Here is a 71389-nt window from a genome sequence, read left to right on the forward strand (position 1 = left end):
ACCATTTCACAAACGCAAAATACACACGGTTTATTTATATGATTTTATTAAGCGTCATACACCTACCAGTGCCCAGCCCACATGGGTTTACAATTTTCCTTGTACTAAAACAAAATAACATTTTACAAATTATAATAATCATGGCAGGTACAGCTACACTACACAAAAAAATACATTGTTTAATTTTTTTTGCAGCCGTCAGTATTTTTCAGTGTCGACAGTCTTCCGTTTACACACAGGTGTTCAGAGACGCAGATAGCTAATTAGCACAGGTAGTCCACTCTGTCTTCCGTCATTGGGGGCTATTCTATGGGTGCTGAACCCAGTTGTTTCTTTTTAAAAACAAAATTGTTATGTCAGAGCTTCAGTAGTTGCTTTTCAACTCCATCCTAAATCGTTTGAGTTTAATCATCTACTTATCGTGGGTCTTCTTAAGAGCCCCGAGGCCTTCTCTAAAAGGTAACGCAAATTACGGTACGGTTTTGGAAACCGTATAATGTATTTTTCATATCAGGGTATTTTACGACATCATTTAGGGTTTCCGCACAGACATATCTCCATGTTGCTACGCGTGTTAACGGAAAACCGAGGCAGCCATCTAGCGTGCTCGGAACATCTGTGTGTAAGCATTCAGACCCCTTGCCTTATTCTAAAATGGATTAAAGTTTTTATTTATCATCAATCTACACACAATACCCCATAATGACAAAGAAAAAATTGGTTTCTAGAAAACGTATAAAAAACTGAAATCACATTTACATAGGTATTCAGACCATTTACTCAGTACTTTGTTGAAGCATCTTTGGCAGCGATTACAGCCTCGATTCTTCCTGGGTATGACGCTACAAGCTTGGCACACCTGTATTTGGGGAGCTTCCCATTCTTCTCTGCAGATCCTCTCAATCTGTATCAGCTTGGATGGGTACTGTCGCTGCACAGCTATTTTCAGGTCACTCCAGACATGTTCGATCAGGTTCAAGTCCGGGCTCTGGCTGGGCCTCTCAAGGACATTCCAAGACATGTCCCGAAGCCACTCCTGCATTCTCTTGGCTGTTTCCTTAAAGTTGTTCTCCTGATGGAAGGTGAACCTTTGCCCCAGTCCGAGGTCCTAAGCGCTCTGGAGTAGTCTTTTAATTTTTTTTATTTAAAAAAAAAAATTTAATCTGTTCATCTTCCCCTTGATCCTGACTAGTCTCCCAGTCCCTGCCCCTGAAAAACATCCCCACAGCATGATGCTGCCACTACCATGCTACACTGTAGGGATGGTGCCAGGTTTCCTCCAGATGTGACGCTTGGCATTCAGGCCAAAGAGTTCAATCTTGATTTCATCAGACCTGATAATCTTGTTTCTCATGGTCTGAGAGTCCTTTAGGTGCCTTTTGGCAAACTCCAAGTGGGCAGTCATGTGCCTTTTTTTTTACTGAGGAGTGGCTTCCATCTGACCACTAACATAGATGGCTGATTGGTGCTGCAGAGATGATTGTCCTTCTGGAAAATTCTCACATCTCCACAGAGGAATTCTGGAACTCTGTCAGAGTGACCATCGGGTTCTTGGTCACCTCCCTGATCAAGGCCCTACTCCCCCGATTGCTCAGTTTGGCCGGCGGCTAGCTCTAGGAAGAGTCTTGGTGATTCCAAGACTTCCATTTAATAATGATGGAGGCCACTGTGGGGACTTTCAATGCTGCAGATTTCTTTTGATACCTTTCGCCAGATTTGTGCTTCAACACAATCCTGTCTCGGAGCTCTACGAACAATTCCTTCAGCCTCATGGCTTGGTTTTTTTCTCTGACATGCACTGTCAATTGTGGGACCTTTTATATAGACAGGTGTGTTCCTTTCCAAATCATGTCTGATCAATTGAATTTACCCCAGGTGGACTCCAAACATTTCAAGCATAATCAATTGAAACCAGATGCACCGGAGCTCAATTTCGAGTCTCATAGCAAAGGGTCTGAATACTTAAGGTATTTCTGTTTATTTTTAATACATTTGCAAAACAATTTTAAAAACGTTTTTCGCTTTGTCGTTAATGGGGTAGTGTGTGTAGATTGAGGAAAACAATTTAAATAATTTAAAAATAAGGCTGTAACAAAATGTGGATAATGTCAAGGGGTCTGAATACTTTCTGAATGCACTGTAAGTGGGGAGGGAGTGTAGTTGATCAACTGGAGGCACACAGAGCATATGGATCTCTGCAAAACTGCTACAGTAAGTGTGTATTTTTATTTTAAAGATTTTTTCTCACTGTTATGAATGTGAAAGATAAGGGGCATATCATCATATGTTTCGAAAACTGCTTTGCAAGCTATGATTAACGCGTTTTTCTAAACAAATGAAACTTAGCGTCGGAATTGTAGTTCACACTGAGCCAACCGTGGGCAAGTTTTTTTTTTTGAGAGAGAGAGTTCAATTATGGTGAAACTGAGTGGCCTACATATTGATACGAACAACCCAACACCTAGCGACCTCTTCAAGGGGTTCATTGTTGCTGGACCTGGGTTCGAGTCCTGGTCGGGGCTACCCTGCGAATTCACTACACTGGTGTCGGAAGTGGGAGGGTGCCCGTTAGGCCATCGGAGAGGCGTGCACACGAGGGACTTGGTATAGTATTGAAACGCGGCGACATTCTTTCCCAAAGGAAGAGAGTATAATGTAGTGACCAACCCAACACCTAGCAATCTCGTCAAGACCTCTTGGCATAACGGTTAAGGTGTTGGCTTGACAATTGTCGGATCTGGGCTCGAGACCCGGTTTGGGCTGCCCCCAAATTCGCTACAATAGGTTTTCTTTAATACAAGAACCATAACCATTGACCAATCATTCTGTGTATTTTTCTAAATCCTCTGAATTAATCCACAATGAGCAGCCTAGTGTAGAAAGAGGGCAGTGCTGTTATGTTATATCCCCCCCCTCAATATTTATATATTTTTTTTAATGATATTGATGGCATCTTTAATTGCAGGAAAAGTAGAAGGCTGAAAACACATCAGGATCAAAGGAGAATCTCACCTCTTCTGAAAAACACTCTAAAACCAAATCGGTAAGCATTTTGGTCTAATTTGTTGCTGTACTCTTTATTCATCAATATGGAATCTCAACTCAGAATGTACTTAACTGTAAAACATGTGTCCCTTTCTTTGTTTCAGGATAACCTATCTACACAGTGATCTGTCAGCCAGCAGTGACAGTCTCTCAGACAAGACCTCAAAGGTGAGGCTGGTGTTACACAATGTAACTTGCCTCCAATTTGTTTTGCATGCAACTAGGTTGCATTTGGATCGCTTCATATAACACCCCCAGCAAATAATAAGCAGCTTTTAATTTCTTTTTTATGTCTTTATCTGTCAGAACAAACTGGTTGGAGCCATGAACAAGCTGAATCCTTTTAAATCAACTCCCAAAGTAAGACATCATAGCTGTTGTACTAGCCAATGAGATTACACTAATAAGATCCCTCCAGAAAAAAATTGATTTCACTTGTAGAAAATCAATGATTTCGCATGAAATTCATGTGGTTTTTCCATAGGTTGTGCATATTTTCTTTCACTATCATATGACAGTTTGAACTATGAAGATAGAGTAATTACATTTATAACGATGCTTGAGACTGATAGTTTGAGCTGAATATGGTGGCAACATCTACAGCCCGAGAACAAACATACTGAACAAAATATAAATGCAACATGCAACAATTTCTATGATTTTACTGAGTTACAGTTTATATAAGGAAATTAGTCAATTTAAATAAATAAATTAGGCCCTAATCCATAGATTTCACATGACTGGGGATACAGATATGCATCTGGTGGTCACAAAAATGTGTCAACTAACTTTCTGTCCTGAATACAAAGTCTTATGTTTGGGGCAAATTAAATACAATACATTACTGAGTACCGCTCTCCATATTTTCAAGCATAATGGTGGCTGCATCATGTTACTGGTATGCTTGTAATTGTTAAGGGCAGGGGAGTTTTTCAGGATAAACAAAGAAATGGAATGGAGCTAAGCAAAATCCTAGAGGAAACCTGGTTGTCTGCTTTCCACCAGACACTGGGAGATACATTTACTTTTCAGCAGGATAATAACCTAAAACACAAGGCCAAATCTACAGTGGAGTTGCTTACCAAGAAGACAGTGAATGTTTGAGTGGCAGAGTTAGTTTTGACATAAATCTGCTTGAAAAACTATGGCAAGACTTAAATGATTGTCTAGCAATAATCAACCAATTTAACAGAACTTGAAGAACTTTGAAAAGAATAACGGGCAAATATTGTACAATCCAGGTGTGCAAGGCTCTTAGAGACTTACCCAGAAAGATTCACAGCTGTAATCACTGCCAAAGGTGACTCTAACATGTATTTACTCAGGGGTGTGAATACTTATGTCAATTATATTTCTTTTTCATTTTCAATAAATTAGCTAACATTTCTAAAAACATGTTTTCACTTTGTCATGATGCGTTTTTGTGTGTGTATATAAAAAAAATATTTATTTTAATCCATTTTGAATTCAGGCTGTAACACAACAAAATGTGGAGTAAGTCAAGGGTTATGAATACTTTCTGAAGGCACTGTATATAAGGAACCAGGATCAGATGTTGAAGAGCCACCTGCCACCACAGAAAAGCTTCCCAGCCACAGACATTCCTATGCAAGGCCCTGTTCACCTGTTACTGTTCCTGTTTCATTATGTAATTCAAGTCGTATTGCATGTTATTTCTGTCAGAATTACCAATGGAGCCATATCAAAAATGAATCCATTCTGCTCTTTAACTACAGTAAATATTACAATGAATTTAACTGTTGGTGGTGGTGCTTGTATCAATGATTATGATTTTTGTGAAATGTTCGTTAGGATTATGATGGCGTGATGTTTTCAACGTCGTGATAGTGCCGGTTTGTGTCGGTGGTTTTGAGTTCAGTGCAAGTGGTGATGCTGCAGAGATGTTAATCAATATGGTGAGAAGGATGATCCCTTTAAAATAACAGTCTTTCCTTGTTCAGAAGGACAATGAAGATGCAAAGTTACTCAGGGACAAGGAAAGGCAGGAAGAGGAAAAGCAAAAAACTGTGAGTTTGTTACATTTATACCACACACACTTGTTCTACTATCCTAGCGGAGACTTAAAATTGATTTCCATTCTAAATCTTATTTACCCTAAACCTAACCACTAACCATAATTCTAAACATAACTGAAAATAGCCTTTGTGATTGTGGGGACATTGGAAATGTTCTTTGTTTTACTATCCTTGTGGGAAGGATAGAAGATCAAGACCATACACACAATCAAAGTTGCTTCTCTCTTTCGAAAGTCCCCTCTCTTCCTTGTCTCCACCTTTTCCTAAAGTTCCCACCAGCCTTTGCTTCTCTAACTCCTACAAAGTCACAGGAACAGAACAGTGATTGACTGTGGGTGTCCTTGTCAGGTCAAAAGCAATCTGATCCAGAGAGAGAGGAAGGAGAGAACTGAAACACAGCCGGCAGTTCCTCCCAGACCCACTGAAGAGGTAGGCAAACTGCTCCTCCTTACTGTATGTCAAATGTTTTATATATCTCTACTGAGGTTGTTTGTCACCTCTCCACAGGAGCTGAAGGATACAGCCTTACATGACAGACTGAAGAAGAGAGAGACGAACGACAATCAGGTATGGTTTACACCAGTCATGTTCATTTTTGGATGTGTGTTATCTATAGTGGGGTCTGAATTTAATTTGAGGGTCAAAGATCATACTTCCAAGACTTGCTAACCTCTCACCATTAACATGGGGAGGTTAGCATGTCTTGGGGGTATGATCTTTGATCCTCTTGTTCCCTAATAATTATTCACGATTCATTCAGGATTATCCATAATCATTGAAGCATCCACATTAGGGCTGTCCCGGACCAAAAAATAAATACTTAGTCGCCTGAAAGTCATCTGTTCGATTCGCCAATTTTTTTATTTTTATGAGTATTTTCACCTATATAGACACTATGTGTTTTAATAAAATCAACTATATGCATTGAGCTTGTCTAATGCTTTTTAAATGAAATAAAACACAAATGACTCGGGAGCCAGACATCTAGCTAGATAAGCTGAAGAAAAACATAAATTTGACCAAACCATTGTCATCCCTCTCTTGCTGGCTTTTGCAGATTCTGCCATTACTCTCCTGAAGTTGCCGGTAATAGGCTAAATGAGGAGTCGGCAACCTTTCTCATGTAGCATGCCAATTTATCTTACTATTTCTACCTATCTGTGTGCCAGTTGTGGTTTTCATAAGCACATTTTTGTGGAACAGTTTTGTTTTATAATAACGTCTTCATATCTCAGTCATTGTCATGTGATTAATCAAAATTCTATCCAAATTTGAATAAAAATGATAAAAACCTAAAGTGACTCCTATTGCCATTGCCAACTATGTAAAAAAACGTGCCTACATAAAGACAACAAATAAAAACATTGCAGCCTGCAAGTAGAAAATATTCTGATTTAAAAAATAAATAACCTATAAATCACATTGGCTACGCATGGCCTGTCTGCAACCAACTTGAAACATTGTATTAAGTTTGGTCTGGCCCAATGCTTGCCTAACGAACTTGCAACATTGTATAAAATATTCTGGGCGCTCAGTTTCTGTGCCAGTGAGCTCAGGACAAACACAGCTGTAGGCTATTTACGCAAGGGATATGAAGCAGTGCTTGACTTGGGCAGGAGCTCACTAGAGCTGAGTACCGACACCTCAAATGCTCTACTGCTTGAGCTTCTGTTCCTCTTATAGAATATTATCTCAAAAGTATTGTGGAGCTCCTGTACTTAAACAGTACCAGCACCAAAAATGAGAACCGGAACCTATTTGTCTAAGTCAAGAAGTTATCAGATAGGTCTGTTTGATGACGTTTCCACTGGATCGGAGCATGACATTTTTTCCTTTCACGCTGAGTGGTTATCGAAAGGGAAAGAGCTGGAAAGATTTTAAAAATACATTGAACTATTGTCATTCTCAATGGATGTAAAAACATACTTTGTTTGCTTGCTATTTAGGTGAAGAAAACATTACTTTGAGAAGCTCTACAGCCAATCAGAAATACTATCAGATCCCCAAATGGGCACATTCCTATTCCTACATTTGCGAGCAGGCCAGGTAGCCTACAGGCCTACTTCTAAGGGTAGTCAAACTCCAAGCGGGCTGTCATGTGCCTTTTACTGAGGAGTGGCTTCCGTCTGGCCACTACCATAAAGGCCTGAAAGGTGGAGTGCTGCAGGGATGGTTGTCCTTCTGAAAGGTTCTCCCGTCTCCACAGAGGAACTCTGTCAGTGACCATTGAGTTCTTGGTCACCTCTCTGACCAAGGCTCTTCTCCCACGATTGCTCAGTTTGACCAGGTAGCCAACTCTAGGTAGAGTTTCTGTGGTTCCAAACTTCTTCCATTTAAGAAAGATGGCGGAAATTGTGTTTTTGGTGACCTTCAATGCTGTAGACATTTTTTGATACTCTTCCCCAGATCTGTGCCTCGACAATATCCTCTCTCTGAGCTCTACAGACAATTCCTTCGACCTCATGGCTTGGTTTTTGCGCTGACATGAACTGTCAATGGTGGGACTTTTTATTTAGACAGGTGTGTGCCTTTCCAAATGATGTCCAATCAATTAAATTTACCACAGGTGGACACCAAGTTGTAGAAACATGAAGCATGATCAATGGGAACAGGATGCACCTGAGCTCAAGTTCGAGTCTCATAGGCAAAGAGTCTGAATACGTACAGTACCAGTCAATGGTTTTTCTTTGTTTTTACTATTTTCTATATTGTAGAATAATAGTGAAGACATCAAACTATGAAATAATACATATGGAATCATGTAGTAAACAAGTGTTAAACAAATCTACATTTTATATTTGAGATTCTTCAAAGTAGCCACCCTTTGCGTTGATGACAGCTTTGCACACTCCTAGGTCAGTTAGGATCACTTTATTTTAAGAATGTGAAATGTCAGAATAATAGTTGAGATTTATTTAAGCTTTTATTTATTTATTCACATTCCCAGTGGGTCAGAAGTTTACATACACTCAATTAGTATTTGATAGCATTGCCTTTCAATTGTTTAACTTGGGTCAAATGTTTCGGTGTAGGCTTCCACAAGCTTCCCACAATAAGTTCCTCCTGACAGAGCTGGTGTAACTGAGTCAGGTTTGTAAGCCTCCTTGCTCGCACATGCTTTTTCAGTTCTGCGCACAAATGTTCTATAGGATTGAAGTCAGGGCTTTGTGATGGTCACTCCAATACCTTAACTTTGTTGTCCTAAAGCCGTTTTTCCACAACTTTGGAAGTATGCTTGGGGTCGTTGTCCATTTGGAAGACCCATTTGCGACCAAGCTTTAACTTCCTGACTGATGTCTTGAGATGTTGCTTCAATATATCAACATGATTTTCCTTCCTCATGATGCCATCTATTTTGTGAAGTGCACCAGTCCCTACTGCAGCAAAAGGACCCCCACAACATGATGCTGCCACCCCCGTGCTTCACGGTTGGGATGGTATTCTTTGGCTTGCAAGCCTCCCCCTTTTCCCTCCAAACATAACGATGGTCATTATGACCAAACAGTTCTATTTTTGTTTCATCAGACCAGAGGACATTTCTCAAAAAAGTACAATCTTTGTCTCCATGTCCAGTTGCAAACCGTAGTCTGGCTTTTTTATGGCGGATTTGAAGTAGTGGATTTTCTTTGCTGAGTGGCCTTTCAGGTTATGTCGACACAGTACTCGTTTGACTGTGGATATAGATACATCTGTACCTGTTACTTTCAGCATCTTCACAAGGTCCTTTGCTGTTCTGGGATTGATTTGCACTTTTCGCACCAAATTACGTTCATATCTAGGAGACAAAACGCGTCTCCTTCCTGAGTGGTATGACAGCTGTGTGTTCCCATGGTGTTTATACTTGCGTACTATTTTTTGTACAGATGAACGTGGTACCTTCAGGTGTTTGGAAATTGCTCCTAAGGATGAACCAGACTTGTGGAGGTCTACAATTATTTCTGAGGTCTTGGCTGATTTCTTTAGATTTTCCCATGATGTCAAGCAAAGAGGCACTGAGTTTGAAGGTAGGCCTTGAAATACATCCACAGGTACACCTCCAATTGACTCAAATGATGTGAATTAGCCCATCAGAAGCTTCTAAAGCCATGACCTCATTTTCTGAAATTGTCCAAGCTGTTTAAAGGCACAGTCAACTTAGTGTATGTAAACTTCTGACCCACTGGAATTGATACAGTGAAATAATCTGTCTGTAAACAATTTTTGGAAAAATGACTTGTCATGCACAAAGTAGATGTCCTAACTGACTTGCCAAAACTATTGTTTGTCAACAAGAGATGTTTGGAGTGGTTGAAAAATGAGTTTTAATGACTCCAACCTTAGTGTGTGTATATATATATATATATATATATATATATATATATATATATATATATATATCAGCAACAAAAAAAAAACTCCTCTCACTGTCAACTGTTTTATTTTCAGCAAACTTAACATGTATAAATATTTGTATGAACATAAGATTCAACAACTGAGACACAAACTGAACAAGTTCCACAGACATGTAACTAACAGAAATGGAATAATGTGTCCCTGAGCAAAGGGGTGGTCAAAATCAAATTAAGTCAGTATCTGGTGTGGCCACCAGCTGCATTAAGTACTGCAGTGCATCTCCTCCTCATGGACTACACCAGATTTGCCAGTTCTTGCCGTGAGATGTTTCCCCACTCTTCCACCAAGGCACCTGCAAGTTCCCGGACATTTCTGGGGTGAAGGGCCCTAGCCTTCACCCTCCGATCCATCAGGTCCCAGACGTGCGCAATGGGATTGAGATCCGGACTTTTCGCTGGCCATGGCAGAACACTGACATTCCTATCTTGCAGGAAATCATACACAGAGCGAGCAGTATGGCTGGTGGCATTGTCATGCTAGAGGGTCATCTCAGGATGAGCCTCTTTTAGTGTCATAAGTTTTCATAACTGTGACTTTAATTGCCTACTGTCTGTAAACTGTTAGTGTCTTAACGACTGTTCCACAGGTGCATGTTCATGTTTATGGTTCAAGCATAGGAAACAGTGCTTAAACCCTTTACAATGAAGATCTGTGAAGTTATTTGGATTTTTACGAAGTATCTTTGAAAGACCTTGTCCTGAAAAAGGAACATTTCTTTTTTTGGTGTGTGTATATGTACATACAGTGGGGCAAAAAAAGTATTTAGTCAGCCACCAATTGTGCAAGTTCTCCCACTTAAAACGATGAGAGAGGCTTGTAATTTTAATCATAGGTACACTTCAACTATGAGAGACAAAAAAATCCAGAAAAATCACATTGTAGGATTTTTAATGAATTTATTAGCAAATTATGGTGGAAAATAAGTATTTGGTCACCTACAAACAAGCAAGATTTCTGTTTCTCACAGACCTGTAACTTCTTCTTTAAGAGGCTCCTCTGTCCTCCACTCGTTACCTGTATTAATGGCACCTGTTTGAACTTGTTATCAGTATAAAAGACACCTGTCCACAACCTCAAACAGTCACACTCCAAACTCCACTATGGCCAAGACCAAAGAGCTCTCAAAGGACACCAGAAACAAAATTGTAGACCTGCACCAGGCTGGGAAGACTGAATCTGCAATAGGTAAGCAGCTTGGTTTGAAGAAATCAACTGTGGGAAGAATTATTAGGAAATGGAAGACATACAAGACCACTGATAATCTCCCTCGATCTGGGGCTCCACACAAGATCTCACCCCGTGGGGTCAAAATGATCACAAGAACGGTGAGCAAAAATCCCAGAACCACACGGGGGGACCTTGTGAATGACCTGCAGAGAGCTGGGACCAAAGTAACAAAGCCTACCATCAGTAATTCACTACGCCGCCAGGGACTCAAATCCTGCAGTGCCAGACGTGTCCCCTGCTTAAGCCAGTACATGTCCAGGCCCGTCTTAAGTTTGCTAGAGAGCATTTGGATGATCCAGAAGAAGATTGGGAGAATGTCATCTGGTCAGATCAAACCAAAATATAACTTTTTGGTAGAAACTCAACTCGTCGTGTTTGGAGGACAAAGAATGCTGAGTTGCATCCAAAGAACACCATACCTACTAAGAGGCATGGGGGTGGAAACATCATGCTTTGGGCTGTTTTTCTGCAAAGGGACAAGGACGACTGATCCGTGTAAAGGAAAGAATGAATGGGGCCATGTATCGTGAGATTTTGAGTGAACCTCTTTCCATTTCAAGGTCCTGGAGTGGCCTAGCCAGTCTCCAGCTCTCAACCCCATAGACCATTTTTGGAGGGAGTTGAAAGTCTGTGTTGCCCAGCAACAGCCCCAAAACATCACTGCTCTAGAGGAGATCTGCATGGAGGAATGGGCCAAAATACCAGCAACAGTGTGTGAAAACCTTGTGAAGACTTACAGTAAACGTTTGACCTCTGTCATTGCCAACAAAGGGTATATAACAAAGTATTGAGAAACTTTTGTTATTGACCAAATACTTTATTTTCCACCATAATTTGCAAATAAATTCATTAAAAATCCTACAATGTGATTTTCTGGATTTTTTTTTCTTCTCATTTTGTCTGTCATAGTTGAAGTGTACCTATGATGAAAATTACAGGCCTCATCTTTTTAAGTGGGAGAACTTGCACAATTGGTGGCTGACTAAATACTTTTTTGCCCCACTGTACGTATGTGTATGTATATACACTACTCAAAAAAATAAAGGGAACACTTAAACAATACAATGTAACTCCAAGTCAATCACACTTCTGTGAACAATACATTTCACATGCTGTTGTGCAAATGGAATAGACAACAGGTGGAAATTATAGGCAATTAGCAAGACACCCCCAATAAAGGAGTGCTTCTGCAGGTGGTGACCACAGACCACTTCTCAGTTACTATTCTTCCTGGCTGATGTTTTGGTCACTTTTGAATGCTGGCGGTGCTTTCACTCTAGTGGTTTCATGAGACGGAGTCTACAACCCACACAAGTGGCTCAGGTAGTGCAGCTCATCCAGGATGGCACATCAATGCGAGCTGTGGCAAGAAAGTTTGCTGTGTTTGTCACCGTAGTGTCCAGAATATGAAGGCGCTACCAGGAGACAGGCCAGTACATCAGGAGACGTGGAGGAGGCCGTAGGAGTGCAACAACCCAGCAGCAGGACCGCTACCTCCGCCTTTGTGCAAGGAGGAGCACTGCCAGAGCCCTGCAAAATGACCTCCAGCAGGCCACAAATGTGCATGTGTCTGCTCAAACGGTCAGAAACAGACTCCATGAGGGTGGTATGAGGGCCCGATGTCCACAGGTAGGGGTTGTGCTTACAGCCCAACACCGTGCAGGACGTTTGGCATTTGCCAGAGAACACCAAGATTGGCAAATTCGCCACTGGCGCCCTGTGCTCTTCACAAATGAAAGCGGGTTCACACTGAGCACATGTGACAGATGTGACAGAATCTGGAGACGCCCTGGAGAACGTTCTGCTGCCTGCAACATCCTCCAGCATGACCGGTTTGGCGGTGGGTCAGTCATGGTGTGGGGTGGCATTTCTTTGGGGGGCCGCACAGCCCTCCATGTGCTCGCCAGAGGTAGCCTGACTGCCATTAGGTACCGAGATGAGATCCTCAGACCCCTTGTGAGACCATATGCTGGTGCGGTTGGCCCTGGGTTCCTCCTAATGCAAGACAATGCTAGACCTCATGTGGCTAGAGTGTGTCAGCAGTTCCTGCAAGAAGAAGGCATTGATGCTATGGACTGGTCCGCCCGTTCCCCAGACCTGAATCCAATTGAGCACATCTGGGACATCATGTCTCGCTCCATCCACCAACGCCACGTTGCACCACAGACTGTCCAGGAGTTGGCGGATGCTTTAGTCCAGGTCTGGGAGGAGATCCCTCAGGAGACCATCCGCCACCTCATCAGGAGCATGCCCAGGCATTGTAGGGAGGTCATACAGGCACGTGGAGGCCACACACACTACTGAGCCTAATTTTGACTTGTATTAAGGACATTACATCAAAGTTGGATCAGCCTGTAGATCAGCCTGTAGTGTGACTCCAAATCCAGACCTCCATGGGTTGATAAATTTGATTTCCATTGATAATTTTTGTGTAATTTTGTTGTCAGCACATTCAACTATGTAAAGAAAATAATATTTAATTCATTCAGATCCAGGATGTGTTATTTTAGTGTTCCTTTTATTTTTTTGAGCTGTGTGTGTGTGTGTGTGTGTGTGTGTGTACAGTGCCTTGCGAAAGTATTCGGCCCCCTTGAACTTTGCGACCTTTTGCCACATTTCAGGCTTCAAACATAGAGATATAAAACTGTATTTTGTTTGTGAAGAATCAACAACAAGTGGGACACAATCATGAAGTGGAACGACATTTATTGGATATTTCAAACTTTTTTAACATATCAAAAACTTTTTCAGTTTTGGGCGTGCAAAATTATTCAGCCCCTTTACTTTCAGTGAAGCAAACTCTCCCCAGAAGTTCAGTGAGGATCTCTGAATGATCCAATGTTGACCTAAATGACTAATGATGATAAATACAATCCACCTGTGTGTAATCAAGTCTCCGTATAAATGCACCTGCACTGTGATAGTCTCAGAGGTCCGTTAAAAGCGCAGAGAGCATCATGAAGAATAAGGAACACACCAGGCAGGTCCGAGATACTGTTGTGAAGAAGTTTAAAGCCGGATTTGGATACAAAAAGATTTCCCAAGCTTTAAACATCCCAAGGAGCACTGTGCAAGCGATAATATTGAAATGGAAGGAGTATCAGACCACTGCAAATCTACCAAGACCTGGCCGTCCCTCTAAACTTTCAGCTCATACAAGGAGAAGACTGATCAGAGATGCAGCCAAGAGGCCCATGATCACTCTGGATGAACTGCAGAGATCTACAGCTGAGGTGGGAGACTCTGTCCATAGGACAACAATCAGTTGTATATTGCACAAATCTGGCCTTTATGGAAGAGTGGCAAGAAGAAAGCCATTTCTTAAAGATATCCATAAAAAGTGTAGTTTAAAGTTTGCCACAAGCCACCTGGGAGACACCAAACATGTGGAAGAAGGTGCTCTGGTCAGATGAAACCAAAATTGAACTTTTTGGCAACAATGCAAAACGTTATGTTTGGTGTAAAAGCAACACAGCTCATCACCCTGAACACACCATCACCACTGTCAAACATGGTGGTGGCAGCATCATGGTTTGGGCCTGCTTTTCATCAGCAGGGACAGGGAAGATGGTTAAAATTGATGGGAAGATGGATGGAGCCAAATACAGGACCATTCTGGAAGAAAACCTGATGGAGTCTGCAAAAGACCTGAGACTGGGACGGAGATTTGTCTTCCAACAAGACAATGATCCAAAACATAAAGCAAAATCTACACTGGAATGGTTCAAAAATAAACATATCCAGTTGTTAGAATGGCCAAGTCAAAGTCCAGACCTGAATCCAATCGAGAATCTGTGGAAAGAACTGAAAACTGCTGTTCACAAATGCTCTCCATCCAACCTCACTGAGCTCGAGCTGTTTTGCAAGGAGGAATGGGAAAAAATGTCAGTCTCTCGGTGTGCAAAACTGATAGAGACATACCCCAAGCAACTTACAGCTGTAATCGCAGCAAAGGGTGGCGCTACAAAGTATTAACTTAAGGGGGCTGAATAATTTTGCACGCCAATTTTTCAGTTTTTGATTTGTTAAAAAAGTTTGAAATATCCAATAAATGTCGTTCCACTTCATGATTGTGTCCCACTTCTTCACAAAAAAATACAGTTTTATATCTTTGTTTGAAGCCTGAAATGTGGCAAAAGGTCGCAAAGTTCAAGGGGGCCGAATACTTTTGCAAGGCACTGTGTATATATATATATATACGCGCTACTGCTTGACAAAATAAAATCTTGGTCGACCAAACAATCGACCCGTTGACTAATTGGGGTCATCCCTAATTCACATTAATATATTTAGAAACATATATTATATCCTTATTTACAATAAAAATGACTCCAATGACACACTACATTATATACCATTAATTTCTATTGGGCACTAAATCTGAAACCCAACTAAAATAAACTGCAAATGCATCCAAGCATGATGTTGTCATTGCATTCTAGGACCAAATGCTAAACTTTTGACACTTCAATTCTAAGATTATTTAGGGGTGTCAATTTTGACCCCTACCCTTTTTGAGAAAAAACAAGTATTACTTGTTAACAAAGTCTTCCTCTGAGCAATTGTTTTAGTATAAAATATAATGGAGCATACAATATAGCTCAGTATTTGAATTGTTTATTTTATACAGTTATTACTGCTCATCTTTATCAAGGATGTCAATCATTTCTGACCCCTCTGTATATGTAGTGTACCGGTATCTCTGTTTAATTAATGCACAATTCAGATGGTGACTATATTCGTCCTTCTGACTATTTCAGGCTAACCGTAATATGATGCAGAGTGAGAGGAAAGGGAAAACTGCTGAAACTCCAGTGGTTCCTCCTAGACCCACAGAAGAGGTAGGCTTGGATGATTGACTGGTCAGGATTTATAATCATATCTAAATTATCTGTATCTATCAGTTATCCTGTGTCATGGTGGCTCAAATAGGAGGATTTTGTCTTATGTTTCCAGGAGATAAACAGACCAGCCAGACGTGGTCAGCAAAATACAAAAAAAGACAATCTGGTAAGCGCATGCACATACGCTCGCACACACACGCAAACACATGCACACTCCTTATCTGTAATTTATTTTCTAGGACCAATGTGATGATGAATGCCTTAAAGAGGGTGAATCTCTCTTCCTGGTGGTAAAAGAGGGAGAGGACAAGGATGAAGAAGAGGCCGTGGTTAAACTTACAGATAGCACATCAGTAAGTTTGTTTTCATCTTATATTCTACATCCCCCTAGACCTCGACCTGTATCCACAAAGCTTCTCGGAGTAGGAGCGCTGATCTAGGATTAGTTTGGGCTTTTAGACCGTAATGACATATTGACAGGTGGGGTCCTGATCCTAGATAAGCACTCATACTCTGATACGCTTTAGGAATATGGGCACAGTACTCTATCCTTGCTGTGTTCATGCAAATATCAGGGTTTCACTTCAATTCAGTTAAGATTATTCCATGATTAAATGCTGGTGTTTTCCAGATTTTCTCACCATGTTTCTAACAGACACTGAGTTTTTTTTAAATGTTTTTTTTATTTTACCTTTTATTAAACTAGGCAAGTCAGTTAAGAACATTCTTATTTTCAATGACGGCCTAGGAACAGTGGGTTTAACTGCCTTGTTCAGGGTCAGAACGACAGATTTGTACCTTGTCAGCTCAGGGATTTGAACTTGCAACCTTTCGGTTACTAGTCCAACGCTCTAACCACTAGCATATCCTAACCACTAGGTGAACCAAATTAACACTTCCCTTTACTTGCCCTTTGCGTTAATGTATTGATTTGCATTCTATTGTTCTTAGGCCAATATGCGAGAACCCACGAGACACAATCCTTTCATGCCACGTGGTGCTGGAGGCAAGGTAACGTTCAAACCTCCTATTTTCATGCACACACATCTGTTGATCTCCCATTGTGTACATTGTAGTTCCCTTCCTCCAGGTGTTAACTATGGTTTACAATATGCATATTATGGTTCCATTGTGGGATAACTGTTATAGTCCTCTAGTGTAAAAGTTGTTATATTTGATTATTGTCTGTTTCAGGGTAAAACCAAGAAGCGTGAACCCCAGCAGGGAGTTTCAGTCAGTGACTCAACAGAGGTAGCTCTGCACCCTGACACTCCTACTAACACTGTTCTGCCAGATACCCGTGCTGTTTTAATGGATATCTACTGTACAACTGTCACTCCTGAGGTTTTGTTTGTGTATGCGATTGCTTGACTGCCACAGTTAACAGACTGTAAAGTGGCCCAGGATTGCAAAATGGCTGTCACATGAGGTCTATTAGATGACTAGCTCTTTTTTTTTTCTTGGTCACTGGAAGGATTTTCCCACACGGTATTCTCTGACTCCCAACTAAGATTTAAAAAAATATATATATCTTCTGTTCTCTTTATCTCTACCTACCAAAAACCCAGCCACACCACCTCACCCCTTACTTTGCATTGTGAATTTATTAGATTGCTATTTGCCTGAACTTGTTCCCCTGCTTCCTGTTTCTTTGAACCCTGGAAGATTTTAGATGCTCAACTTCTGCAAAACAGCAGAGAAAGGAACTGAAATCCAAAATCGCAACTTGAAATCTGAAACTGACCACATATTTTCTCAGTTCTGGCCTGTGAATCTGATCTCTGATTAATTGTCTCTATATCTTGGTTGCTACACTGGCAGCAAAAACATTGGTTTGCCAAGAAATGTTCTACTTTTCTTTAGTGTGTAGAATGTATACATAACAGCATGTCATTTATCACCCCTGCCCTCTCAGAACAAAGGTGGAAATAAATCATTATTCGACCAATTGGAGGTATTCCGTATTAATCCAGCGGAGCCAGAGCAGCAGGTTGGTTTCTGTAAACAATGTTAATAATATCAATCTGTGCTCTTAAATACCCACAGATTTACTTTTCACTCTTGGTTTCCTCTAACTGCCATGGAGTTGTGCAATTGATTTTAAATAGATTTTTGATTGAAAAGTATGATTTTCTGAAGCTGATTTAGGAAAATGTGTGTCTCAGCAGAATATGGATGGCCTGATGGAGTGGTGGAGCACAGTGGAGCGTGAGTCCGAAACATGCACACATACACACAATACTAGCGTAGGGGTATTCCTTAAACTTGATCCAAATGAAGCCCTTTCTCTTTTGCTGCAGAGTGGGAAGACATGCCTCAAGAGCATGACATGACTGAGAAAGAGGAGGCCAAGTAAGTGATTCCTTATGTTGGGTGTTACCTTATGTGCGTGCACCTGTATAGAACAGCCATGTTATAAAGCTGGTAAATCATACTATAGTAAGTAAGCATGGAAAATACTAATTCATCTGAACTTGTTTTCCAGGGTGTTTGCAGTGACAGCTGAGAAGGTGCAGAAAGGTATCCGTGTGTTCAACAAGCTGTTCTCAGAGCGTGCAGAGAGCCTGTGGCAGCACGTCATTGACCTTAACAACATTGCAGACGCCCTCGACTGTTTCAACAAGAAGACTAAGATCGCCCAAATCACTGGTGGTTCCACCAGCGCGGTAGGAGGCGTATGTACCATTGTAGGCCTCGCCCTGGCCCCCGTCACCTTCGGAACCTCTCTGATTGTCACGGCGGTGGGGCTGGGCGTGGCCACGGCGGGTGGCCTCACCACGGCTGGAGCCGGAATCTCCAACACGGTCAACAACTCCATGGACCGCAAGAAGGTGGAGGCCATCGTGACGGACTACCAGGAGAAGATAACCGACATCAACAAGTGCATGCTGTTCATCAAGCAGGGGATTGAGAGTCTGCGCAGGTTCGACCTGCTGAAGATGAAGAAGCATGCGTACAACCGCGACTTCCCGGGCCTCAACAACATCTACGAGGATGGTGCCATGGCCGGGAAGGCCATCCTCATTAACGCCAATGAGATGATGCGTGTGGTGCAGATAGCCAACGTGGCGGGCAGCACCGCTGCAAGAGCTGTCCAGATTGCTAGCATGGCCACCGGAGTGCTCACCGGCCTCTTTGTGGGCATGGACATCTACTTTGTGGCTAAGGACTCCAAGGAGCTGAAGAAGGGAGCCAAGTCAGAGTTTGCAGCCAAGATCAGGGAGGTGGCGACCCAGCTGCATGATGGACTGGTGGAGCTCAATGGCATACGGGTTGAGCTGCAGTCCTCAGATCCAGGCAACACCAATGAGACCAACATCCAAAACACAGATAATACCAATTACAGCAAAAAAACAGACATCTCTGATGACGATATTAACAACTATTAAACCTCTATCAACAAAAGCAATGTTGATAACAGCAATACTTCAGATAACAGCCATAAGACCAGAAAAATCCTAAACTGTATTTCCAACCCATCTCTACAACGACACATCCTGTCAGCATTAACACTACTAGTAGCAACGTTGAGGCTCTGATTCCCGTGTCTCTCTTTCATAGCACAAGCACCCATGCCTGAAACATTTTTTTTAGACTGCAAAAATGGAACCAGATGATATCTCCAGTCATCACTGGCTTGGGTTAAGAACTGTTATTAAAACTTACCTCTGTAATATCTAGCAAAATAGTATATTGTATGACGAGCTCATGTCCACATTTTCCCTTGTCTTGCCCCAAAGAGTTGTATTGTAGTTGTGCGCATTGTGCCTATCTCGACAATATTATCTACAGGACTTTATGAAAAGTAAGGGTTGAAAGTTAAATCAGTTTGTTCATGGGGGCAGGAAACAGTTCACAGATGGAAATATGTTTGTTTTTTAATATTACAAATACATTCTCATACACATTATGGAAGGGATCGTTGTGTCTATATTTTCTAGTACAGACTAGTGTAAAAAGCTAAATGTAATATTTTAAAGTTCAGGCAAATATTTTGATGGTTTCGATTTTTGATAGATACACACACACAATCTTTGTACATACCTATGGTACTATACATACAGTACCAGTCAAAAGTTTGGACACACCTACTCATTCAAGGGTTTTTCTTTATTTTTATTATTATAGAATAATAGTGAAGACATCAAAACTATGAAATAACACATATGAAATCATTTAGTAACCAAAAAAGTGTTTAAATATATTTTTATTTGTTTAAGCATACAGTGCCTTCGGAAAGTATTCAGACCACTTTACTTTTTCCACATTTTGTTACATTACAGCCTTATTCTAAAATTGATTTGTTTTTCCCCTTAATCTACACACAATACCCCATAATGACAAAGCAAAAAAAGTTTTTTAGAACATTTTGCTAATTTATTAAAAATATAAAACATTGCAAGTATTCAGACCCTTTACTCAGTACTTTGTTGAAGCACCTTCAGCAGCAATTACAGCCTTGAGTCTTCTTGGGTGTGACGCTACAAGCTTGGCACACCTGTATTGGGGAGTTGCAGATCCTCTCAAGCTCTGTCAGGTTGGATGGGGAGCATGGCTGCACAGCTATTTTAGGTCTCTCCAGAGACGTTCGATCAAGTTCAAGTCCGAGCTCTGGCGGGGCCACTCAAGGACATTCAGAGACTTGTCCCGAAGCCAATCCTGCATTGTCTTGGCTGTGTGCTTAGGGTCATTGTCCTTTTGGAAGGTGAACCTTTGCCCCAGTCTGAGGTCCTGAGTGTTCTGGAACAGTGTTTCATTAAGGATCTCTCTGTACTTTGCGCCGTACATCTTTGCCTTGATCCTGACTAGTCTCCCAGTCCCTGCTGCTGAAAAACATTCCCACAGCATGATGCTGCCACCACCATGCTTCACCGTAGGTACGGTGCCAGGTGTCTTCCAGACGTGATGCTTGGCATTCAGGCCAAAGAGTTCAATCTTGGTTTCAGCAGACCAGAGAATCTTGTTTCTCATAGTCTGAGAGTCTTTAGGTGCCTTTAGGCAAACTACAAGCGGGATGTCATGTGCCTTTTACTGAGTGGTGGCTTCCATCTGGCCACTCTTCCATAAAAGCCTGATTTGGTGGAGTGCTGCAGAGATGGTTGTCCTTCTGGAAGGTTCTCCTATCTCCACAGAGGAACTCTAGAGCACTGTCGGAGTGACCATCGGGTTCTTGGTCACCTCCCTGACCAAGGTCCTTCTCCCCCGATTGCTCCGTTTGGCAGGGCAGCCAGCTGTAGGAAGAGTCTTGGTGGTTCCATTTAAGAAAGATGGAGGCAACTGTTTAGAAAGCACTTTCGCTACACCTGCCATAACATCTGCTAAATATGTGTATGTGAACAATACAATTTGATTTCTTGGGGACCTTCAATGCTGCAGAATATTTTTGGTATCCTTCACCAGATCTGTGCCTCAACACAATCCTGTCTCGGAGCTCTACGGACAATTCCTTCGACCTCGTGGCTTGGTTTTTGCTCTGACATGCACCGTCTATGGTGGGACCTTATATAGGCAGGTGTGTGCCTTTCCAAATTATGTCAAATCAATTGAATTTAACACAGGTGTACTCCAAGTTGTAGAAACATGTCAAGTATGATCAATGGAAACACCATTCACCTGAGCTTAATTTTGATTCTCATAGCAAAGGGTCTGAATACTTATGTAAACAAGGTATTTGATTTTTGTTTTTAATAAATTAGCAAAAATGTATAAACCTGTTTTCACTTTGTCATTATGGGGTATTCTGTGTAGATTTCTGAGGAATTTGTTTTATTGAATACATTTTCGAATAAGGCTGTAACGTAACAAAATTTGGAAAAAGTCAAGGGGTCTGAATACTTTCCGAAGGCACTGTGGGGTAGGGGTTTTGTCACGATTTTATTCCAAAGAAAACATTGCTTATTGCATTGCTTCATTTTTAGGTCTGTTCGGGGGAATATTAATTTATATTGAAACATTCAGGTTTTTAATTAAGTCTAACTTTTATTTAATTAAGTCTAATTAAGTCTAACTTTTTTATTTTAGGTTAGGAATGAATGTTCTATTACTGAGTAGTGCCTTACTCATTTATATTAAGTCGAATATAAATGAGGTCTCACTTTAGGATTATTCTATTTTCCTGTCTTAGATTGGAAAGGTCTCAGCTGCTATGCAATTCAGTCCCTGTGTCTCCCCTGTCTCCTTCACTTGTGTGTGGTACTGATGCTGGATAAGTGATCTCTCCCTCTTTCTCTTTTACTCACTGACAAACTGGAGATGCCTCTTACAAAGGGCAGGGTCAGAGATTATTTTTCATTGGTCAATTTTAGTAACAATTTTTGTTTTGCAATGTAGTATTTATCTAAAGAGTATATATGAAATGTAATAAGTTGCTAATAAACGTACATATTATACAGTTGAATCTGTTTAATTTTAAGGAACAGGGTTGCAGACGTTTCCCTCGTTCTGCCTCTGCTGCTGTGTCATGCCTTAGATACTGTATTTGTTCAACAAGTGGCCAAGCTCATTTATCAAATTGTCCTCTATAGCAATGTTTTATGTAGCAAGGTGGAAGGCCGTGTGTATATCTGTGTTGGACTTGAAAGGCAAAGATTGTAAAAAAAGATAAGCCATTGATTTAGTGGCTGCAGGGAAAGACGGACATGTATGGTTAGAGTCAGAAGTTTACATACAGCTAAGCCAAATACATTTAAACTCAGTTTCTCACAATTCCTGACAATTAATCCTCGTAAAAATTCACCATCTTAGGTCTGTTAGGATCACCACTTTTATTTTAAGAATGTTAACTGTCAGCATAATAGTAGAGAATTATGTATTTCAGCTTTTATTTCAATCATCACATTCCCAGTGGGTCAGAAGTTTACATACTTGAGTGTATTTGGTAGAATTGCCTTTAAATTGTTTAACTTGGGTCAAATGTTTCAGGTACCCTTCCACAAGCTTCCCACAATAAGTTGGGTGAATTTTGGCCCATTCCTCCTGACAGAGCTTGTGTAACTGAGACCTGTTTGTAGGCCTCCTTGCTCGCACACGCTTTTTCAGTTCTGCCCACAAATGTTCGATAGGATTAAAGTCTGGGCTTTGTAATGGCCACTCCAATACCTTGACTCTGTTGTCCTTAAGCCATTTTGTCACAACTCTGGAAGTATGCTTGGGGTCATTGTCCATTTGGAAGACCCAGTTGTGACTATGCTTTAACTTCCTGACTGAAGTCTTGATGTTGCTTCAATATATCCACATAATTTTCCTGCCTCATGATGCCATCTATTTTGTGAAGTGCACCAGTCCCTACTGCAGCAAAAGGACCACCACAACATGATGCTGCCACCCCCGTGCTTCACGGTTGGGATGGTGTTCTTCAGCTTGCAAGCCTCCCCCTTTTTCCTCCAAAACATACGTTGGTCATTATGACCAAACAGTTCTATTTTTGTTTCATCAGACCAGAGGACATTTCTCCAAAAAGTACGGTCTTTGTCCCCATGTGCCATTGCAAACCGTAGTCTGGCTTTTTTATGGCGGTTTTGGAGCAGTGGCTTCTTCCTTGCTGAGCGTCCTTTCAGGTTATGTCGATATAGGACTCGTTTTACTGTGGATATAGATACTTTTGTACCTGTTTCTTCCAGCATCTTCACAAGGTCCTTTGCTGCTGTTCGGGGATTGATTTGCACTTTTCGCACCAAAGGACATTCATCTCTAGGAGACAGAACGCGTCTCTTTCCTGAGCGGTAGGACGGCTGTGTGGTCCCATGGTATTTATACTTGCGTACTATTGTTTGAACAGATGAACGTGGTACCTTTAGGCATTTGGAAATTGCTCCCAAAGATAAAGCAGACTTGTGGAGGTCTACCATTTTTTTTTTTGAGGTCTTGGCTGATTTCTTTTGATTTTCCCATGATGTCAAGCAAAGAGGCACTGAGTTTGAAGGTAGGCCTTGAAATACATTCAAAGGTACACCTCCAATTGAATCAAGTGATGTCAATTAGCCTATCAGAAGCTTCTAAAATCATGACAATTTTCTGGAATTTTCCAAGCTCTTTAAAGGCACAGTCAACTTAGTGTATGTAAACTTCTGACTTCAACTGTAAGTCAAAGAAAACAACCACCTATCTCTTTGTTTTGCTTCTACAAATCTAAGTTAAGGCCAGACCTATGTTTAACAGAACATTTGATCAGAACCACAGTACAGTTTCTACGGCAGCATCCTCATCACGACTGACACTGACCTGGACACTATTGGACACATCTTGACTTTCTCCACATTTTGTTGTTACGGCCTGAATTTTAAATGGATGAAATTGAGATTTTGTTTCACTGGCCTACACACACTACCCCATAATGAGTCAATAACTATTCAACCCCTTTGTTATGACAAGACTAAATACGTTTAGGAGTAAAAATGTGCTTAAGTTTCATAGACTCTTTATGCAATAAGGGTTTAATATGATTTTTGTAATGACTACTCTCATCTCTGTTCCACACACATACAATTATCTGTAAGGTCCCTCAGTCGAGCAGTGAATTTCAAACACCGATTCAACTACATAGACCAGGGAGGTTTTCCAATGCCTCGCAAAGAAGGGCTCCTATTGGTATATGGGTTAAAAGAAAATGAATGCAGACATTGGATATCCCTTTGAGCATGGTGACGTTATTAATTACACTTTGGATGGTGCATCAATACACCCAGTCACTGCAAAGATACAGGCGTCCTTCCTAACTCTGTAAAAAGGACAAACAGAAATATCTATTTTACATAAGTATTCACACCCCAGTGTAAATCAGACACAGCAGTTTTCACTACATCTTTTTGGGGGATCTGTGCGAACAGTGTTAATGGTGATGACAGCTATTCTGTGGCTGTCTGTGAGGGATTTCTGTCCCTCACTCTCTGTTTCAATACTCTTTACAGGAGAGCCAGAAGTGTCAGTCAGATACACCTGGAGAGAGAGAGAAATAGAGGGTGTGTTTAACAGGTAGAGAGCACATGAGTGTGAGAAAGGTTTGCATGAACACAGGGCCATAACAGGTGTTTGAGTTTTAGTGAGGTCTGGAAGGGACACAGGTAATTCTTTAAAAGTTGAAGTTGGAACTTAAATGCTATTTGGAGAACAGTAAAAACAAGCAAAATGACCCCAGCCATTATCACCTTGGCTGCTGTAGGTTCATTCACCTACAAAAATATAGCCTGTTAGCTATACAATTGTAACGTTATATCCCTGAAAGGGGGGAAATATGGCAAATGATTCACACTGACAGGTAGCATCAGTGACTGTTCAGTAATGACGAATTGCATAAAATCAACTCTACATAGATATCTATTTACTCAAACTACATACATTGCCTTCAGAAAGTATTCATCCCCCTTGAGCTATTTCACATTTTGTGTTACAGCCTGAATTCAAAACGGATTTTAAAAAACGTATCACCTATTTACACACACAACCCCACGTTTCAGTATTTTTTTATTTTTTGAAAATAAAATACAGAAACATCTTCCTTACATAAGTTTTCACACCCTTGAGTCAATACATGTTAGAATTACATTTGGCAGCAAATACAGCTGAGTCTTTCTGGGTACATCTCTGAGAGCTTTGCACACCTGGATTGTACAATATTTTCACATTATTTTTAAAATTCAATCTCTGTCCAATTGTTGTTTATCATTGCTCGACAACCATTTAAGTCTTTCCATAGATTTTCAAGTAAATTTATGTAAAAACTGTAACTAGTCCACTCTGTAACATTCAATGTTGTCTTGATAAGAAACTCCAGTGTACACTGAGTGTACAAAACATTAGGAACACATTATTGCGTTGCACCCACTTTTGCCCTCAGAACAGCCTCAATTCGTCAGGGCATGGACTCTACAAGGTGGTGAAAGCATTCCAAAGGGATGACGGCCCATGTTGACTCCAATGCGTCCCACAGTTGTGTCAAGTTGGCTGGATGTCCTTTGGGTGGTGAACCATTCTTGATACACACGGAAAACTGTTGAGCGTGAAAAACCCAACAGTGGTGCAGTTATTGACACATCATTGTGCCTGGCACCTACTACCACACCCTGTTCAAAGGCACTTAAATATTTTGTCTTGCCCATTCACCCTGTGAATGGCATACATACACAATCCATGTCTCAAGACTTAAAAATCAATCTTTAACCTGTCTCCTCCCCTTCATCTACACTGATTGAAGTGGATTTAACAAGTGACATCAATAAGGGATCATAGCTTTCATCTAGATTCCCCTGGTCAGTCTGTCATGGAAAGAGCGGGTTTTCTTAATGTTTTGTATGCTCAGTGTATGTATTCCACATCACATTTTGATTTTTTTCAATAACGTTTTTTACATCTGTCCATGTTTTAGATTTTTTGCTAAATATATCCATAAAAAATAGATGTTGAGACCTTCGCCCAGGAGAAGAGTTCTCTCTGAACGTGGAAGGAGACCCAGGTGCCAAGGTTGGGCTGGTGGTGGTTGACAAGGCTGCTTACATGCTGAGTAAAAAGGGCAATCTCAGGCAGGCCAAGGTGACTCATTGAAATCTTGTTACATTTTTATATTCTGCTGCTTGAACCATTTTTACACCCTTCTTCTATCTCACTTTATTCCAGATCTGCACCCCCAGATCATCACCGATCCTCCACCAAATTTCACAGTGGGTGCGAGACACTGTGGCTTGTAGGCCTCTCCAGGTCTCGTACCCACTGTCAAATTTTGTGGAGGATCTATGATGGCCTGGGGGTGCTTCAGCAAGGCTGGAATCGGGCAGATTTGTCTTTGTGAAGGACATATGAATCAAGCCACGTACAGGTTTGTCCTGGAAGAAAAGTTGCTTCCTTCTGCTCTGACAATGTTCCCCAACTCTGAGGATTGTTTTTTCCAGTAGGACAATGCTCCATGCCACACAGCCAGGTCAATCAAGGTGTGGATGGAGGACCTCCAGATCAAGACCCTGTCATGGCCAGCCCAATCTCCAGACCTGAACACCTCTGGAATGTGATCAAGAGGAAGATGGATGGTCACAAGGCCAAGCTGCTTTAATTTTTGCACCAGGAGTGGCATAAAGTCACCCAACATCAATGTGAAAGACTGGTGGAGAGCATGCCAAGAAGCATGAAAGCTGTGATTGAAAAATCATATATATGTATATATATATACACACACACACTCCGACAGTGCTCATCCTAATATTTCTATATTTCTTAATTACATTGTTTTACTTTTATATGTATTGTTAGACATTACTGCACTGTTGGAGTTAGGAACACAAGCATTAGGCTTCACTCACAATAACGTCCGCTAAACATGTGTATGCGACCAATAACATTTATTTGATTTATTATAGCTAGCTAGCCCCGTTATTGATCACAAAATCAATCACTGTACTGAACAACACTGCCTCATGTAAAAATAGAGCTTATATTGCTAGTTAGCGACCGACAGCAAAACAACCTAGTCGTCTGTCATTTGCCATCCTGATCCAACTGCCGAGGCTGCCGCCGCCGGTTGATATTGGAGGTTCTGAAGAACGTCTCCGACACACCTCTATCAATATGTGCGTCGAAACTTTGATGGTCTGTCACAGACACACGATCCATGGGGTCTGCAGTGACCCTCTCCAGTAAGAACAGTCCACGATCGAATTTGCATGCAAGAACATTCATGTGTCCAGTTTTCGGACGGTTATGAGAATATTCCATCAACTTCCCACCAAACATACACAGAACATGGTTACCATATAATATTTGAATGTTTTAGACACGTTTCATGGGAGTTCCAAGAACATTCATGCGTCCAGTTTTTTTAGGGTTAGGAGAATATTCCATCAACGTTCTACCAAACATACACAGGACATGGTTGGCAAGTTATATTATTCAAGAATCAATGGGTATATACAGTGGGGAGAACAAGTATTTGATACACTGACGATTTTGCAGGTTTTCCTACTTACAAAGCATGTAGAGGTCTGTAATTTTTATCATAGGTACTACACTTCAACTGTGAGAGTTGGAATCTAAAACAAAAATCCAGAAAATCACATTGTATGATTTTTAAGTAATTAATTTGCATTTTATTGCATGACATGAGTATTTGATCACCTACCAACCAGTAAAAATTCTGGCTCTCACAGACCTATTAGTTTTTCTTTAAGAAATCCTCCTGTTCTCCACTCATTACCTGTATTAACTGCACCTGTTTGAACTCGTTACCTGTATAAAAGACACCTGTCCACACACTCAATCAAACAGACTCCAACCTCTCCACAATGGCCAAGACCAGAGAGCTGTGTAGGGACATCAGGGGTAAAATTGCAGACCTGCACAAGGCTGGGGTGGGCTACAAATCAGTAGGCAAGCAGCTTGGTGAGAAGGCAACAACTGTTGGCGCAATTATTAGAAAATGGAAGAAGTTCAAGATGACGGTCAATCATCCTCGGTCTGGGGCTCCATACAAGATCTCACCTCGTGGGGCATCAATGATCATGAGGAAGGTGAGGGATCAGCCCAGAACTACATGGGAGGACCTGGTCAATGACCTGAAGAGAGCTGGGACCACAGTCTCAAAGAAAACCATTAGTAACACAATACGCCGTCATGGATTAAAATCCTGCAGCTCAAGCCAGCGCATGTCCTGGCCTGTCTGAAGTTTGCAAATGACCATCTGGATGATCCAGAGGAGGAATGGGAGAAGGTCATGTGGTCTGATGAGACAAAAATAGAGATTTTTGGTCTAAACTCCACTCGCAGTGTTTGGAGGGAGAAGAATGATGAGTCCAACCCCAAGAACACCATTCCAACCGTGAAGCATGGAGGTGGAAACATCATGCTTTGGGGATGCTTTTCTGCAAAGGGGACAGGACAACTGCACCGTATTGAGGGGAGGATGGATGGGGCCATGTATCGTGAGATCTTGGCCAACAACCTCCTTCCCTCAGTAAGAGCATTAAAGATGGGTCGTGGCTGGGTCTTCCAGCATGACAACGACCCGAAACACACAGCCAGGGCAACTAAGGAGTGGCTCCGTAAGAAGCATCTCAAGGTCCTGGAGTGGCCTAGCCAGTCTCCAGACCTGAACCCAATAGAACATCTTTGGAGGGAGCTGAAAGTCCATATTGCCCAGCGACAGTCCCGAAACCTGAAGGATCTGGAGAAGGTCTGTATGGAGGAATGGGCCAAAATCCCTGCTGCAGTGTGTGCAAACCTGGTCAAGAACTACAGGAAACGTATGATCTCTGTAATTGCAAATAAAGGTTTCTGTACCAAATATTAAGTTCTGCTTTTCTGATGTATCAAATACTTATGTCATGCAATAAAATGCTAATTAATTACTTAAAAATCATACAATGTGATTTTCTGGATTTTTGTTTTAGATTCTGAAGTGTACCTATGATAAAAATGACAGACCTCTACATGCTTTGTAAGTAGGAAACACTGCCGATTTTGCAGGTTATCAAATACTTGTTCTCCCCACTGTATCATTAATTTATAAGTCTGATAATGGATGTAGCAACTAAGGATTCTAGCTTTAAACTCTACTTATTTGATTCTCTGATAACTTCATGTTGATGTTCTGTGTAAACGGCCCTCTGCATGCTTCAGGAGAAAGAAGGCATCTTCAGTGGAATGTTCAAGAAGTCTTCCAAACTTGAACAGAACCATCTCAAGAAGTAGAGGTGAAGTAGCCCTGTATGATATGATTTCTAAACGTGTGAACTGAATGTAAGAACAAAGGAAAATGTGCTTTCATGAGTCCATTAACCTTGATTTTATATCAATGAACTGTAAAGCGAACCGATTCATAATTAAATGGTCACTGTGCAGGTAACATCATTTGATCGTTGTGTTGCCTGTAATTTGTTCCAAACTAGCTTCTGTTGTCATACAGGACCAGCAGTCATTACACAGTGAACTCTCAGCCAGAAATGACAGTCTCTCTGAAAACAACAACATTAAGGTGATACAGAGTTGAGAACTATTCACCTGTTCAGTAAAAAGATGGACTTTTAAATTTATTTCACCTTTATTTAACCAGGTAGGCTAGTTGAGAACAAGTTTTCATTTACAACTGCGACCTGGCCAAGATAAAGCAAAGCAGTGTGACACAGACAACAACACAGAGTTACACATGGAATAACATGGAATAAACAAACAAGCCAATAACACAAACAAGTCGATGACACAGTAAAAAAAAGAGTCTAATAACAGTGTGTGCAAAAGGCATGAGGAGGTAGGCAATAAATAGGCCATAGGAGCGAATAGTTACAATTTAGCAGAATAACACTGGATTGATAAATGAGCAGATGATGATGTGCAAGTAGAGATACTGGTGTGCAAAAGAACAGTAAAGTAAACAAAAACAGTATGGGGATGAAGTAGGTAGATTGGGTGGGCTATTTAAAGATGGACTATGTACAGCTGCAGCAATCGGTTAGCTGCTCAGATAGCTTATGTTTAAAGTTAGTGAGGGAAATATAAGTCTCCAGCTTCAACAATGTTTGCAATTTGTTCCAGTCACTGGCAGCAGAGAACTGGAAGGAAAGGCGGCCAAATGAGGTGTTGGCTTTGGGGATGCTCAGTGAGATATACCTGTTGGAACGTGTGCTACGGGTGGGTGTAGTTATCGTGACCAGTGAGCTGAGATAAGGCGGAGCTTTACCTAGCATAGATTTATAGATGACCTGGAGCCAGTGGGTCTGGCGATGAATATGTAGCGAGGGCCAGCCGACTAGAGCATACAGTGGTAGGTGGTATAAGGTGATTTGGTAACTAAATGGATGGCACTGTGATAGACTGCATCCAGTTTGCTGAGTAGAGTATTGGAAGCAATTTTGTAGATGACATCGCCGAAGTCGAGTATTGGTAGGATAGTCAGTTTTTCTAGGGTAAGTTTGGTGGCGTGAGTGAAGGAGGCTTTGTTGCGAAATAGAAAGCCGATTCTAGACTTGATTTTGGATTGTAGATGTTTAATATGAGTATGGAAGGAGAGTTTACAGTCTAGCCAGACACCTAGGTATTTACAGTTGTCCACATATTCTAGGTCAGAACCATCCAGGTTGGTGATGCTGGTCGGACGGGCGGGCGAGGGCAGCGAACGTTTGAAAAGCATGCATTTGGTTTTACTAGCGTTTAAGAGCAGTTGGAGGCCACGGAAGGAGTGTTGCATGGCATTGAAGCTCGACTCCAGTATTAAGGATATTACCATATACAGTGCCTTGCGAAAGTATTCGGCCCCCTTGAACTTTGCGACCTTTTGCCACATTTCAGGCTTCAAACATAAAGATATAAAACTGTATTTTTTTATGAAGAATCAACAACAAGTGGGACACAATCATGAAGTGGAACGACATTTATTGGATATTTAAAACTTTTTCAACAAATCAAAAACTGAAAAATTGGGCGTGCAAAATTATTCAGCCCCTTTACTTTCAGTGCAGCAAACTCTCTCCAGAAGTTCAGTGAGGATCTCTGAATGATCCACACATGAATCCACATGAAGGATGCTTTACTGTTGGCATGACACATGACTGATGGTAGTGCTCACCTTGTTTTCTCCGGATATGCTTTTTTCCAGATGCCCCAAACAATCGGAAAGGGGATTCATCAGAGAAAATGACTTTACCCCAATCCATGTACCTTTTGCAGAATATCAGTCTGTCCCTGATGTTTTTCCTGGAGAGAAGTGGCTTCTTTGCTGCCCTTCTTGACACCATGCCATCCTCCAAAAGTATTCGCCTCACTGTGCATGCAGGTGCACTCACACCTGCCTGCTGCCATTCCTGAGCAAGCTCTGTACTGGTGGTGCCCCGATCCCGCAGTTGAATCAACTTTAGGAGACGGTCCTGGCACTTGCTGGACTTTCTTGGGAGCCCTGAAGCCTTCTTCACAACAATTGAACCGCTCTCCTTGAAGTTCTTGATGATCCAATAAATGGTTGATTTAGGTGCAATCTTACTGGCAGCAATATCCTTGCCTGTGAAGCCCTTTTTGTGCAAAGCAATGATGACGGCACGTGTTTCCTTGCAAGTAACCATGCTTGACAGAGGAAGAACAATGATTCCAAGCACCACCCTCCTTTCGAAGCTTCCAGTCTGTTATTCGAAGTCAATCAGCATGACAGAAGGATCTCCAGCCTTATCCTCGTCAACACTCACACCTGTGTTAACAGGAGAATCACTGACATGATGTCAGCTGGTCCTTTTGTGGCAGGGCTGAAATGCAGTGGACATGTTTTTGGGGGATTCAGTTCATTTGCATGGCAAAGAGGGACTTTGCAATTAATTGCAATTCATCTTATCACTCTTCATAACATTCTGGAGTATATGCAAATTGCCATCATACAAACTGAGGCAGCAGACTTTGTGAAAATTAATATTTGTGTCATTCTCAAAACCTTTGGCCACGACTGTAAATGTAGATATGTTTAAAGTGACTATGCATATATGATGAACAGAGAGTAGCAGTAGCGTAAAAGAGGGGTTGGCAGGTGGTGACACAATGTAGATAGCCCGGTTAGCCAATGTGCGGGGGCACTGGTTGGTCGGGCCAATTGAGGTAGTATGTACATGAATGTATAGTTAAAGTAACTATGCATATATGATAAACAGGGAGTAGCAGCAGCGTAAAAGAGGGGTTGGGGGGGACGGGGGTCACACAATGCAAATAGACCGGGTAGCCATTTGATTACCTGTTCAAGAGTCTTATGGCTAGGGGGTAAAAACAGTTGAGAAGCCTTTTTGTCCTAGACTTGGCACACCGGTACCGCTTGCCATGCGGGCTGTACACACTACCCTCTGTAGTGCCTTGCGTTTGGAGGCCAAGCAATTGCCATACCAGGCAGTGATGCAACCAGTCAGGATGCTCTCGATGTTGGAGCTGTAGAACCTTTTGAGGATCTGAGACCCATGCCAAATTGTAAATGTTTCCTGAGGGGGAATAGGCTTTGTCGTGCCCTCTTCACGACTGTCTTGGTGTGTTTGGACCATTCTAGTTTGTTGGTGATGTGAACACCAAGGAACTTGAAGCTCTCAACCTGCTCCACTACCGCCCAGTCGATGAGAATGGGTGCGTGCTCGGTCCTCCTTTTCCTGTAGTCCACAATCATCTCCTTAGTCTTGGTTACATTGAGGGATAGGTTGTTATTCTGGCCCCATCCGGCCAGGTCTCTGACCTCCTCCCTATAGGCTGTCATGTCGTTGTCGGTGATCAGGCCTACCACTGTTGTGTCGTCTGCAAAATTAATGATGGTGTTGGAGTCATGCCTGGCCATGCAGTCGTGGGTGAACAGGGAGTACAGGAGGGGACTGAGCACGCACCCCTGGGGGGCTCCGTGTTGAGGATCAGCGTGGCAGATGTGTTGCTACCTACCCTCACCACCTGGGGGCGGCCCATCAGGAAGTCCAGGATCCAGTTGCAGAGGGAGGTGTTTAGTCCCAGGGTTCTTAGCTTAGTGATGAGCTTTGAGGGCACTGTGGTGTAGAATGCTGAGCTGTAGTCAATGAATAGCATTCTCACACAGGTGTTCCTTTTGTCCAGGTGGGAAAGGGCAGTGTGGAGTGCAATAGAGATTGCATCATCCGTTTGGGCGGTATGCAAATTGAAGTGGGTCTAGGGTTTCTGGGATAATGGGGTTGACGTGAGCCATTGCCAGCCTTTCAAAGCACTTCATGGCTATGGACGCGAGTGCTACGGGTCTGTAGTCATTAAGGCAGGTTGCCTTCGTGTTCTTGGGCACAGGGTCTGCTTGAAACATGTTGGTATTACAGACTCAGTCAGGGACATGTTGAAAATGTCAGTGAAGACACCTGCCAGTTGGTCAGCACATGCCCGGAGCACACCTCCTGGTAATCCGTCTGGCCCCGCAGTCTTGTGAATGTTGACCTCTTTAAAGGTCTTACTCACGTCGGCTACGGAGAGCGTGATTACACAGTCGTCCTGTACAGCTGATGCTCTCATGCATGCCTCAGTGTTGCTTGCCTCGAAGCGAGCATGAAGTGATTTAGCTCGTCTGGTAGGCTCGTGTCACTGGGCAGCTTGCGGCTGTGTTCCCTTTGTAGTCTGTAATAGTTTGCAAGCCCTGCCACATAAGACGAGCGTCGGAGCCGGTGTAGTACGATTCAATCTTAGCCCTGTATTGACGCTTTGCCTGTTTGATGGTTCGTCGCAGGGCATAGCAGGATTTCTTATAAGCTTCTGTGTTAGAGTCCCGCACCTTGAAAGCGGCAGCTCTAACCTTTAGCTCAGTGCGAATGTTGCCTGTAATACATGGCTTCTGGTTGGGGTATGTACGTATAGTCACTGTGGGGATGATGTCCTCGATACACTTATTAATAAAGCCAGTGACTGATGTGGTGTACTCCTCAATGCCATCTTAAGAATCCCGGAACATGTTCCAGTCTCTGATAGCAAAACAGTCCTGTAGTTTAGCATCTGCTTCATCTGACCACTTTTTTACAGACCGAGTCACTGGTGCTTCCTGCTTTAAATTTTGCTTGTAAGCAGGAATCAGGAGGATAGAGTTGTGGTCGGATTTACCAAATAGAGGGCGAGGGATAGCTTTGTACGCATCTCTGTGTGTGGAGTACAGGTGATCTATAATTTTTCCCCCTCTGTTTGCACATTTAACATGTTGATAAAATTAGGTAGAACTGATTTAAGTTGCCTGTATTAAAGTTTCCAGTCACTAGGAGTACCGCCTCTGGGTGAGTGGTTTCCTGTTTGCTTATTTCCTTATACAACTGACTGAGTGCGGTCTTAGTGCCGGCATCCGTCTGTAGTGGTAAATACAGTGACGGAAAAAAGTATTTGATCCCCTGCTGATTTTGTACGTCTGCCCACTGACAAATAAATTATCAGTCTATAATTTTAATGGTAGGTTTATTTGAACAGTGAGAGACAGAATAACAACAAAAAAATCCAGAAAAACGCATGTCAAAAATGTTATAAATTGATTTGCATTTTAATGAGGGAAATAAGTATTTGACCCCCTCTCAATCAGAAAGATTTCTGGCTTCCAGGTATCTTTTATACAGGTAACGAGCTGAGATTAGGAGCACACTCTTAAAAGGGAGTGCCCCTAATCTCAGTTTGTTACCTGTATAAAAGACACCTGTTCAGAGAAGCATTCAATCAATCAGATTCCAAACTCTCCACCATGGCCAAGACCAAAGAGCTCTCCAAGGATGTCAGGGGCAAGATTGTAGACCTACACAAGGCTGGAATGGGCTACAAGACCATTGCCAAGCAGCTTGGTGAGAAGGTAACAACAGTTGGTGCGATTATTCGCAAATGGAAGAAACACAAAAGAACTGTCAATCTCCCTCGGCCTGGGGCTCCATGCAAGATCTCACCTCGTGGAGTTGCAATGATCATGAGAATGGTGAGGAATCAGCCCAGAACTACACGGGAGGATCTTGTCAATGATCTCAAGGCAGCTGGAACCATAGTCACCAAGAAAACAATTGGTCCCCCTGCTCAAGAAAGCACATATACATGCCCGTCTGAAGTTTGCCAATGAACATCTGAATGATTCAGAGGACAACTGGGTGAAAGTGTTGTGGTCAGATGAGACCAAAATGGAGCTCCTTGGCATCAACTCAACTCTTCGTGTTTGGAGGAGGAGGAATTCTGCCTATGACCCCAAGAACACCATCCCCACCTTCAAACATGGAGGTGGAAACATTATGCTTTGGGGGTGTTTTTCTGCTAAGGGGACAGGACAACTTCACCGCATCAAAGGGACGATGGACGGGGCCATGTACCGTCAAATCTTGGGTGAGAACCTCCTTCCCTCAGTCAGGGCATTGAAAATGGGCCGTGGATGGGTTTTCCAGCATGACAATGACCCAAAACACACGGCCAAGGCAACAAAGGAGTGGCTCAAGAAGAAGCACATTAAGGTCCTGGAGTGGCCTAGCCAGTCTCCGGAACCTTAATCCCATAGAAAATCTGTGGAGGGAGCTGAAGGTTCGAGTTGCCAAACGTCAGCCTCGAAACCTTAATGACTTGGAGAAGATCTGCAAAGAGGAGTGGGACAAAATCCCTCCTGAGATGTGTGCAAACCTGGTGGCCAACTACAAGAAACGTCTGACCTCTGATTGCCAACAAGGGTTTTGCCACCAAGTACTAAGTCATGTTTTGCAGAGGGGTCAAATACTTATTTCCCTCATTAAAATGCACATTAATTTCTAACATTTTTTACATGTGTTTTTCTGGATTTTTTTGTTGTTATTCTGTCTCTCACTGTTCAAATAAACCTACCATTAAAATTATAGACTGATCATTTCTTTGTCAGTGTGCAAACGTACAAAATCAGAAGGGGATCAAATACTTTTTTCCCTCACTAAACAGCCATGAAAAGTATATCTAAAAACTCTCTAGGCAGTGTGGTCTAAGTAGTGTGGTCTGCAATTTATCACAAGATACTCAACTTCAGGCGAGCAAAATCTAGAGACTTCCTTAGATTTCATGCACCAGCTGTTGTTAACAAATAGGGAGAGTGCCGGAGCCCGCCTGGGATTCGATGGAGCAGTGCGCGGAAGGTTACAGGAGAATGAGGTTGGCGAAACGAATACGGCTGGCAAGGAAGCCCGAGAGTCAGCCCCAAAAATGTATTGGGGGGGTGGCACAGGGAGAGTGTGGCAGAGTCAGGAGTCAGACCTGAGCCAACTCCCCCTGTTTATCGTAAGGAGCCAAGGAGGAAACCAGAACCAGAGCCGGTGTTGGAGGTGAGCGAAGCAGAGACTGTGAAGGAGTTAATGGGGAGATTGGAGGAGAGAGATATGAGGGAGTTGCTGTGTTGGTGCATGAGACACGGAATTCGCCCGACGGAGCGTGTCGGGGATTTGATGACACCTGGGTCAGCTCTCCATACTCGTCCTGAGGTGCGTGCTAGTCGGCTGGTGAAGATGGTGCCAGCCTCACGCACCAGGCCTCCTGTGCACCTCCCTAGCCTTGCACGTCCTGTGCCAGCTCAGCGCTACAGTGCGCCTAGCAGTGCTAACCGTGGCGGGCGTGGTACTGGTCAGGCACCGTGTTATGCGGTGGAACGCACGGTGTCCCCAGTACGCGTGCTTAGCCCGGTACGCTACATCTCAGCTCCTCACATCTGCCGGGCTAGGGTGAATCTGAATCAGCCCTGCTCTTAAGAGCTCCAGTGCGCCTGCATGGTCCGGTCTATCCGGTACCACCTCCACGCACCAGCCCTCTGGTGGCAGCCCCCCGCACCAGGCTGTCTCTCCGTCTCATCCCTACAGGTGCTCCCGCCTGTCCAGTGCTGCCGGACCCTTCCTCCTCTCCAGCGCTGCCGGAGTCTCCCGCCTGTCCAGTGCTGCTAGAGCCTTCCTCCTCCCCAGCGCAGCCGGAGTCTCCCGCCTGTTCGGCGCTGCCAGAGCTCCCGCCCCTCAGTCCAGAGGCGCTAGAGCCCCTCAGCCCAGAGGCGCCAGAGCTACTCAGTCCAGCGCTGCCAGAGCCTTCCTCTCCAGCGTTGCCGGAGCTTCCCGTCTGCCCAGCGCCATCAGAGTCGCCAGTCTGCCCAGCGCCATCTGAGCTACCCGTCTGCCCAGCGCCATCAGAGTCGCCAGTCTGCCCAGCGCCGCCTGAGCCACCCGTCGGCCCAGCGCCGCCAGTGCCGCCAGTCTGCAAGGAGCCGCCAGTGCCGCCAGTCGGCCAGGTGCCGCCAGTCGGCCAGGGGCCGCCAGTGCCGCCAGTCAGCCCAGAGGCGCCAGAGCCGCCAGTCGGCCCAGAGGCGCCAGTGCCGCCAGTCGGCCCAGAGGCGCCAGAGCCGCCAGTCAGCCCAGAGGCGCCAGTGCCGCCAGTCGGCCAGGGGTCGCCAGTGCCGCCAGTCAGCCCAGAGGCGCCAGAGCCGCCAGTCAGCCCAGAGGCGCCAGAGCCGCCAGTCAGCCCAGAGGCGCCAGAGCAGCCAGTCAGCCCAGAGGCGCCAGAGCCGCCAGTCAGCCCAGAGGCGCCAGAGCCGCCAGTCAGCCCAGAGGCGCCAGAGCCCCTCAGCCCAGAGGCGCCAGAGCCCCTCAGCCCAGAGCTTCCGCCCCTCTGTCCAGAGCTTCTGCCCCTCTGTCCCGAGCTGCCCCTCTCTCCAGTGGGGTCATTGAGAAGGGTTGCCATGGTTAGAGAGCCACGGAGGCGGACAATAAGGCGGACTAAGACGATGGTGAATTGGGGTCCGCGTCCCGCGCCAGAGCCGCCACCGCGGACAGACGCCCACCCAGACCCTCCCCTATAGGTTAAGGTTTTGCGGCCGGAGTCCGCACCTTTGGAGGGAGTACTGTCACGTTCTGACCTTTATTTCCTTTGTTTTGTCATTATTTAGTATGGTCAGGGCGTGAGTTTGGGTGGGCAGTCTATGTTTGTTTTTCTATGATTTGGGTATTTCTATGTTTCGGCCTAGTATGGTTCTCAATCAGAGGCAGGTGTCATTAGTTGTAGCCTGGGTTTCACTGTGTGTTTGTGGATGATTGTTCCTGTCTTTGTGTTTGTGGCATCAGATAGGACTGTTTCGGCTTTTTCACATTTCTTGTTTTGTAGATTGTTATATTTTCATCTTTATTAAAGATGTACAAAACTAACCACGCTGCATTTTGGTCCGCCTCTCTTTCACCAGAAGAAATTACAGTCGGCCCCAGCCGCGAACTCAGGCTGTGTGTAGTTAATCCGACCCTCTCTGCCTAGTCATCGCCATTTTACCTGCTGTTGTTGTGTTAGCTGATTAGCTGTTGTTGTCTCACCTGTTGTTTTAGCTAGCTCTCCCAATCAACACCTGCGATTACTTTATGCCTCGCTGTATGTCTCTCTCAAATGTCAATATGCATTGTATACTATTGTTCAGGTTAGTTATCATTGTTTTAGTTTACAATGGAGCCCCTAGTTCCACTCTTCATACCTCTGATACCTCCTTTGTCCCACCTCCCAAACATGCGGTGACCTCATCCATTACCACCAGCATGTCCAGAGATACAACCTCTCTTATCATCACCCAGTGCCTTGGCTTACCTCCGCTGTACGTGCACCCCACCATACCCCTGTCTGCGCATTATGCCCTGAATATATTCTACCATGCCCAGAAATCTGCTCCTTTTATTCTTTGTCCCCAACGCTCTAGGCGACCAGTTTTGATAGACTTTAGCCGCACCCTCATCCTACTCCTCCTCTGTTCCGCGGGTGATGTGGAGGTAAACCCAGGCCCTGCATGTCCCCAGGCACCCTCATTTGTTGACTTCTGTGATTGAAAAAGCCTTGGTTTCATGCATGTCAACATCAGAAGCCTCCTCCCTAAGTTTGTTTTACTCGCGGCTTTAGCACACTCTGCCAACCCTGATGTCCTTGCCGTGTCTGAATCCTGGCTTAGGAAGCCCACCAAAAATGTGGAGATTTCCATACCCAACTATAACATTTTCCGTCAAGATAGAACTGCCAAAGGGGGAGGAGTTGCAGTCTACTGCAGAGATAGCCTGCAAAGTAATGTCATACTTTCCAAACCCAAACAGTTCGAACTTCTAATTTTAAAAATTAATCTCTCCAGAAAAAAGTCTCTCACTGTTGCCGTCTGCTACCAACCCCCTCAGCTCCCAGCTGTGCCCTGGACACCATTTGTGAATTGATCGCCCCCCCATCTAGCTTCAGAGTTTGTTCTGTTAGGTGACCTAAACTGGATATGCTTAACACCCCAGCAGTCCTAAAATCTAAGCTAGATGCCCTCAATCTCATACAAATCATCAAGGAACCCACCAGGTACAACCCTAAATCTGTAAACAAGGGCACCCTCATAGACGTTATCCTGACCAACTGGCCCTCCAAATACACCTCCGCTGTCTTCAATCAGGATCTCAGCGATCACTGCCTCATTGCCTGTATCCGCTACGGGTCCGCGGTCAAACGACCACCCCTCATCACTGTCAAACACTCCCTAAAACACTTCTGCGAGCAGGCCTTTCTAATCAACCTGGCCCGGGTATACTGGAGGGATATTGACCTCATCCCATCAGTTGAGGATGCCTGGTCATTCTTTAAAAATAACTTCCTCACCATCTTAGATAAGCATGCTCTGTTCAAAAAATGCAGGACTAAGAACAGATATAGCCCTTGGTTCACTTCAGACCTGACTGCCCTCGACCAGCACAAAAACATCCTGTGGCGGACTGCAATAGCATCGAATAGTCCCCGCAATATGCAACTGTTCAGGGAAGTCAGGAACCAATACACGCAGTCAGTCAGGAAAGCAAAGGCCAGGTTTTTCAAGCAGAAATTTGCATCCTGTATCCTGTCATAAAAAATCCTACAATGTGATTTTCTGGATTTTTTTTTTCTCATTTTGTCTCTCATAGTTGAAGTGTACCTATGATGAAAATTACAGGCCTCTCTCATCTTTTTAAGTGGGAGAACTTGCACAATTGGTGGCTGACTAAATACTTTTTTGCCCCACTGTATATCCATCCTGCCCTGCCTATCTAAGGTCTTCGAAAGCCAAGTCAACAAACAGATCACTGACCATCTCGAATCCCACCGTACCTTCTCCGCTGTGCAATCTGGTTTCCGAGCCGGTCACGGGTGCACCTCAGCCACGCTCAAGGTACTAAACGATATCATAACTGCCAGCGATAAAAGACAGTACTGTGCAGCCGTCTTCATCAACCTGGCCAAGGCTTTCGACTCTGTCAATCACCATATTCTTATCGGCAGACTCAGTAGCCTCGGTTTTTCGAATGACTGCCTTGCCTGGTTCACCAGACAGAGGTCAGTGTGTCAAATCGGAGGGCATGTTGTCCGGTCCTCTGGCAGTCTCTATGGGGGTGCCACAATTCTCGGGCCGACTCTTTTCTCTGTATATATCAATGATGTTGCTCTTGCTGCGGGTGATTCCCTGATCCACCTTTACGCAGACGACACCATTCTGTATACTTCTGGCCCTTCCTTGGACAATGTGCTATCTAACCTCCAAACGAGCTTCAATGCTATACAACACTCCTTCCGTGGCCTCCAACTGCTCTTAAATCCTAGTAAAACCAAATGCATGCTTTTCAAATGTTCGCTGCCTGCACCCGCACGCCCGACTAGCATCAGCACATTGGATGGTTCCGACCTAGAATATGTGGACATCTTTAAGTACCTAGGTGTCTGGCTAGACTGTAAACTCTCCTTCCAGACTCATATCAAACATCTCCAATCTAAAATCAAATCTAGAGTCGGCTTTCTATTTCGCAACAAAGCCTCCTTCACTCACGCCGCCAAACTTACCCTAGTTAAACTGACTATCCTACCGATCCTCGACTTCGGCGATGTCATCTACAAAATAGCTTCCAATACTCTACTCAGCAAACTGGATGCAGTTTATCACAGTGCCATCCGTTTTGTTACTAAAGCACGTAGATGATGTATGCTCTAGTCGGCTGGCCCTCGCTACATATTCGTCTCCAGACCCAGTGGCTCCAGGTCATCTACAAGTCTATGCTAGGTAAAGCTCCGCCTTACCTCAGTTCACTGGTCACGATGGCAACACCCTCCTGTAGCACGCGCTCCAGCAGGTGTACCTCACTGATCATCCCTAAAGCCTCATTTGGCTGCCTTTCCTTCCAGTTCTCTGCTGCCTGTGACTGGAACGAATTGCAAAAATCGCTAAAGTTGGAGACTTTTATCTCCCTCACCAACTTTAAACATCTGCTATCTGAGCAGCTAACCGATCGCTGCAGCTGTATATAGTCCATCAGTAAATAGCCCACCCAATTTACCTACCTCATCCCCATACTGTTTTTATTTATTTACTTTTCTGCTCTTTTGCACACCAGTATCTCTACCTGCACATGACCATCTGATAATTTATCACTCCAGTGTTAGTCTGCTAAATTGTAATTATTCGCCTACCTCCTCATGCCTTTTACACACAAGACTCTTTCTTTTTTTCTACAGTGTTATTGATTTGTTTATTGTTTACTCCATGTGTAACTCTGTGTTGTTGTCTGTTCACACTGCTATGCTTTATCTTGGCCAGGTCGCAGTTGTAAATGAGAACTTGTTCTCAACTAGCCTACCTGGTTAAATAAAAGTGAAGTAAAAAAATAAATACAAAAAGTCAGCGTGGAAGAGGTGAAACAATTATTGTTGTCTATCAACAATGACAAACCACCGGGGTCTGACCACCTGGAAGGAAAATTACTGAGGATATTAGCGGACGATATTGCCCAATCTTTAATTTAAGCCTACTAGAAAAGTGCTTGCCCCCAGGCCTGGAGGGAATTCCAGTCATTCCACTACCCAAGTATAGTAAAGCCCCCTTTACTGGCTCATATAGCCGACCAATCAACCTGTTACCAACCCTTACTAAACTTCTGGAAAAATTGTGTTTGACCAGATACAATGCTATTTCACAGTAAACAAATTGACAACATACTTTCAGCATGCATATAGGGAAGGACACTCAACAAGCACAGCACTTCCAGGACCTCTATACCAGTCAGAGGAAGGCCCCCCAAAAAATTGTCAAAGACTCCAGCCACCCAAGTCATAGACTGTTCGCTCTGCTACCTCCCGGGAAGCGGTACCGGAGCGCCAAGTCTATGTCCAAGAGGCTTCTAAACAGCTTCTACCCACAAGCCATAAGACTCCTGAACACCTAATCCAATGGCTAGCCAGACAATTTGCATTGCCCCCCCCCCCCCCCCTTTTACACCGATGCTACTCTCTGTTGTTATCATCTATGCATAGTCACTTTAATAACTCTACCTACATGTACATATTAGGGGCTCGTAAGTAAGTATTTCACTGTAAGGTCTACACCTGTATTCGGTGCATGTGACAAATAAAATTTGATTTGATTAGCACAAATGACTGATGATTGGCTAAGATAAAATGATTGTGAGGGCTGTCTTGTTAAACTTCAGTGCAGCTTTTGACATTATTGATCATAGTCTGCTGCTGGAAAAACGGATGTGTTATGGCGTTACACCCCCTGCTATAATGTGGATAAAGAGTTACTTTTTATAATGGAAGCCTCTCAAACATAATCCAGGTAGAAGCAGGAATTCCCCAGGGTAGCTGTTTAGGCCCCTTGCTTTTTTCAATCTTTACTAAACGACATGCCACTGGCTTTGAGTAAGGCCAGTGTGTCTATGTATGCGGATGACTCAACACTATACATGTCAGCTGCTACAGCGACTGAAATGACTGCAACACTTAACAAAGAGCTACAGTTAGTTACGGAATGGGTAGCAAGGAATAACTTAGTCCTAAATATTTCCAAATGAAAAGCATTATATTTGGGACAAATCATTCACTAAACCCTAAACCTCAACTACATCTCATAATGAATAATGTGGAAATTGAGCAAGTTCAGGTGACTAAAATGCTTAGAGTTACCATGGATTGTAAACTGTCATGGTCAAAACATTTTTACACAACAGTAGTTAAGATGGGGAGAAGTCTGTCCACAATAAAGCATTGCTCTGCATTCGTCACAACACTATCAACAAGGCAGGTCCTACAGGCCCTGGTTTTGTCGCACCTGGACTACTGTTCCATGTATACCCCACAAGACATGCCACCAGAGGTCTCTTCACAGTCCCCAAGTCCAGAACAGACTATGGGAGGCGAGCCATGAATACATGGAACTTTATTCCACATCAGGTAACTGATGCAAGCAATAGAATCAGATTTAAAAAGCAGGTAAAAATACACCTTATGGAACAGCGGGGACAAAGGGACAGGAGACTGGGTGATGCTGAAAGGGACAAGAGACTTGGTGATGCTGAAAGGGACAGGAGACTGGGTGATGCTGAAAGGGAGAGGAGACTGGGTGATGCAAGGGACAGGGGAGAGGGCGAAAGGGACAGGGGAGAGGGCGATGCTGAGCAAAAGCCTCTCGGCCAAGGCTCTCGTCGGCATTATTAACTACTGAAAATGTGATTAAGTATTCTAAAATGGATTGACATGGTGTTTGGTTTTTAGATTATTTATTTGGGGACAAATCAAAAGCCAGTCATTGTGTTGCTAATATTTGCTCCTTCTTTGAAACTAGAGCAATGGAACTTCAAATGGTGCCTTTTATACACATTTGTCATTAAACTTTTTTTAAGTGATTTTTTAAACAAGGTCATTGTAGAGATTGTTGTATTAAAATATATCTCTGTCTGAAAACTGGTAGTGGATTCACACGGACTCAAATCACTTAAAATAACAATGCTTGCTGCTCATGTGAATATCCTCAGGGTTTTCTTTCTCTGCTTAAATGTTTGCCATGACCACTTTTCCAATGTCAGAGATCAGTGTGTCGCAAACTCAGGTGTTTTTTGCACAATTTGAATGCTGGCCTCAAATTACTTTTGGTGTGTTTATAGTAATGTTTTTGCCACTGAACTCCTAAATTTGTTCTTTATTTAATGGTTACTGATACATGGGTCACATTCACATGTGGGCAGCATGTAGCCTAGAGGTTAAGAGTATTGGCCTGGCAATCAAAAGGTCTCTGATTCTAATCCCCGAGCAGACTAGGTGGAAAATCTGTCGATGTGCCCTTGAGCAAAGCACTTAACCCTAATTGCTCCTGTAAGTCACTCTGGATAAGAGTGTCTGCTAAATTACTAAAATGTAAATTCCATAAACATAGGTTTATGTTTTTTGAGGTGTTGGTTTCTAAAAAAAAATAGAGCTAACTTCTAACATAATTTGTTTTTGCCACACTGAAATTATCTAAAAATGCTCGCTGTACTTTAGTATACGGCTAAAACTAAAGCAGATACAGCCATGCTCTTACCACTTGAGGGCGACAGAGTTGTAGTACTAGAGGTCTCTTTTTCAGATGAGCCCTGTATAACACAACAAAGATCAAAATACAAGAAACACATTAAAATGTCACATCCATATACATATGAATATACTTAATATACACAACAGTACACAAAAACAAAACAAAATAATCAAATAATAAAAATAAAAACTTCTTCAGTAAAATGGTGCCCTGTGCCACAAAATGCATAGATATCTACGTTTATAAACACAAGGTCGATACAGTTATCGTTATTTGTGGCACAGATCGTAAATATTATTTTGAGTTAATTCTTTGAGGAATTATTTTTTTGTGAAAACTTGAGTTGTACCAGCCCCCAGGAGTATACACTGGAGTTGCTTACCAAGACAACATTGAATGTTCCTGAGTGGCCTAGTTACAGTTTTGACTTCAATCGACTTGAAATAACTTGGAAGAATTTTTAAAAGAATAGTGGGTAAATATTGTACAATCCAGGTATGAAAAGCTTTTAGAGATTTACACAAAAACCCTCACAGCTGTAATTGTTGCCAAAGGTGATGGTAACATGTATTCACGCAGGGGGTTGAATATTTATCTAATCAAGATATATGTGTTTTATTTTTCATTACTAAAAAAATTAAAACATAGAATACTTCTTCCACTTTGACATTACAGAGTATTGTGTGTGGATTGTTGACAAAAAAAATGACAATTTTAATCCCACTTTGGAACATAACAAAATTAGTAAAAAGTCAAGGGGTGTGAATACTTTCTGAAGGCATTATATGTTTGTTGACTGTTATACAGGCACTGGATTATGAGCTGGCTTGTTTGCAGGGTCGATTCCAGGCATATGCAACATCAGCGGTCGCTTAGGGCCACCAGCCCATATGGATGAAAATACCCTCAAATTAAAGCAGACAGTCTGCACTTTAACCTCATCACTGTATCATTTAAAATCCAAAGCGCTGGAGTAAAGAGCCAAATTAACCAATGTGTCATTATACCATTACTTTTGGAGTTCACTGTATGCCTCAATGCGATCATATTTGTGGGTTGTTGGGGGTGTGGCTTTCAGTTAGTTATTTTTTGGCCATCCATCCCATGAGAGGGAATGTTATTCCAGTTAATCTGTATGTCATTCCAGTGTACTGCTCGCTATTAATTCTATCTGACGGTGTTTGCATGTTTAAGTAAAAACACCCCCCAAAAATGCATTTTGCTCAATCTGATTCGGTGGGCCTGCCTCTCCAGTGGGTGATCTTCCGCACTATATCGCAATTGAAATGTAAGGAAAATGTATCGAGTTGACATATGCAGCGTTTAGGACTACAAAGAATGCAGTCTCCGCAAACGCTGAACATTGTCTTTAAACTTTTATCGTGCTGTAGCCCTTAGTAATAATAGCGATAACTTCATGCATTGTTGATCCCCTTTTGTATCTGGTTTTCAATCAGCATCTGAGCAGAAAAGTTGTCCAGCGTAACTTGAGTATGTGTAGTTATTTTTACCTGAGTCTAACCTGCTGGTAATGAACCCAATAAAAGTTTAAGGGGAAGCTGTTTCACAACAGGAGGAAGTATACTGTAGGTTTCACCAGAAACACAATGCAACCTATAAAGAATTTAAAGGATACCATGTAACAAATGATGAACTACAGCCAGGAAGGTGTGTCAACTGAACCTGCGTCAGTAACTGGAGCTGATTGTGTTTTGTTTTTTTGTCCCATGATCCCTGTTATGATTACCTGTTCTCAGGTGGAACGAATCCAAGTGGACTTGATTCAAGAATGCAGACCAAAAGTCCCTTCTTTCTCGCTCCCTCTCTTTCCATGGCATGACTATGGGTTTTACTGTTGACATCAAACCCAGAAAATGTGGAATACAACCAGTAAAACCATGTTTGAAGAATGAAGCATTTAGTGCTTTTAGCTATTATTCTGCTTGATTGTTTGTGTTGTCTATGTTTGCTATAGTTCACACTGGCCAAGACCTGGGTAAAATACTATACCTTTAATAGAATGAGCTTTGCGATATGCAGGTTAATAATTAAAGGTGTGCATTTCATATGAAAATCAGGTAAAGGAAGTGAACCAGACAGTCTTCTGAAAAGGAAACGCTGACTGATCGTCGCGATCAGGACGTGTGCTGACCAACTGGCAGGAGTCTTCACTGACATTTTCAACATGTCCTTGATTGAGTCTGTAATACCAACATGTTTCAAGCAGACCACCATAGTCTCTGTGCCCAAGAACACGAAGGCAACCTGCCTAAATGACTACAGACCCGTAGCACTCACGTCCGTAGCCATCTAGTGCTTTGAAAGGCTGGTAATGGCTCACATCAACACCACTATCCTAGAAACCATAGACCCACTCCAATTTGCATATCGCCCAAACAGATCCACAGATGATGCTATCTCTATTGCACTCCACACTGCCCTTTCCCACCTGGACAAAAGAAACACCTATGTGAGAATGCTATTCATTGACTACAGCTCAGCGTTCAACACCATAGTGCCTCAAAGCTCATCACTAAGCTTAGGACCCGGGGACTAAACACCTCCCTCTGCAACTGGATCCTGTACTTCATGACGGGCCGCCTGGGGGGTGGTGAGGGTAGGTAGCAACACATCTGCCACGCTGATCCTCAACACTGGAGCCCCCCAGGGGTGCGTGCTCAGTCCCCTCCTGTACTCCCTGTTCACCCATGACTGCATGGCCAGGCACATCTCCAACACCATCATTACGTTTGTAGACGGCACAACAGTGGTAGGCCTGATCACCGACAAGACAGCCTATAGGGAGGAGGTCAGAGACCTGGCCGGGTGGTGCCAGAATAACAACCTATCGCTCAACGTAACCAAGACTAAGGAGCTGATAATAGATTACGGGAAAAGGAGGACTGAGCACACCCCAATTCACATCGACTGGGCGGTAGTGGAGCAGGTTTCAAGTTCCTTGGTGTCCACATCACCAACACCATTTTTTTTACACTGCTGCTACTCGCTGTTTATTATTTATGCAGTCACTTTACCCCTACATACATGTACACATTACCTCAATTACCTCAACTAACCTGTACTCCTGCACTAATGGAGGCTGGTGACTTGAAAAATTGAGGAGGATGGGAGACCCACGATATAGGCGCTGAGCGCACAGAGATGTCAAAGTGTGTATCAAAAATCATCAAAAGAGTAATTATTTTAACCTAAAGCATTTAATAAAAATATGTATAGTACAATATTATGGGGATTGGGAATGAGAGGGCTAGCTACACAGTGTTTGGAAGGGATCACAGCAATGATTGAATGAGGGTATGAGGCATGAGTTGAGTTGTTCACAGGCTTGACTTCAATGCAGGATTTGCCTGGGAAGACAAAAAACAACACACTACAAAGTTAGGCAAAAGAGCAAATAATGAGTTAGTCCAAGCAAAGAGTAAAATCATTGATGTGTACTAATGTAAGTGTATATGTGATTGACTCTACATAGAGTAATGAGAGAAAATTGACAGGGGTACTCACAGTGCTTGGAGAGGAAACATGCAACGTGCCAGTGGATTAGCGGGCACATGAGACGTTGCTTCAGTTCATGTCAGGACAGAGTTGACAATGGTAGTAGAGTGGACTGGTCATCACCTCTTAAAATCAGGGAATAGCAGGGGACTTAACTGGAAATAAAAATATCAGATATATTCCATTACAGCTGCGCCATCATAGGTTTGAACAAGTTTCTCTGTGAAGTTAAACACAAGAGTTGGCATCTCGCCCACTTAATATATCAAAGTAGCCCAAGAAACATTCTTGAATAACACCCTGATCATCAACTGTGGGCTGAGTTTGCTTTATGAATGTTTGTATCATGCAGTCCTATGCAACTGTAGGCCTTATAGAATTGTTTACTCACATCTGTCATCACTATTATGTTGATTGATTATTTCCAGTTAATCATTTTTGATTGAAAACATATTGGCAGCCTAGCCAGCCCGATTTGGAATATAAACAAAATTTGATCACATTTACATTTTCTGGACTATAAATACAGATGGACTATAAATACATAACGTTACCAATTAGTTTACCCTGACCAAATGGACAGCGAACATAGGCTGTATGCATCTGCTCATTTTAGTAGCCTACAGTTGCTCAGACTGAAAAGTTGTCTCGTTTTCATCCCATACAGCAAGTACCCCCTGTATATAGCCTTGTTATTTTGTGTTACTTTCTTTTTACTTTAGTTTGTTTAGTAAATATTTTCTTAAATCTTATTTTTCTTAAAACTGCATTGTTAGTTAAGGGCTTGTAAGTAAGCATTTCACTGTAATGTATAACACCTGTTGTATTTAGAGCATGTGACAAACAACATTAGATTTGACTTGATTATCAGACCAGTTTCTTTTTAATCGCACATTGTTTCCTTCTATGTGTGATTTCACAATAACTCATTGTTATACCGCCCAAGCCTAATGGAGAGGATGCATGTAGGTTTGTATCTATCAATATAGGGTTGGTCAGTTGAAGAATTGAATTGACATCAGTACTTAGCCCACTAGTTCTCTAAGTTTGCTTATACCACTTACACCAATAATTGTTCTTTTGACCAATTGCATCAAAATCTTTTGCCAATAATTGGTCTTTTGACCAATCAGACCAGATCTTTTGTCAACAATTGGTCTAGACCAGTGGTTCTCAAACCTTGACCTTTGCCTTAGCACTACACAGCTGATTCAAATCATCAAAGCTTGATGATGAGTTGATGATTTGAATAAGTTGTGTAGTGCTAAGGAAAAAAACACAACATGCACCCCTTTGGGTCCATAGGACCAGGATTGAGAACCACTGGTCTAGACTAATAGTTTCCTTCTTGTAAATACACAAGGGCAAACGAGGAACTGAATTTCTGAATTCATACTTACATACAGTATTATTCCATTGCGTGGTAACACACCTTTACCGGTAATCCACGCCCTGCCTCCTTCCACATGAACATGTAGATAAGGAGTAAAAAACATATTACAGAATTTAGAAAGTATTAATCCCGCTGAGACAGTGTATTGACTAAAGGATAAGCTTACTAAATACAGGACCAAGTAAGTCTTGTATTTGTATTTAAGAATACTCTGCATTTAGATTTAAAACATTTGGTTGATGGCTTCTTAAATAAAATATGACAAATGTTTTTCTCTACTATCAGAAAAGATAACAATGAGTGATTTATTTCTGATAATTGTTCTATTTTCTCCACCATTTACCATGTTCCCATGTAGGAATGGACAGAGGACTTCTCTTTGTGGCCTCTGTGGTGATGGGCTGCCTGGCACCAGGTGTTAGTGGAAACGGACATCTCTCGTTTGCCAATAATACGGAGGTAAGGTTCTCAATCTACTCTTTCCAGCAACACCTTTATGGACCAGGGGCCGGATTCACAAAACATTACTTACGAAAAAAATTAAGAAGCTGCTGAAAACAAAAAAAATAAGAAGTTCATAAGATAGTTCGTAAATGCGATTCCTCGATGTTCTTGGGAATTCGTCGTTTTCTTAGAAACTTCGTAAATATATTTCTTAAGAACTTCGTAAATATCGTCTTATGTGGCATTGACATTAGTGACGTGCTTGAAACTAATAAATAAGCCTATGTGACATGAATGATAGGATTTGGCCCACTATAAGTGTTGATGTTTACATTTAATTACTTTTTTTTTGCTTTATATCTCCAGATTTTTTTTTGCTTTATGTCTCCAGCTCGCGAACCCTTTATACACGCATACAAAAAACGTTATTTTTCACACATTATAGGAAGACTAGCGTTAGCTACTGTACATCAAAATAAAATTTTCAGCAAACAAGAGCTTGGAGTGATGGTGGAGGAAATAGCAGCCAGGAAAAGGTTGCTGTTGGGGAGACTTGATAACTGCGGGGTCAATGCAGACAAAAAAAAGAGAGAGGATGGGCGAGTGGCCGAGTCTGTCAATGCTGTCGGGGTTATGGCAAAGGACAGTGACGCCTTAAAAAAAGAAGTGGTCCGACATCAAGTCGACTGCTAAGAAGAAGGGAGCTGAGAGACCATTAATGTGGACCAGCTGGAGGAGAAGGTGGAATTGGGACTGCGCAACCGGTAAATTAGGTAGCTAGCTACCTTCGCTAGCCAAGCGTCCCGACATTATAGCCAACAACATAGCTAACTTTGCCAAGTTCTTTGCAAATTGACGAGATAACGCTAGCTATTTAACACTTATAGAATATTGTAATATATTGTTAATTACTAGTTAGCTAGATAATGCACGTTTAATTTGTTTTCTTTCTGTATTTAAATACCCGGTTGCCAGCTGTATCTGGTGCAAGAAAATTTTGTAAACATTAACGTTATCTAGTCGTCTCAAGACAAGGGTTTAGCTGTCCTAAAGTTCAGTACATTTCAAATAAGAAATCCTAAAGCATTATTTTCAAAAATCCCATTTCATAACTTTCTTCATAGGAAGAAACTTAGGAAAAACCTTAACATGTCCAATAAGTTTGAGGAATAGCAACTTTGCTTAACTTTATTCTTAAGTCTATAGTTATGGAAAAATGGTCAGTTAAGAAGACATTTATTCTTAAGAAAATTGTGAATCGGGCGCCAGATCCTAACTTAAAGTCATAGTTCACTCCCAAATCAAAGTTAGGCAGATGATTTTAGAAGTCATTGGTATGATGTCAATGAGTCAATAGCCCACAAATGTAGATATTGAAATGAACTTGTGTGTGTGTGTGTGCATAACTTGAACTAGATTTGCTGTGTGTGGTTTGACAGGTGCATATCACACGGACAGGCTGTGGATTGACTAAGCTGTGTGTAGAGACCCCAGAACAATGTGATCCTACAGGAAAAACAAGCTGCCTCTTCGCTTCCATCGTCACCACCGCCCCCTCTCCTCCTAATGGAGTAGACCTGTTAGTTGAGCTCCTTGGGAACTCCAGTGGATACATCGCTCTAGGACTGACTGCCAACGAGACAGAGGTAACACATGCACACACACACAACCAGAAAAACAAGGTGAACCCATAACCACATAATTATTACTTTTTGGACTTCTTCCCAAAGACAAGACATTAAGGGACCATTCTTTGGACATTAAATTGTTGTTGTAGTAGAGGTAATGATGATTGTCTGTAACCCATGCTCTCCCTCTCTCCTATGAATAGGGAACGTCTATGGTTTTTATCTGTGCCCAGAACAGAAATGGCAGTTTCTTCTTCCGCTCTGCCCAGCGCAACAACCTCAACAACACAATTTCTCTGACACAAAGGGTGAAGAGGCTTTCATCTAATCAATTGACACTAATGAGGTTGGTTATTGACTGTAGGCAAATGTAACACTTTTTCTTGTGTTCCCAGATTGTGAAAAACATCACTGGCTCAGTCAATGGGACTTTCATACAGTGTAAATTCATGCTGCCAGCGGTTAATGCAACAACCAGGACAAGTCACGTCACCACCTTCGTCACCTTCCTCGCTGTGGGAAATGTCATAAACGGTAAGTGTTGACCTGATATTGGAACCAGGCACAGACCCCCCCCCCCCCCCCCCCCCCTCACTGTAATCATTTTATCTTCTAAACATCTGCCTTCTGCTTCATCCCTACTTATTCAGGTATGGGTATTGGTGACATCAACATACACTTGACCAATAAGCCATTGAACCTGGCTGACCCTACCAGCAACGTTGCAACAACAGCAGTCCCAACAACAGCCGGCAGCAGCGCACTCACATCCCAAGGTAAGCAAATCAGGCTTGAACTAGAAGTTGCCCTTAATCAACCATAGATCTGCTGGGGTCATGTCTATTCTAGTGCTTCCCAGTGTTCTGTCGGGTCCATAACATCCAGTCAATCCACACTTCCCTTTCAGCTGTGATGGTCCTGCTCAGTGTGCTGATGTATCGTCTTTCCTGAAGAGAACCTGAACGTTAGCCAGCTTCAACACCAATGGAAAGAGAACCCTTTTACCCTAAATATTTGAAGGAAAATTGACTCCGTATCTCAGATGAATTACTGTTACGTGCAATGAAATGCTACTGTTAATGTGGGATCTTGGTAACTTTAAATGTGTGTGAAAGGGAACAATTAGAATGTACGTATGCTACAGTAAAAGGAATTAATTGGTTCATAATGTACAGTTGAAGTCTACATACACCTTAGACAAATACATTTAAACTCAGTTTTTCCCAATATTTAATCGTAGGTCAATTAGGATCACCACTTTATTTTAAGAATGTGAATAATAGTGATTTATTTCATCACATTCCCAATGGGTCAGAAGTTTACATACACTCAATTAGTATTTGGGTCAAACGTTTCAGGTAGCCTTCCACAAGCTTCCCACAATAAGTTGGGTGAATTTTGGCTCATTCCTCCTGACAGAGCTGGTGTTACTGAGTCAGGTTTGTAGGCCTCCTTGCTCGCACACTCTTTCAGTTCTGTCCACAAATTTTCTATAGGATCGAGGTCATGGCTTTGTGATGGCCACTCCAATACCTTGACTTTGTTGTCCTTAAGGTATTTTGCCACAACTTTGGAAGTGTGCTTGGGGTCATTGTCCATTTGGAAGACCCATTTGCGACCAAGCTTTAACTTCCTGACTGATGTCTTGAGATGTTGCTTCAATATATCCACAATTTTCCATCATGATGCCATCTATTTTGTGAAGTGCACCAGTCCCTCCTGCAGCAAAGCACCCCCACTACATGATGCTGCCACCCCCGTGCTTCACGTTGGGGATGGTAATCTTTGGCTTGCAAGCCTCCCCTTTCTCCTCTAAACAGTTCTAGTTTTGTTTCATCAGACCAGAGGACATTTCTCCAAAAAGTACGATCTTTGTTGCAAACCGTAGTTCAGCTTTTTTTGGAGCAGTGGTTTCTTCCTTGGTGAGCAGCCTTTCAAGTTATGTCGGTATAGGACTTGTTTTACTGTGGATACTTTTGTACCCGTTTCCTCCAGCATCTTCACAAGGTCTTTGCTGTTCTGGGATTGATTTGCACTTTTCTCAAAGTACGTTCATCTCTAGGAGACAGAACGCTTCTACCTGAGCGGTCATGTTTATACAAACAGTGGTAACTTCAGGTGTTTGGAAATCGCTCCTAAGGATGAGTCAGACTTGTCGGTCTACAATGTTTCCCATGTCAAGCCAAAACAATTTCCTGGAATTTCCCAAGCCGTTTCAAGACAGTCAACAATTGCTATGCACAAAGATGTCCTGACTTGCCAAAACCATAGTTTATTAACAAGAGATTTGTGGAGTGGTTGAAAAAAGTTTTAATGATGCCAACCTAAGTGTATGTAAACTTCCAGCTAAACACTGTGCCAATTTTGTATTTGTGGATCCTTTAATAAATAGTTATACCCTCCTCTGGTTAATTTCAGACATAGCTTACCAAAGTTAAGAGGTATTTTGTAGCCAAAAACATGCCATCACACTGCATTTACTTGAATATCTTTAAGGATTACATTCTTTCAACATGAATTGCTCGAAGCCCAGAAATAGGCAGTTTGTCTCCAATATATGCATTGAATGTGTACTAAACATTATGCTCATTATTGGATTTCAAGGAGAGGACCATTGTTTGAGTCTAAGTGTAACCATGATAAAGCACTTGCGGGGCCAGTCATCTGACATCCAAACAAAGTAACCTCTCCAAATAGTGGTGGTGATGTACACAATGCTTTCATCAGAAAACCTGCCTCAAGTCAATAAAAAGCATTAATCACAGTATTTAATCGCAATTTATTACAGTACAACTTAGTATAAAAATAATGACATGAATATAAGGAACATACATACTCAGGTGGGCCCGTTTCTTCAAACCTTAACCCAATCTTTAAAGTTGTCATCTCTTGATTAGTAATGCCAATGTGGTGATTTGACTTGTGGCTCAGGTCAGAGAATAAACAGCCATTTCTGCTCTCTGCTGGTCAAAAAAAGGAACAGCAGCACAGCAAATCACGTATTACTGCTTGCTACCTACAGCTAGTTCCAATGTAATTGGCTGCAGGACAATGCTAGATGTATAATAATGATAGGAGGGGGCTGAAATGGGGACAAACTAAATTGCGTCAAGAAAAATATATACCTGTGGGACAATGGAAGGGTGGTAGTGGGGGCAGGTGAGTGACATTTCATAGTGTGGGAATTAAAATAGGAGTCGGAGGTCCCACTGGAAGTTGTGGATGTGTTTGTCTGTACAAGTGTGCATCCGTCTGTCTATGAATCCTCATCTCCGTTGACACTGTCACCATCGTCTCCATCCACATGTTCTCCTTCCTCCTCTTCGTCATCATCATCCCTTTCTTGACTCTTTACCTGAGAGACCAACGATTGATTAGGTGGTGAGTACAAACAATCCAATAAGCATAAATACACCGCCATTCATCTTTTGCAGCATCATGACATTTCTCCCCCCCACCTCCTCTTCTAGCAGGTCCCCCTCAGAGTCGTTGAGCTCCTGGTTCTCCCTCTCCCTCTTGATGCTCTCCTCCTTCTTGTTGCTGGAGTGCTGCAGTGAGGACACCGCTCCAGGTTCAGGCTTGGCACCTTTCCCTTCTGTCCAGAGAAACAGGTCAAACCAGACAGATAAAAAGGCGTCAAAGAAAGCTGAAGATGAAATCCATCTGTGTATACAAGTCTGCTGAATACGGAGATACATAAACAGTACAAACTAGCTCATGAATGCGTTTGTTAAACTTTGAACATATGGTTCAGGTGACCCTCCTGCACCCTACCTGACTTCTTGCCGTGGTCCTTCTCCATGCGGCCTAGGCTCTCCAGCAGGTAGTCTACTTTGTGTTTAATCAGCGTCAGCTCCTTCTTGATGGCCTGCAGGTCATCTGTTTTCACTGAGAGAGGAAGCGGGAGAAGATAAAGGTTTTAGAGAGCTTTTTTGACCACACTGCCTAATGAAGCTGTTTGACAAGTGTCATTAGCCACCTGATTCATCTTAAGCATTGACAGCATGTACTGCACCAGAGTGCTGTAACTCTGCTAGCGCGCAAGTGTATTACGAGTAGTATGTCAGTTGAGTGGTTAGAACAGAGGGCTGGGTACTAACTTGTTCTTGATGCCCTCTGGCTGCTCTTGGAGGAGAAACTGGCCTTGGTGCGGCGGCTACCCCCTCCAGTCATGCTGACCCGCGGGCGCTTGGATGGGATCACTGCTCGGGACAGGGGTGGAGGAGGAGGGGGCACGCGGGACGGGTACGAATACACTCTGAGAATAGAGTAATGAATGAACCAACTTTTTCCATTTACTCTAATTCCTCTTGCATATTAAGTTTATTTAACTTGAGCTAAAACAACAGGATATGGGAACAGACAAAGCACTGGACTCACCGGTCATAGTAATCTCTCTGGAAGTCGTAGTCCAGATCAAATGTGGGACTGCTGTGGGGAGAAGAAAATTAGTGGTCAAAAAAAGATACATGCAGTGGAAGAGGCAGAGGGGGAAAGACACCATGTTCATATTTTAATATTAGGTATTTAAAAATGTGGTTCTTTACATTGAATCGGACCTGTACATGTCTCCCGCAGAGCGCTTTGTGGTCTTTGACCTGTGGGGTTTGGGTTCTCCGGCCAAGTTAATGTCTGAGGAAGAGAGGACAGAGTCAGTCTTGGAAATACAATCTTTATCCATATTCAGTAGTCACAAACAGCCACCTTTAAAAACAGTTATCCTCCAAGCAGGCAAGATGCTGTACCCTAAAATGTCAGTTTTGTTCATTACCCAAAGAACCCTGAGGCCAATTTGAGGCATTGCTCACCAGCTCCAGAAGCTGGCTTTAGTTCTTACCCAGCACCTGTCCCACGATCATGCGTCCGTCCTCACCCCCTACAGCAGCCCGGGCGCATCTCTCGTTGACAAACTGGACGAAGGCAAAGCCCTTGTGCACAGAACAGCCCACGATCTTGCCATACTTGCTGAAGATGGCCTCCACGTCAGTCTTGGTGACCAGTAGCGTGTTGAGGTTTCCGATGAAGACCCGGGAGTTGAGCGAGCGAGGGTCTGTCTTGTTGGTCACGTTGCTGGCCATCAGGGCGCTAGTGGTGGGGGACCGACTGGTGGAGAGAGATAATTGAGATTATCAACTGTGTCACTGCAAGAACACTACTCAACCATCTTTTTATATAAATAACAGAGTGGCAGGGAATGTTCCTAATAAAACACTGTTGTTGACCTTATTCAGGTCCTATATCAACAGCATCACCAAGACATCAAATAGTTTTGAAGCATCTTATGCTCCAGCCCTGTCACCTCCACAAATGGTTTGTTTTGTGATTGTGTAGCATCTTAAAAAGTCTCCAGATGTCCATGTGTTGGTAGTATAATAATTATCCTTAATATCAGTGGTACATCTTCTCTGGTGCAAATCCAGACGGTCCTACTGTAAAAAAGACCCTGAATACGCAGCAATAATCAGACAACACCCATCACAATATATAAAAACACCATTACATCATACTTGTGGCTGTACATCACACTTCAATTGATATACAAACCAAAACTCACTCAATACAATTGATTTTTTACAAATAAATGGATGCACACGAGTGTCCACTGACTGTTCAGACAACAGGATATTAGAATGGTGTGGAGGGGGCAATATGCAAGTTTTGGAGCGGGGTTTGTTTTATATTGCCTGAATTGCAAATCTGGGCAGGGGTCACAGTTAACAAGCGTCTAAGAGTAGGAAAGACGTCACGCAACAGGACCAGGCTAATATTTAGCGCTCTAAGCCTACGGGCAGGGAAAGGCACGTGTGTACAAATTGGAAATTTGGTGCTCATAATATTAGTGGCACATGTGGTAATTTGTGGAAGGCTAATACGCAAAGGAGGTTGGGCACAATTGGACATTGGGGAGTGAGAATCTCAATGGCACCGCATACAACCAGTGTGTCAAAAAAGTAAGCGTTAATAACAACCAATGGGGGTTAAATAACCATCACTCACTCCATAGCGTCTTTGTGCACGGCGGTCGTCTGTCAGTTCTTTGACACTGAGGGCAAGGCCAGTGTGTGCGGGCAGGTGTCTTGGGTGCTCTCAGCAAAAACTACAACTCCAGCAGCACCCTCAGAATGCAGAACTTCACCCCACGACTTATACTGAGGCGGGCGACAGAACACACCTCAGTGACATTGTACAGGGTTATTAGTCTTACCTGGTTGGTTTAGTACATAATTCAGTTATGTGTCAAATACAGAGGAAAAACAGGGTTATTGGCATCCTATAGAGGACAAATGATGTAAGACTAGAAGCAGCCTAGCCAATCAGAGATGCAATATGCTTCAAGTACTTGTAGTTGCATATTATGCAAATGTATCAACATGTTGATAGATTGTGTTATTATGGTTCAGGCATCCATTACAGGGATAAGTCGTAGTAGATAATGTGGTAATCACTGACAAGTCTTTTCAGATTTACTATAAGAGTAGTCATTTGTGATGCACACAGGGAAATAACATTGGGATGTTGTTTTGCATGAACATATAGAGTTGCTAAAAGGTAGTACTACGCCTACTTTGAGGACTTCACAAGCAGTGTATGTAATGCACAGGGGCCACCATAACACTCACGCTGCTTATGGGCCTACAGCAGCACCGCATGAGGTGGTGTGTGGGAGGCGGGAGCTGTGCACTGCAGAGTTGAATGTCCCGACTAATTTTAAAGAACTCAAGTGTGAAAATAAAAAAGACAGTGTACTAGGCATGCACCACAGATGAGACCAGACCAGCCTAATGATGAGTGACATCTAACAAGCTAATCAATCAGTGCTGGGGTCTCTGGCAGGGAGACCTGAGGCACAGCACCACAACTCTGAACATTCGTGATTCACCACCTGACTTCCAAAGTAAATGCTAGTAGCTAGAATCGCTTTTGAATGGCACTTACTGATAACTTTAACACTATTGTTTAGTGTAAGATGCACCTTGATTAAATCAGGTTCATTAAAAACTACACAATTTTACCAGCCCACACCGTGCCAAGGCAGCCTAAATAACCTCAATCTGCACCATCGAGCTAACTAGTAGTCAAAGACTATAGTATTATATTAGATAAACCTAGCTAGTTTTCTATTGCTTTTGGGTCTAGCAAAGAGACTGAGCAAGGACAAAGTACATAACTGCATCATTCATAAAGTAAATTTTAATTAGTGTAACAAAAATAACAAATGTCTGTCGTCGGTCACATTAATTATACGGTTATGAACCTAAAATAACATTAATATATTCGCTAACAATGGACAACCAGCATTTCTTGCAGAAAAAAAAACATTCCCGCAAAAATAGCGTTCCTGTACCAGTCGGACTCCAAAACCAGCTAATCACAAAAATAAAATAAAAACACCACAAGCCTAAACGTATGTGCAACATGTTATGGATATCTAACAACAACAAAAATGGTCAAAATTGAAATAAATTCAACAAGGTTAGCACGCTAGAGATAAAATCCACAAGGTTAGCTAGTTAGCTTACATGTTAGCCAACCAGCAAAGTTAACACATTGAACTGCAGCCGTGTTGTAGTTATCGTCCACAAAGAAAGCTGTCGTCGCAGTTATTGTCTTAAAAAGCTCGGCTTATACAACTGTTTGCAAGACAACAAAAGCTGGCAAAAACTGTATAAAAAGTAATGGGATCCTGCTAGCTAGGCTGTTGTTGGGCCAACTTGCCATCTACCTAGCTTTAAGAAATTGAACCATAATGAGTTAGCTAGCCGCTCGCTCAAATAGAAAAATACATAGCGTTAAAAAATAAAATTCCAAAGATACTGCAAAGTCAGAGGAAAAAATACTCACCGGGAGCTTAAAGATTTAAATGGCTTATATTTCAGCTAAATCAGTCATTAGTGCTAGTTCTACGGTCGTCTTCTTGCGGCTAAAATAAGCTGTTTTCAACCCTGCACGAAATGGCGCAGCACCCAACAAAGGGGAGGTAGACAAGACTCCTTCTTCTACTTCGGTATAATGGCGTTCGCACATTTCGTTAATGCATGCTGCCACCTACTGTGCGGTAGTGTGTATTGAATCACCTTAACAGTTGTGACGCAAAAGGGAAAAACTTGCACCACCAAGTAACCACACGTCACTATTTAATAAATAAAATCACTACCCTATTCCAATACTGATTCTACACCAGGCTGACAGCCTGGGAGGAGGGGAGTCCTTCGTTCAACACACATTGTAACTCTTCTGCAGTAAAACTTCCGATACGCCCAAGTAATTCTCTGCAGCTGCCACCACAACATCTATTTTCTATGATTTACGTTACATTTCTGCTGTACAGATGATAACCAATGCAATGAATGCAAAAGTAAGAATCTTACTTAAGCACAAATTTGTAACATTCTGTATTGGCCTAGGCCTACAACTCACACTTGACCCATCATCCTCTACTCTCGTCACTGCCTCAGACCCTGGCAATCTCAACCTCTCGCACAGGACACCCCCACAATTGACACACAGTTTTTCCACCGATACTACACATTCCTTTGTCCCATGCCCTCCTGCACACTGCTGACATCTCGGAATCTCCCTCCTACACACTTCTGGACATAAACTAGGCATCTGAAAATCTTAGTGGGTTCGGCACAAATGCTCTCCCTGGATAACTGACATATCCTAACATGACTTTATCAGGTAAAGACTGCTTCAAAACTCAAAAGGACAGTGTAAAATATGGGTTGTTTATGAATTCGAAGGACCAATAAAAAATTTTAGGCCGGTAGCAACCACCACCAGGTGCCCGTTCAGAACACGAGAAAGCAGTTGTTCCAGTTCAAGGATTTAATGAAGATCCACACACACACACACAACACCACTCTCTCTCTCTCTCTCTCTGATACTAATTGTGGTTCTGTAATGAAAAGAGGAGAACTTAGGCTATGGCACAGCATGGGAAAATATATGCCTATTTGCATGTCAACAACTAAACAGGCTATGTTCTGTTAGGGTTGCGTAAATTTGAATCTGGTATCAGGATAAATATAACAATGAGTCACCAATTTTATACTATGTATTTTTTATTAGCTAAGTAATAAATGGCAAATGCAACTTTCGTATATACGGGCTCACTGTAATACCACGCAGGGCAGAACAGGGAACTGACAAGATGTATGTAAACAGTATTCTTTATACTGTGATAGACAGTTCCAACCCGTCTGTTGGCCAATCACAGTAGAGGCTGGGCATGGTTTAAACTTGCTCAGCCTATTGCAGGCGCTCAGGCGGGTCCCCGCCTCTTGGCGCTTCTGTTGATAGATGTAACTGTTGCTGTGAAGAACATCCATGCGCTCATGCTCGATACCGTTATCTCGCACCTGGCTCCTGTTATCTAACAAAAGACCGCTTGTTCTGCAACCCCACACTCTGAATGTGCCCCCCCCCCCCCCCCCCAACTCATTGCACAGGTCCTGTCTTCTGTATTTTTCCATCATGAGAAAGGCCCATGGCCCTGAAACTTTTAACAATGTTTCAAGTCAGCTATGTTGCATAACACATACATACACCCACACAAGCCAACAGCAGATAATATTCAATCATATATATGGTAATGGCTATAATGTAAAACACAGGATCCAACAATCCCCCTTTTCAGCAATGAATCATATAACAGTTACAAAGTTTAAAATACCTTCATGTCCTCCATTCGATCCCACTATGTACTAGATTGGCTACCACCCACCTAGGAACTTAAAACCCTCATGTCAAAAGAGAACAACAGTTAATTTAAAAACAGAATAAAAGAAAATGGTGTTAAATTTAAGTCCCCCTTTTGACACCCGCTAGGGTGTCACTCATTATCCTTTATTTCAGCGGTCCCAACATAGTAATATGTTAATAGCATTTCATGAAAATAATAAAACATTTATTATTAACATTATTATTATTATTATTATTTTTTCTTTTTTTACAGAAAAACAGAAAAGAAAAATCATCCAAGAAAAAATACGAATCAACAAGTGATATATGCTTTTGTCTCCCCCTTTTGACAAAAACAGGATAAGACTTTATTGTTTATTGACATGTAAGATGTAGGATAAAACTTTGGTCATGGAAAACAGAGTAAAGCAGAGCAAAGCATTATTATAAACCATCTGGTCCTCTCAGCTACTCCTATCCTGCACCAGGTGGGCACCATGCCACCCAGGGACTCCAAACCTTCACAACAGGGAGAACAAACATACTGGAAAGAAAACCTATCATTAAAAAAAAATGTAAAACAAGGAACTGTGGTGGTGTAATATTTATTCTACTACCTCACCCACAGCATACCATGGGTCATCCTCAGTCAGTCCCATCCTCCCCTGAAAGCTTGATTCAGTATCAGCATCTCCAACTGGAGCATCAAGCAAAGGCATCATGCCTGAAGCATTCACCACATCTGTAACAGACTTCTTAAAACATGGTATGATGCAAGCAGCACAACACATCAATAATAAAAATACAAGAATTAGGGTCAGAAATCCAGTAACCACCATACCAGTGAGTGCATCACGGGAGTAATTCACAAAACGCTGTTGATTATAGTAGATGTAATTCATCCATGCAGTCTGTCTAGCATCCACTATGGCTGGACCTATAATAGGTAGTAAGTGCCAGAGTCCATCATTCCTACCCAAGGCCTGAAACTCATGAGGAACCCCCACTGGCACTCCCAACAGGTTAGTGTGTATGTCAACTACATCCTCTGTCCATGGAGCACTACGTCTATGTCTCCCATGGGATGGAATGTTTTCAGGTCCCCTGGATACAGAGCCCAACAGCTGTTCAGCAGTAACATCAACAATGGTCAGTGGAATTATCAAACTGGTCAGAGTACACGTACCTTGTCAGTCTCCTCTAAGAATGGGTCTCAGCAGTCTTTTGGGTCCACATATCCACCACACATCAGCCAGACCACTAGTTTGGTTTAGGCCTGTAACTGGCCAAGTGGCATTAATGGTTATGTTACTACTGCAATCAGCTTCAGGCAATCTCCCATAATCAATGCCATTACCTGTACCCGTGATGCAACTGTAATTGCCCCCATATGCCTTAACACCCCAAGGGGCCCGATGAGGAGGTACTGTAGGAAACACAAGGCTCAAAGAGGAACAGAGAGTTGAATTAGGCTGAACTTGGTAAAAACCTCTCAGAATACACAACCACCCCTCTCCTTCTCCTATAGCAAATGGGTGTGTAGCCAGAACAGGTCTAGGCATGACCAATGTTTCATGTAGTCCTTTCTTTTCAGGGTCTTAGCTGTATACCTCATATAAGACAGCCACAAATTGTCCCTACCATCAAAACCAGTCTCAGTGCCTAATTGATCAATAGCTGAATAGTCTCTAACGTTAATTACCTGAATGAGATTTGACACAGTGGTGGTAGGTGGCAGTTTCGGTCCAGGGGTGGTAGAGGAGTGTGTCTGGCTCTGGTTCGTCTGGGACCTCTGTGGTTTTGGCAGCACCTTAATAGAAAACACACCCATCGTGTCTGTCCTGGTCCTTTGTATTCCGAGGGTGTAAGTCCCTGCATCAGAGAGCTTAATAGTTTTGATGGTTAGTAGGATTTCATCACTTTACAAAGTTCAACAGTGCTCCCAGGTTTCCCCCATATCATGGAAAACCTATCCACCTTTGTGGGATCCCCTATGCTATAAGGATACCCTCTTCTCCAATCCTTAGAACTGTCCCAAGTTGGTTATCATGTAATCCCCATACGGACACCCTCCCCCATTACACAGGTACACTGACACTCCTGTAAAGCCCCACCCTCTCCCAGAGAACACATCAGCAGCCAGAGACCAAACCACACTTCCACTTCTATGAACGCTACACAGTGATGGGCGGGGTCAGGAAGCTTCGTTAAGAGAGTGAAACCCCGAGCCATATTGGTTTCGGTTCTTCTCTCTAACTCTGTGATGGTTCGGCAGTGTCAGTGTGTCCTACCCTCCAACAATGTGTGATATGTCCCCAGGTAGCTACCGCAAAGGCTGTCACCAGGAGCACTTGGTATGGCCCTCCCAACGGGCTGCTTCACATCTATTCTCCACAAGGACTGGATTGAGTGAATCACCTTCTCCTTTAATTCACCTGTAATGCATAACATCTTGGACATACAGGTTTGGTTAACAAACAGTTTCACATTTGTTCTGATTATATCTTTAACTTCTATGCCTACTTGTTAGCTACATTTTAAAAAATTAGTTTATTATCCAAACGGCCACATCCTATCCTAGACCACAACTTACCCATCCCCCCTTTGATACCTGGCTCTGCCCAGGTAATAACCTTGCCTACTCTAAACAATGACTTAGGTAAGATTAGTAAATTATCCTTATGTCTGACATTATCATGTAGGAGCACCCCTTTCATTCTCCACATGTCCAATTCTCCCTTGGGCGTCCATTCATATCTATCCTGTACCAATTCTCTGTCAAGTGTCTTATCTACTTGAAGAGGTATCTGAGCTGCTTATATATGTTCTTAAATATATATATTTTTTTCGATTTAAACAGTAACCCTTTTCTCTCCTATCTTCCAAATATTAACTAAGCGTCTCACTGTTTGGCTTTATCTAAAATCATTGATTTGAGAAAAAAACATGTCTATGGTGGCAATCTCTAAAGTCCTTACATAACTTTTATCTCGATCCTATCAATAATCCTAAATCATCCCAGATGTCATATATCCCTGTCAACTTTAATACTATTAAAATAAAAATATTCTAATGGTCAAATAAAGCCAAAACAAATGCGAACCATATCAAATCCTTTCTGTACTAATAAGCTCTCTCCTTCAGGGTCACAGTAATTTATCTAACAATACCATGGGTTAACCTTAAAATCAGTCTCATCAATAATTTAATATGTTGCATAGTGTGGGATACCTTATCTACAGTAATTTACCACCCCTAAGAACTGAAACATTTTTATTTTCATTAATAATTTTAATGCTTATAAAATCACAATTTTTCTATGTATTTTCCTGCCCTATTGGCTTAAAATATATCCTGTCTAAACCTCAATGTACCATATCTTCCCCTATTTATTATCGATGATAAATAGGATTTTTTTCTGTTGTAATACCAAATCAATAATAGCCAATTCAAAACCTTCACAGCAAATGTTTAAAAACAGAATCCTGAACCATCCTCTTCCTCACTAGAGTTTATTCCCCCGCTCCTCATAATTTGTCCTGCCTCAATTCCACTTTTTCCTCTGTGGTTCAAACTATAATTATGTCCAAGAGCTATAAACTCCATTATAATTAATAAATCTAATCCCAGTGCAGGAACATCAATCAGCGGAAATTTCAGAGCGCCAACTATAGTTTTCGATAAAACTCAAACTTTCATTAAAACACACATGCAAGGTACTGAATTAAAGCTACACTCGTTGTGAATCTAGCCACCAAGTCAGATTTGTAAAATTCTTTTCGGCGAAAGCATGAAAAGCTATTATCTGATAGCATGCACCCCCCCAAAATACCAGAACGTCACCTAAACAACAGATTTTGCGGTAGCCGGTGCTACACAAAACGCAGAAATAAAATATAAAACATTCATTACCTTTGACGAGCTTCTCTGTTGGCACTCCTATATGTCCCATAAACATCACAATTGGGTCTTTTTCCCGATTAAATCCGTCAAAGTATGCCAAAAATGTCCATTTATAAAGGCCGTCTGATCCAAGGAAAATGCAGCTTTACACGACGCAACGTCACTTTTAAAATTAACAAAGTTGCCTATAAACTTTTACAAATCACTTCAAACTACTTTTGTAAACCAACTTTAGGTATTAATAAACGTTAATAATCGATCAAATTGATCACGGGGCGATCTGTATTCGATAGCAGCAAGTCTTGAAATCATCTTCCATTTTTTTCACTTTCATAATTTCCTGGGTGCACCCCAAGACAGGAAGTGCCTATACGTCATCCCACCAAGGATAAACGTGCAAAGAAATGCCAGTATTGGCGACATCGTGTGGAAGCTGTAGGCGTTGGAATCTCATCTATTTTCTGTCGGCTGATCAGACCACAAGAGATAGCCATGATAAAGGTCAAAGGTTATAACACCCTTTTATAGTCATGTTCCATACCATATTAGACATATTAAAGAACCCTTTATCTAAAAAAAAAATCCCTTGTGTAATTAAAACTCAGAAAATAAAACTCCTAATATTCCATATGTGAGTGTACCCCTTTAAGATTTCCTCAATGTTTCATGTAACTCATTCAGTCTTTCTCCAAATAATTTATAGGAACACCCTGCCATTGGACTCACACAACTGTGATAAACGTGCACTGTCCCTTTAAAATAAAACAAACTCAGCCAGCAATAAACTTTGCGGACCTTTCATTGTTCCCCTTAATGAAAACAGATCATGTTTAGAATACATTAACTTCTTGTTCAAATTCACTGGTGTAACCTAAACAATCAAACCAAAAATCAATAACCGGGAACTTATCACAAACTTTTACTATTCAACTATTCAGACCTCCCTCTCTTTTAGCCAAATATAGCCCAGTAAACGCCACCAATCAGTGATGGCCATCTAGCGATTTTGTTGCTAGTTTTAGCATCTTTTCAGACTACCCTGACGATATACAGCTACTTTTAAAAATGTATTTGGAACTTTTATCAACTTCTGAAAAGTGACTCAAAGCTATAATGCACGCATTTTCCTTCTAAATGACACAAACCATTTTCTCTGAGTGATGTCAGTAACAGGCGCTCAACCCGTCCCCAAGCCACAGCGACTTTCAACGAATTGCAAAACATTGTTGGCTGACTGCAGCAGCAGTAGTACGTACGTGTTCGATAAACCAAACCCCAATTTATCACAAATGTTGGACCTTGAATAGAACTTACAACATCAATCAACATCTCTCAATCAAAATTGTACTGCCAGAAGTACAGCAAAGAGTGTTACCTGAACAACGGTCAAAGCAATTTGAGTAACGTTATTGTGTATCCAACGTAATGGCGCAGTTTTACGTTTTCCACAACAAATCTACCTACCTCTAGCAACTTACCCTGAAAATTACTAGCCAACACAGCAACACCCACCATGTACTTCGCTAAATTTATAAGAACATTTCGATGGGCACAAACCTATCGTAATTGTCTCTTCATTATTATTTAGAATTCATTAGATTTAGGTAAGTGTCTCTTCTTTGATTCAGCATTTTAAATACGACTCCATTCCCAATACGTTATTCAAACAGATCATTTAGGCAAATGCATCGAAATTCATTTCGTTATTATTAAAAAATAAATAATAATTAGTCCCCCAATTTTAACCTAAACAATCTATTAAAAAAGTTCAATTTATATATTCTACAAACACTAGCGACCATATCTTTCTAGGCAAAACATAAAAATAGTTGAATTACAATCAAAAAGATTTTAGTCAAAGCATTTCCTGGGAACTGAACACAGGCCTCTTGTGTTGCAGGTGAGAATTCTTCCACTGAACCACCAAAGCTATGTGAATAACTAAAAACTCTCCGCAAATAAACCCACTTTACATGTATCTGTATTCGTAACTCCGGCACCGAGACAACAAAAATAGCCCTAATTTAAAAGCCCAAGCTTTTCCTCAGCGAGGATTCTCATTAATCTCGCTTTCGTTGTTTCTGACTCTGTCTCTTTTTCTCCCGATTGTCGCGCCTGACCTTCCCCTTAGTTAAATCACAATCTCGTGATTATGTCCTAACCTGTCACAATGTTTGCAGGGAATATTACACTCCCGCGCGAGATGTCCTAAATTATTGCAATTGAAACATTTTATATTTTTATTTTGACTTACCCTATCCACTTTTCTCAACTTTCTCTACCTCTATTATCCCTCCTTCGGCTCCAGCAGGCTCCACATATGTGGGTGGTGGTTGTGCGGGTAGCTCCTCCAGCCGTATTCTCACCACCACTATTTAATCAACAGGATTACCTCTGTATGCTTGGTATACTAGAGAATTATATAGTTTGTTACTCTCAATCCCGCCCAATTGGCTAACTTTTTCAGCTGCAAGAGCGGAGGGCAGCGTATCTTGGCTCTCTTTGTTTTTTCTTTTCTTATCCCCCTCTACTCTTTTCCTGGCTTCCAAAAGCCAGACCCTAGCTGTATACAACCCCTGTTTATTCTGCTTCTTCACATCCTTGCCACATTCCTTATGTATCTGTTTTATTAGCAATTCTAGTTTTTCAACATTCAGCCTCCCATCAAATTCATACTTCTTACTCCATTTTGGACAGAAATCTATGTTTCTCTTACATGTCTGTTCCATAAAACGCTGGTCTCCCAGGACCTCCTTTGAGGATTTACTACCCATGTTTGATAAATCCTTGCCATTACTAGTAGTTATGGTATCAATCACTTATCTATGTGTATGTATTTTTTGCCTTCTATGTGTGTGTTCCCACTTTCTACCGCGCTCACAATCTAGGTGTATATATTTCTATGATCTATGTATGTCCTGTTTACCGTTACCTAGTTACAATCTATGTGTATGGATTTATATGTTTCTCTTCCCTGGAAACTTTATCTATAGCGTTGCTATCGATCGGACATTAGATCTCACTTGCACATCTATCAGTTATTACCCAGGGGCCATACATCCCTAGTTAACCTCGGGTTTTTTTATCCAATCTCACTCCGCTACATTAAGTTTCCCTCCTACTTTTTGGGATATTATTTATTTCAGTATTGAATAGGTGCAGTTATTCCGTTCGCATATAATTAATTACCTTGCCTTCTCACCAAGCCTAATTTATATCCTCACCTGGTTTCCTACTAAAGGTTAGGACTTTATTTAGGTATGTCTTTTGAATTAATGGCTGTCCTATTTGTACAAAACGACCGTCCTATCTAACAACACTTACTATATCCCACCCTTAATAACCCTCACGGCTAGCAAAGCCCGGATCTATTAAGTTATTTTATTTATGGTAGCGCACCTTACCTCAGATCATTTTGGACCTGCCACACACAAACCCTTGTATATTGGTCATACAGGTAACCCACCACATCTGTTTGGAATAGCGAAGCTCCTATTATGGATGAATCCTAAACATTTTTAGAACATCAAATCAAAGATAACTTACATCATTGCCCCCAAATTCGAAAATAAAGACTATTTACCGTTGTCTTGCAGACTAGGAAAAGCAATGTTCATGAGATTCCGTCACCGTCTCTGTCGACCTTAGATATATATATATACCGGCCTGTTCTTTGAACCTCAATTCAGACGCCAAGTCTTTAAATAACGGGTCCAGACCCGCCGGTGCACGGTTTTCGGCGTACTACCTTCGGACGACAGAGGCAGGTTTGGAAATCCGCTCAAAGGACCAATTGTCAATGGAATTTCATAATTCCTATATGTGTTCATTAATTAAAATCATTCTGTCTGTTTCTAAGAATTTGTAAGATTCTTATTTACATAAAATAGACAGGGACCAGTCTTATTAAAATTAGATAATAGTATTTATTCTCGAAGCGCGCTCAGATTGAACCACGAACAACAGTTTATATCCAAAATATGACCTCATTGGTTATAGAATGAATCTCCTCCTCTCGACCAAAACAAAGCAGGTTCAAAGGTTTATTCCAACCCACTAGCCCACTCCTGACACACACAACACATCAAGATTAACTTCTGAAATCTCACCATTATATATCACTATTCAGCAGACAGTTCCAGATAACGAAAACCTAGGGAGGATCTCGCTGTCTTATTTAATTGCCACAGAGTTATAGCTGAGTGGGTTCAGACATAGGTTAATGAGCCTCTTTGCTTACTTCAAACACACCACACATACCTCTCCAACTAAGTTGGAATGGTGTTTATTATGTTTAATTACTCCTTGTTCATGCTACATAATTCCTTCCTTATGAATTAACATTATTAATCAGATATTGTAAAACAGGGTAGAGTTCAATTAGTTACAGTTCTATTTAAATGTAGATATTGTTTAGTCATTATTCATACAATTCCTATCACTTTTTCAACCTCTCCCTGTCTGAGTCTGTAATACCAACATATTTCAAGCAGACCACCATAGTCCCTGTGGCCAAGAACACTAAGGAAACCTGCCTAAATGACTACCGACCCGTATCACTCACATCTGTAGCCATGAAATGCGTTGAAAGGCTGGTCATGCCTCACATCAACACCATTATCCCAGAAACCCTAGACCATCTCCAATTGGCATATCGCACCAACAGATCCACAGATGATGCAATCTCTATTACACTCCACACTGCCTTTTCCCACTTGGACAAAAGGAACACCTATGTGAGAATGCTATTCAATGACTACAGCTCAGCGTTCAACACCATAGTGCCCTCAAATGCTCATCACTAAGCTAAGGACCCGGGGACTAAACACCTCCCTCTGCCACTGGATCCTGGACTTCCTGACGGGCCGCCCCCAGGTGGTAAGGGTAGGTAACAACACATCCGCCATGCTGATCCTCAACACGGGTCCCCTCAGGGGTGTGTGCTCAGCCCCCTCCTGTACTCCCTGTTCACTCATGATTGCACGGCCAGGCATGACTCCAACAGCATCATTAGGTTTGCTGATGACACAACAGTGGTAGGCCTGATTACTGACAACAATGAGACAGCCTATAGGGAGGAGGTCAGAGACCTGACCGTGTGGTGCAAGGACAACAACCTCTCCCTCAACGTGATCAAGACAAAGGAGATGATTGTGGCCTACAGGAAAAGGAGGACCGAGCACGCCCCCATTCTCATCAACGGGGCTGTAGTGGAGCAGGTTGAGAGATTCAAGTTCCTTGGCATCCACATCACCAACAGACTAACATGGTCCAAGCACACCAAGACACTCATAAAGAGGGCACAACAAAACCTATTCCCCCTCAGGAGACTGAAAAGATTTGGCATGGGTCCTCAGTTCCTCAAAAGTTTTGCTGGTCAACCTATGCCATTCTCCAGGACCAGAGTTACCTGGAGTTATGACGCGTTCACTTGCTAGTCGGAACCAGGAAACTGAATTTTCCGACATGATATCTGGTTGAATGTGGAATGTGCATAACTACAGTTTCCTAGTTCTGACTAGCACGTGAACGCAGAATAACTTGCCTTGCTGGCCCGCCCTTCGCTATTCATGCAGTTGAAAATTCTGAAAAAGGTTGTGAACTGCACACAGTATATTGATTGACGCCCACAGTGCAAATGTATTAACTGGTGTATGACACATGACTTCTCCTATTTCTAAATGGTAATTAATTTGTAGCCTACTGACCATGTCATAAATTGTGATCAAGTAAAACAAGGACATATGTTTGTTATAATAATGTGATATTTGTTATGAGAATCTTGTTCACAATGTTCATAAACTGAACTTCAATTAAACAACTCTGTCTGTTACTAAGAATTTGTAAGGTTTTTATTAAAATGAAACAGTCAGAGGCCAGTCTACCATAGTCAGCTGTTTAGAATTTCCTGTACATTGGTCTATATACCTCACATTTCGTCATAAATGTCCCTCCTCCTTTCAGAAACAATGACAATATAGTTCACAAGTCTTCTCCTACTCATACATGGTCTGCCACCTGTTATACAATCTACTACAAGCCCAAGGTCTCTCCCCTCCCTGGGTGGGGACAGAATGTCCTGTAAGGAACACAGTAGTACAGCTTGCCTGTCGATAGCTCCTCTTATCATTTGTTTCACACTTGCACCCTGCTTGCATACTAAAAGGGCACAAAAAGTCCTAGTTCTAATTCTGACTAGAACTACACACATCAGATTTATGATTCTAATACATTTCATACAATCATACAGTGACAGGGTAGATTTCTGTGAGATATAGTTCTACGTTAAATGTATACATCATTTAGTCATTATTCATAAAATTCATAACAATCCACCCTATGACTAAATATTATACACACAATCACACATCTGTTTTTATTAGAAATATCTGTTGTATCCAAAATCAACCACACAAAGACCAATATATGTATTTACAATGACTGTTCTAGGCCTACATCAGAATCATAACTCTTCTTATCAGGATTTTCATTATAATCTTCATCAAAAAACAGTCTAAACATCAACACAAGAAGAA

General features: G+C 42.2%; 3 protein-coding genes and 2 long non-coding RNA genes across 15 annotated transcripts in view; 2 read left to right on the top strand and 3 right to left on the bottom strand.

The window, feature by feature from the left end:
- The window catches only part of LOC110530582, a 20616-nt gene extending 1082 nt beyond the window's left edge, over window positions 1–19534 (top strand). Inside the window, exons 1-17 of one of the 6 annotated variants that reach the window (XM_036986218.1) lie at window positions 317–459; window positions 2966–3043; window positions 3150–3213; window positions 3352–3405; window positions 4517–4693; window positions 5007–5072; window positions 5430–5510; window positions 5589–5648; window positions 15461–15541; window positions 15657–15710; window positions 15784–15897; window positions 16496–16555; window positions 16739–16795; window positions 17460–17534; window positions 17710–17752; window positions 17845–17896; window positions 18030–19534. In XM_036986218.1, the coding sequence (XP_036842113.1) occupies window positions 4598–4693; window positions 5007–5072; window positions 5430–5510; window positions 5589–5648; window positions 15461–15541; window positions 15657–15710; window positions 15784–15897; window positions 16496–16555; window positions 16739–16795; window positions 17460–17534; window positions 17710–17752; window positions 17845–17896; window positions 18030–18933 (1743 nt within the window). In that variant the 5' untranslated portion in view covers window positions 317–459; window positions 2966–3043; window positions 3150–3213; window positions 3352–3405; window positions 4517–4597 and the 3' untranslated portion in view covers window positions 18934–19534. Of the gene's footprint in view, window positions 1–316; window positions 460–2965; window positions 3044–3149; window positions 3214–3351; window positions 3406–4516; window positions 4694–5006; window positions 5073–5429; window positions 5511–5588; window positions 5649–15460; window positions 15542–15656; window positions 15711–15783; window positions 15898–16495; window positions 16556–16738; window positions 16796–17459; window positions 17535–17709; window positions 17753–17844; window positions 17897–18029 lie in introns of those variants that run through there. The other 5 variants (XM_036986217.1, XM_036986219.1, XM_036986221.1 and 2 more) reach the window with 5 other exon arrangements.
- A 27958-nt stretch (window positions 19535–47492) lies between these two features.
- Window positions 47493–50421, bottom strand: LOC110530585. The gene is made up of 4 exons (XR_002474550.2): window positions 49538–50421; window positions 49202–49260; window positions 47811–47956; window positions 47493–47653 (listed from the first exon to the last, which is right to left on the bottom strand). It is a non-coding gene; the product is annotated as an uncharacterized LOC110530585 (long non-coding RNA).
- On the top strand, window positions 49086–52429 carry LOC110530584 (putative ferric-chelate reductase 1). Its single transcript, XM_021613779.2, has 7 exons — window positions 49086–49375; window positions 49553–49653; window positions 51078–51284; window positions 51470–51574; window positions 51662–51800; window positions 51917–52042; window positions 52174–52429. The coding sequence occupies exons 2-7, from the start codon at window positions 49555–49557 to the stop codon at window positions 52215–52217; spliced, it is 720 nt and encodes a 239-aa protein (XP_021469454.2). The 5' UTR covers window positions 49086–49375; window positions 49553–49554; the 3' UTR covers window positions 52218–52429.
- Window positions 52430–54014: 1585 nt separating this feature from the next.
- LOC110530586 (heterogeneous nuclear ribonucleoprotein C) lies at window positions 54015–59266 on the bottom strand. 6 transcript variants are annotated; one of them, XR_002474551.2, is made up of 10 exons: window positions 59109–59266; window positions 57264–57415; window positions 56104–56369; window positions 55814–55898; window positions 55647–55697; window positions 55367–55524; window positions 55041–55154; window positions 54725–54861; window positions 54392–54621; window positions 54015–54226 (listed from the first exon to the last, which is right to left on the bottom strand). XR_002474551.2 is itself a non-coding variant. In XM_021613782.2 (9 exons), the coding sequence occupies exons 2-9, from the start codon at window positions 57266–57268 to the stop codon at window positions 54523–54525; spliced, it is 903 nt and encodes a 300-aa protein (XP_021469457.1). In that variant the 5' UTR covers window positions 57269–57415; window positions 59109–59266; the 3' UTR covers window positions 54018–54522. The 6 variants fall into 6 exon arrangements, 5 of the variants coding, with proteins under 5 accessions (XP_021469457.1, XP_036842120.1, XP_021469455.1 ...); XM_021613782.2 differs by having other exon boundaries at window positions 54018–54621; window positions 55826–55898; XM_036986225.1 differs by having other exon boundaries at window positions 54018–54621; window positions 55647–55694.
- Window positions 59267–70683: 11417 nt separating this feature from the next.
- The window catches only part of LOC118965553, an 8288-nt gene continuing 7582 nt past the window's right edge, over window positions 70684–71389 (bottom strand). The window contains exon 2 of the long non-coding RNA XR_005052953.1: window positions 70684–71389. This exon is cut by the window's right edge and continues 2196 nt beyond it. This is a non-coding gene — a long non-coding RNA (uncharacterized LOC118965553).

Source organism: Oncorhynchus mykiss, chromosome 8, assembly GCF_013265735.2.
Source record: "Oncorhynchus mykiss isolate Arlee chromosome 8, USDA_OmykA_1.1, whole genome shotgun sequence".
NCBI lineage: Eukaryota > Metazoa > Chordata > Actinopteri > Salmoniformes > Salmonidae > Oncorhynchus > Oncorhynchus mykiss.

Coding starts and splice junctions, on each gene's coding strand:
- LOC110530584 (XM_021613779.2), top strand. CDS start 49,555: ATGGACAGAGGACTTCTCTTTGTGGCCTCTGTGGTGATGGGCTGCCTG. Junction 49,654..51,077: donor CGTTTGCCAATAATACGGAG/GTAAGGTTCTCA, acceptor GTGGTTTGACAG/GTGCATATCACACGGACAGG. Junction 51,575..51,661: donor CAATTTCTCTGACACAAAGG/GTGAAGAGGCTT, acceptor TTGTGTTCCCAG/ATTGTGAAAAACATCACTGG.
- LOC110530586 (XM_021613780.2), bottom strand. Junction 55,698..55,813: donor ATGTACAGGTCCGATTCAAT/GTAAAGAACCAC, acceptor TTCTCCCCACAG/CAGTCCCACATTTGATCTGG. Junction 55,155..55,366: donor CCAGAGGGCATCAAGAACAA/GTTAGTACCCAG, acceptor TTCCTCTCTCAG/TGAAAACAGATGACCTGCAG.